The sequence below is a fragment of the Sceloporus occidentalis genome, unplaced genomic scaffold (genome assembly GCF_023333645.1).
Source record: "Sceloporus occidentalis isolate IW3139 unplaced genomic scaffold, rSceOcc1.0.p SCAF_29, whole genome shotgun sequence".
NCBI classification, from domain to species: Eukaryota; Metazoa; Chordata; class Lepidosauria; order Squamata; family Phrynosomatidae; genus Sceloporus; species Sceloporus occidentalis.
In genome coordinates, this window is record NW_028317009.1 from 11,215,516 (window position 1) to 11,279,417 (window position 63,902).

General features: G+C 48.0%; 6 protein-coding genes across 7 annotated transcripts in view; 4 read left to right on the forward strand and 2 right to left on the reverse strand.

Annotated features, from left to right (window-relative positions):
• LOC149299348 (alanine--tRNA ligase, cytoplasmic-like) overlaps nucleotides 1–2,149 on the forward strand; it is a 7,668-nt gene extending 5,519 nt beyond the window's left edge. The window contains exons 12-20 of the mRNA XM_089486440.1: nucleotides 1–92; nucleotides 247–453; nucleotides 534–718; nucleotides 855–963; nucleotides 1,046–1,159; nucleotides 1,230–1,349; nucleotides 1,470–1,556; nucleotides 1,723–1,836; nucleotides 1,967–2,149. The exon at nucleotides 1–92 is cut by the window's left edge and continues 22 nt beyond it. Of these exons, the coding sequence (XP_089342566.1) occupies nucleotides 1–92; nucleotides 247–453; nucleotides 534–718; nucleotides 855–963; nucleotides 1,046–1,159; nucleotides 1,230–1,349; nucleotides 1,470–1,556; nucleotides 1,723–1,836; nucleotides 1,967–2,149 (1,211 nt within the window). The remainder of the gene's footprint in view (nucleotides 93–246; nucleotides 454–533; nucleotides 719–854; nucleotides 964–1,045; nucleotides 1,160–1,229; nucleotides 1,350–1,469; nucleotides 1,557–1,722; nucleotides 1,837–1,966) is intronic.
• A 5,755-nt stretch (nucleotides 2,150–7,904) lies between these two features.
• LOC149299349 (exosome complex component MTR3-like) lies at nucleotides 7,905–8,843 on the forward strand. Its single transcript, XM_089486356.1, has 2 exons — nucleotides 7,905–8,498; nucleotides 8,682–8,843. Exons 1-2 carry the CDS (start codon nucleotides 7,905–7,907, stop codon nucleotides 8,841–8,843), a joined length of 756 nt encoding a protein of 251 aa, XP_089342482.1.
• A 2,333-nt stretch (nucleotides 8,844–11,176) lies between these two features.
• LOC149299350 (CMP-N-acetylneuraminate-beta-galactosamide-alpha-2,3-sialyltransferase 2-like) lies at nucleotides 11,177–14,763 on the reverse strand. Its single transcript, XM_089486358.1, has 6 exons — nucleotides 14,425–14,763; nucleotides 13,917–14,110; nucleotides 12,667–12,846; nucleotides 12,365–12,410; nucleotides 11,695–11,814; nucleotides 11,177–11,350 (listed from the first exon to the last, which is right to left on the reverse strand). The coding sequence occupies exons 1-6, from the start codon at nucleotides 14,761–14,763 to the stop codon at nucleotides 11,177–11,179; spliced, it is 1,053 nt and encodes a 350-aa protein (XP_089342484.1).
• A 4,061-nt stretch (nucleotides 14,764–18,824) lies between these two features.
• Nucleotides 18,825–27,690, forward strand: LOC149299351 (L-fucose kinase-like). The gene is made up of 23 exons (XM_089486359.1): nucleotides 18,825–18,906; nucleotides 18,984–19,135; nucleotides 19,348–19,398; nucleotides 19,524–19,649; nucleotides 20,018–20,090; nucleotides 20,905–21,002; nucleotides 21,083–21,163; nucleotides 21,307–21,426; nucleotides 21,646–21,808; nucleotides 22,128–22,252; nucleotides 22,460–22,561; nucleotides 22,654–22,824; nucleotides 23,096–23,169; nucleotides 23,380–23,759; nucleotides 24,021–24,231; nucleotides 24,512–24,678; nucleotides 24,827–25,054; nucleotides 25,137–25,280; nucleotides 25,406–25,525; nucleotides 25,828–26,015; nucleotides 26,535–26,634; nucleotides 26,838–27,061; nucleotides 27,577–27,690. The coding sequence occupies exons 1-23, from the start codon at nucleotides 18,825–18,827 to the stop codon at nucleotides 27,688–27,690; spliced, it is 3,294 nt and encodes a 1,097-aa protein (XP_089342485.1).
• Nucleotides 27,691–28,267: 577 nt separating this feature from the next.
• On the reverse strand, nucleotides 28,268–37,676 carry LOC149299352 (conserved oligomeric Golgi complex subunit 4-like). Of its 2 annotated transcripts, XM_089486443.1 has the most exons (19): nucleotides 37,596–37,676; nucleotides 37,114–37,196; nucleotides 36,415–36,529; nucleotides 36,111–36,285; nucleotides 35,281–35,474; nucleotides 34,868–34,973; nucleotides 34,481–34,638; nucleotides 33,980–34,038; nucleotides 33,541–33,674; nucleotides 33,279–33,397; nucleotides 33,029–33,195; nucleotides 32,402–32,555; nucleotides 29,923–29,985; nucleotides 29,493–29,609; nucleotides 29,322–29,414; nucleotides 29,148–29,231; nucleotides 28,954–29,055; nucleotides 28,715–28,843; nucleotides 28,268–28,402 (listed from the first exon to the last, which is right to left on the reverse strand). In XM_089486443.1, exons 1-19 carry the CDS (start codon nucleotides 37,665–37,667, stop codon nucleotides 28,268–28,270), a joined length of 2,259 nt encoding a protein of 752 aa, XP_089342569.1. In that variant the 5' UTR covers nucleotides 37,668–37,676. The 2 variants fall into 2 exon arrangements, with proteins under 2 accessions (XP_089342569.1, XP_089342570.1); XM_089486444.1 differs by lacking the exons at nucleotides 36,415–36,529; nucleotides 37,114–37,196; nucleotides 37,596–37,676 and having other exon boundaries at nucleotides 28,954–29,051; nucleotides 29,144–29,231; nucleotides 36,111–36,243.
• A 1,392-nt stretch (nucleotides 37,677–39,068) lies between these two features.
• LOC149299353 (splicing factor 3B subunit 3-like) lies at nucleotides 39,069–49,545 on the forward strand. The gene is made up of 25 exons (XM_089486398.1): nucleotides 39,069–39,138; nucleotides 39,622–39,948; nucleotides 40,539–40,711; nucleotides 40,960–41,101; nucleotides 41,694–41,806; nucleotides 42,000–42,137; nucleotides 42,265–42,368; nucleotides 42,450–42,615; nucleotides 42,835–42,930; nucleotides 43,124–43,196; nucleotides 44,685–44,836; nucleotides 44,975–45,130; nucleotides 45,284–45,439; nucleotides 45,614–45,757; nucleotides 46,053–46,175; nucleotides 46,536–46,690; nucleotides 46,855–47,029; nucleotides 47,258–47,463; nucleotides 47,739–47,895; nucleotides 47,978–48,103; nucleotides 48,358–48,570; nucleotides 48,692–48,790; nucleotides 48,869–49,012; nucleotides 49,192–49,296; nucleotides 49,405–49,545. Exons 1-25 carry the CDS (start codon nucleotides 39,069–39,071, stop codon nucleotides 49,543–49,545), a joined length of 3,654 nt encoding a protein of 1,217 aa, XP_089342524.1.
• The last annotated feature ends 14,357 nt before the right edge of the window (nucleotides 49,546–63,902 follow it).

The window sequence follows — 63,902 nt, forward strand, 5'->3', positions numbered from 1 at the left end:
ACACGCAGGTCCGCGGAGGGTACGTGCTACACGTCGGCACCCTGTACGGCAGCCTGAGAGTTGGAGACAAAGTGCACCTGTATGTGGATGAGGTGAGTGTCGAGGGCTTCAAATGGCGAGACCACCCGGGATCTGATGTACTTACACTGAAGGGAGGACGAGGCTGATGGAAGCGTCTCCTCGCGGTGGGTTTTGCAGAAGTCCGCACGTTGGGTTAACGCTGACAGCCCTCTGTCCTTCTTCTAGTCGAGGCGCCGTCCTGTGATGAGCAATCACACAGCCACCCACATTCTGAACTTCGCTCTGCGCTCCGTCCTCGGGGAGGCCGATCAGAGGGGCTCCTTAGTTGCCCCCGACAGACTAAGATTTGACTTCACAGCTAAGGGTGCGATGAGCACCCAGGAGATCCGCAAAACGGAGGAGATAGCAAACCAGTTAATTCAGGAGAACAAGGTGAGCGCACGGCCCTCTCCGGCCCTGGCCTGCGAGCCCATCTACCCTTTGCGGTCACTGATCGGTGTGTTTGTGTGCAGGTTGTGTACTCCTTGGACTGCCCGCTTGCCGAGGCCAAGGCTATCCAGGGCCTGCGTGCCGTGTTTGACGAGACGTATCCTGACCCTGTACGCGTCGTGTCGGTGGGAATCCCTGTGGAGACTCTGATTGCCGACCCCTCCGGTCCTGCCGGTTCTGTGACATCGGTGGAGTTCTGCGGAGGAACGTGAGTGAACCCTATATATATATATATATATATATATATATAATATATTTTATATTACTCCTATACCGAGCGTAGCGAGCCGGTACCTCTCGGCTGCCGCTGACTTTTAACCATTCGTGGCGCTGTCACTCTCCAGACACCTGCAGAATTCCGGCCACGCCGGTACGTTTGTCATCGTCACAGAAGAGGCCATTGCCAAAGGGATCCGTAGGATTGTGGCTGTCACCGGGGCCGAGGCGGTTAAGGTGAGTATTTCCGCACGCTACAGGAGCCCCGCTACGATCGCTCTGGGAATGGCTACCCGCTAACCCCGATCCTGTATCGCAGGCTGTGCGCAAACAGGAGGCTCTGAAGGCTGCGCTCTCCACATTGGAGGGCAAAGTGAAGCAGCAGACTTCCCCCAACAAGGACGTGCAGAAAGAAATAGCAGATCTCAGCGAGGTACAGGCGCGGGGGATGTACCGGTGATGGGCCGGTGCGTGCTCTTATTAACGGGGGCTTCTTCTTTCAGACTCTGGCCACAGCCGTCATCTCTCAGTGGCAAAAGGATGAGCTCAGAGAGCAGCTAAAAACCTTGAAGAAAGCCATGGACGATCTGGACCGTGCCAGCAAAGCCGATATTCAGAAACGGGTAAGTGATATCACGGAGTTTTCTGGATATATATACAGGGTTGTATTTATTACTCATACGCAGTAAATTCACAGACCTAATAATAATAATATTTTATGTGGTTGTGTTTGATTTTGTCAGGTCTTGGAAAAGACCAAACAGCTGATTGAAAACAACCCCAACCAGCCGCTGCTTGTCCTAGAGATGGAGAGTGGAGCTTCTGCCAAGGTACTGCGCAGACACGAGCCACCGCGGGGCTGCTTGATTGGAAGGGTCACCCCGAGCGTGGCTGCAGCACCAGTCTCCAGAGCTGCCTCGCAGCACTTTGCATGTCGGGTTTCATCTCCAAGACGTCTTCTGATCTATCGCTCTTCTTTTTGTTTTTTTTAAACAGGCTGTGAACGAATCCCTGAAACTCCTGAAGTCTCAGTCGCCAAACACTGCAGCCATTATCTTTACTGTAGATAACGATGCCGGGAAGATTACGTGTTTGTGTCAGGTGCCTCAGGTAATAGGCTCATCTCTTTGAATTCTCATGTCTTTTCTGAGTTCTACTAAAAGGCATTTATTAGACTTATGGGCTTGCCAAGCAGCGAGCTTTCTGGGGCTTCTTTAACGTGCGTTGTGTCGATTTGCAGGGAGCGGCAGATAAGGGTCTCAAGGCCAGCGAATGGGTGCAGCAGGTATGTGAATTGATGGATGGAAAAGGAGGAGGGAAGGACACGTCTGCTCAGGCCACGGGAAAGAATGTAGGCTGTCTCTCCGAGGTGCTGAGGCTGGCTGAAGACTTTGCTAAACTTAAACTGTCTATGAAGAACTGAATGTCAGATACTCATCTCCACATCAACCCCACTCACCACCTCCAGTAATATAAAGCAGGGCTTCCGTCCAGCAGTGAAGGGGTTGATTCCGTGGATCTCTTGTTTCACGCATGGTAGTCAAATGCTGCTTTGGCAGACCAGATTCTTCCAATACATGGAGTGTGACTACTTCCACTGGTTTACACCAGATTACACGCGTCTCTAGAAATGTGACGGATACATTGAGCCGAATCCATCCCTCCTATTGGGACATTGCAAAAATCAGCCCCATCCCCGCTCGAACCCGGCTCCCTCTGTTAAAATCTGTACCGCCGTCGCTGTTCGGGCTCAGTGCTAACATTCTAAGTATTGTATGTTGTAGAAAATCATTCATGTAAAATAAAAATCATGCAATGTCACGGTGTCTTCTGTGTTACTGAGTGCATGGTCACGCGGGACTCCTTAATAAAGAGGTACTCTGAGTAATGGCAGGGGCGATCCTGAGCTTAACTCTGCTACCTCTGCATCCAGCTGCAGGAGACCTCGCTAGAGAAGTGACCTTTCTCCATGGCAGGTAATATGGGCAGGGCTCTCCACCAAATGTATGGGTTTGTCTCAGTCTGTCATTTCCAGTCTTGTATACAAGGGGTCAGACATGCATTGTAAGAAACGCTGCGTATGGTGTTTGCGCTATATAAATGCAAGATGGTGATGATAAAAACCGACATCAGGACCCTTCATGTCACCTGCAGTGGCGTTTATTGCATTAGTTGCAGATGCATTTTATTAACCAGCAGCTCGGTGGAATGATCATCCATCCCCACCAGGGGGGCAGCAATGAACATAGGAATACATATATATTCATCGGAGTCTGATTTACCCCATGATGTTGTTTCCATAATCTGTATGCTGCATGAAGAACACATTCACTATTTCGTTTACCAGCTGCTTCACTCGGTGCAATGATCATCCATCCCCACCAGAGGGCAGCAAGGCCCAAATATATCATATAATTTTGTCATGAAAATGCTGACCCCTGCTGGTCACTGGTGTGCATGACGGTTCTATTAACAATATTAAATTGGAATTTGTTATACTTTGGCGCCGTCCTGTGGACATACTATGTAAATACATGTCAGCTTAAATGGTGCGAAGTTAGGACCCCTGCTGGTCACTGGTGTGCATGACGGTTCCATTAACAATATTAAATTGGATTTTGTTATACTTTGGCGCCGTCTTGTGGACATACTATGTAATTGCATGTCAGATTAATTGGTGTGAAGTTAGGATTTGTTATCCTTTGGCATCATCATGTGAACTGAGCGTGAGTGAAGTACATGTCAGATATAATATTACACCATATACTGCATGACAGCCTATGAATACATATATGTTTAATGGAGTCTGATTTGCCCAGTGCCATCATTGTTTCTATAATCTGTATGCTGCATGAAGAACACACTCACTATTTATTTAATTTACCAGCAGCTTCTCTCGGTGCAATAATCATCCATCCCCACCAGAGGGCAGCAAGGCCCAAATATATCATATAATTGTATGTCATGAAAATGCTGACCCCTGCTGGTCACTGGTGCGCATGACAGTTCCATTAGAAATATTAAGTTGGAATTTGTTATACTTTGGCGCCGTCCTGTGGACATACTATGTAATTACATGTCAGGTTAAATGGTGTGAAGTTAGGATTTGTTATCCTTTGGGATCATCATGTGAACTGAGCGTGAGTGAAGTACATGTCAGATATAATATTACACCATATACTGCATGACAACCTATGAATACATATATGTTTAATGGAGTCTGATCTACCCCGTGCCATCATTGTTTCTATAATCTGTATGCTGCATGAAGAACACACTCACTATTTCATTTACCAGAAGCTTCTCTCGGTGCAATAATCATCCATCCCCACCAGAGGGCAGCAAGGCCCAAATATATCATATAATTGTATGTCATGAAAATGCTGACCCCTGCTGGTCACTGGTGCGCATGACAGTTCCATTAGAAATATTAAGTTGGAATTTGTTATACTTTGGCGCCGTCCTGTGGACATACTATGTAATTACATGTCAGCTTAAATGGTACGAAGTTAGGACCTCTGCTGGTCACTGGTGTGCATGACAGTACCATTAACAATATTAAATTGGAATTTTTTATACTTTGGCGCCGTCGTGTGGATATACTATGTAAATACATGTCAGGTTAAATGGTGTGAAGTTAGGATTTGTTATCCTTTGGCATCATCATGTGAACTGAGCGTGAGTGAAGTACATGTCAGATATAATATTACACCATATACTGCATGACAACCTATGAATACATATATGTTTAATGGAGTCTGATCTACCCCGTGCCATCATTGTTTCTATAATCTGTATGCTGCATGAAGAACACACTCACTATTTCATTTACCAGAAGCTTCTCTCGGTGCAATAATCATCCATCCCCACCAGAGGGCAGCAAGGCCCAAATATATCATATAATTGTATGTCATGAAAATGCTGACCCCTGCTGGTCACTGGTGCGCATGACAGTTCCATTAGAAATATTAAGTTGGAATTTGTTATACTTTGGCGCCGTCCTGTGGACATACTATGTAATTACATGTCAGCTTAAATGGTACGAAGTTAGGACCTCTGCTGGTCACTGGTGTGCATGACAGTACCATTAACAATATTAAATTGGAATTTTTTATACTTTGGCGCCGTCGTGTGGATATACTATGTAAATACATGTCAGGTTAAATGGTGTGAAGTTAGGATTTGTTATCCTTTGGCATCATCATGTGAACTGAGCGTGAGTGAAGTACATGTCAGATATAATATTACACCATATACTGCATGACAACCTATGAATACATATATGTTTAATGGAGTCTGATCTACCCCGTGCCATCATTGTTTCTATAATCTATATGCTCCATGAAGAACACTCACTATTTAATTTACCAGAAGCTTCTCTCGGTGCAATAATCATCCATCCCCACCAGAGGGCAGCAAGGTCCAAATATATCATGTAATTGTATGTCATGAAAATGCTGACCCCTGCTGGTCACTGGTGCGCATGACAGTTCCATTAGAAATATTAAGTTGGAATTTTTTATACTTTGGCGCCGTCCTGTGGACATACTATGTAATTACATGTCATCTTAAATGGTACGAAGTTAGGACCCCTGCTGGTCACTGGTGTGCATGACGGTACCATTAACAATCTTAAATCGGAATTTGTTATACTTTGGCGCCGTCGTGTGGACATACTATGTAATTACATGTCAGGTTAAATGGTGTGAAGTTAGGATTTGTTATCCTTTGGCATCATCATGTGAACTGAGTGTGAGTGAAGTACATGTCAGATATAATATTACACCATATACTGCATGACAGCCTATGAATACATATATGTTTAATGGAGTCTGATTTGCCCAGTGCCATCATTGTTTCTATAATCTGTATGCTGCATGAAGAACACACTCACTATTTATTTAATTTACCAGCAGCTTCTCTCGGTGCAATAATCATCCATCCCCACCAGAGGGCAGCAAGGCCCAAATATATCATATAATTGTATGTCATGAAAATGCTGACCCCTGCTGGTCACTGGTGCGCATGACAGTTCCATTAGAAATATTAAGTTGGAATTTGTTATACTTTGGCGCCGTCCTGTGGACATACTATGTAATTACATGTCAGGTTAAATGGTGTGAAGTTAGGATTTGTTATCCTTTGGGATCATCATGTGAACTGAGCGTGAGTGAAGTACATGTCAGATATAATATTACACCATATACTGCATGACAACCTATGAATACATATATGTTTAATGGAGTCTGATCTACCCCGTGCCATCATTGTTTCTATAATCTGTATGCTGCATGAAGAACACACTCACTATTTCATTTACCAGAAGCTTCTCTCGGTGCAATAATCATCCATTCCCACCAGAGGGCAGCAAGGCCCAAATATATCATATAATTGTATGTCATGAAAATGCTGACCCCTGCTTGTCACTGGTGTGCATGACAGTTCCATTCAAAATATTAAGCTGGAATTTGTTATACTTTGGCGCCGTCCTGTGGACATACTATGTAAATACATGTCAGCTTAAATGGTGCGAAGTTAGGACCCCTGCTGGTCACTGGTGTGCATGACGGTTCCATTAACAATATTAAATTGGAATTTGTTATACTTTGGCGCCGTCTTGTGGACATACTATGTAATTGCATGTCAGATTAATTGGTGTGAAGTTAGGATTTGTTATCCTTTGGCATCATCATGTGAACTGAGCGTGAGTGAAGTACATGTCAGATATAATAATACACCATATACTGCATGACAGCCTATGAATACATATATGTTTAATGGAGTCTGATTTGCCCAGTGCCCTCATTGTTTCTATAATCTGTATGCTGCATGAAGAACACACTCACTATTTATTTAATTTACCAGCAGCTTCTCTCGGTGCAATAATCATCCATCCCCACCAGAGGGCAGCAAGGCCCAAATATATCATATAATTGTATGTCATGAAAATGCTGACCCCTGCTGGTCACTGGTGTGCATGACGGTACCATTAACAATATTAAATTGGAATTTGTTATACTTTGGCGCCGTCGTGTGGACATACTATGTAATTACATGTCAGGTTAAATGGTGTGAAGTTAGGATTTGTTATCCTTTGGCATCATCATGTGAACTGAGTGTGAGTGAAGTACATGTCAGATATATTACACCATATACTGCATGACAACCTATGAATACATATATGTTTAATGGAGTCTGATTTGCCCAGTGCCATCATTGTTTCTATAATCTGTATGCTGCATGAAGAACACTCACTATTTATTTAATTTACCAGCAGCTTCTCTCGGTGCAATAATCATCCATCCCCACCAGAGGGCAGCAAGGCCCAAATATATCATATATAACTGTATGTCATGGTGTGCATGGCGGGTCCATTAACAATATTAAGTTGCAATTTGTTATACTTTGGCGCCGTTGTGTGGACATAATAGGTAATAACATGTCAGGTTACATGGTGTGAAGTTGGGATTTGTTATCCTTTGGCAGTATGATGTGGACTGAGCGTGAGTGAAGTACATGTCAGATATAATATTACACCATATACTGCATGACAACCTATGAATACATATATTTAGTCTGATTTACCCAGTGACGTCATTGTTTTCATATTCAGTATGCTGCATGAACACAATTAATGTTTATTTTATTTACCAGCAGCTTCTTTCAGTGCAATAATCATCTATCCCCAAATATATCAATCATATATAATTGTATGTCATAAAAACCCCTACTGGTCACTTGTGCGCATGACACTTCCATTATTATGCGCAATGAATATATCTGGCCACCAGAGGGAAGCAACGCCCACTTATACAATACATAATCATCTGAATGGTTTCTTCTGGCCACTCCATTTACTGCCTCTCGATGGTTTTCCCGGGCCGCTCTATTCTTTGGATTACGCTAGTCTTGATGGTTTTAGTTGGCCACTCTATCCGAATACTTTACCCTCTCGGTGGTATCACAGAGCCTTTCTATCCCCTAGAACCTGCTAGTCTTGATGGTTTCTGCTGACCGCTCTGTCCCAATTATTCATATTCTCTTGATTGTTTTAGTGGGCCGTTCTACCCCATGGCTTCCACAAGTCTTGCTCTACCCAACGTCTCTATAGTTTTCTCTCTCTAGAGTGTCTCCGTATCATTCCTGCCAGTTTCGGTGGTTTTTCCGGTCACATCGACATGCCGGGTGATAGTCGCCGTGTCCAGGGCCCCGGGGAATCGCAGTCTCCCCTGATGTTCGCCTCCCCAGCCCCAGCCTTGGGCCGAACAGGTAGAGGCCCCGCAGAACCTCGGCCGGTGTTCGCTCGGGCTGGCCTGCTCAGCCAGGCTTCGGGCTCGGGGTATGTAGAGGCCGGGGGCACCAAAGTGTTATGTGCCGTGTGGGGGCCCTTGAGTGCCAGCGGGGAGGGCCGCGTACAGTGCGAGCTGCGCTGGGCCCCGTTCTCGCGCTGTGGCCCCCGTGGCCCCGGGCCCTGCCCTCGCCAGGCTGGGCTGTTGCTTGCTGAGAGCGTGCGGGCGGCTGTGCGGCTTTCCCAGAGGGCCGGCCTGGCTCTGTGGGCTCTGGTGTTGGAAGACCGAGGCTCCGCGTTTCCGGCTGCCCTCTCTGCCGCCTCCTTGGCCCTGGCCGACGCCGGCATCCCGCTGTATGACTTGGCGGTTGGCAGTGGCCTGAGCCGCAGCTCCGAGGGTGAACTGCTGCTGGACCCCCAGGAGGACGAGGAGGGGTTCGGGAAGGGCAGCATGTGCCTTGGGCTTCTACCGGCTCTCAACCAGGTGGGACATTCCGATATATAGCACCCTGACTGTCACGTTGTCATAGAGACGATCTACTGCACCCTGACTGTCACGTATACCGGCACACAGCTCCCTGGCTGTCACGTGGTGCCAGAGACCGGCACGCAGCACTTTGACGCTGTGTACGTGGTCCACTCAATTTGTGTTCTGTGCCTCCTGCAGGTCTCGGGACTCCTGTGCAGTGGAGAGTGGGAAGGAGACAGTTCTGTCGAAGCCATCAAGCTCGGTATGGAGGGCTGCCAGAGACTTTACCCGGTGCTACAGCAGAGCCTGATCAAGGCCACCAAAAGGAAAGTGCCAGCACCGCAGCCGGAATCCGGATAAGATGTGCAGGGCGAGCTGTGATTCTGGAAGCGCCAGCCATGGTTGGGGTTATCACTGTGCCAGCCCGTGCAAGGGGGCTACAGGTGGCACCTTGGACATGAGCTGCGGGAGGAATCCCAGAAGTGCGTAAAGTGTCTCGGACGCATGCCGCAGTCATACTTTGTAACATGAAATACAGAATGCTTTGTGAAAAGTTACTGCTTTGTTTTCTTTGTATCGGGGGATGAATGGGGTCTGCACCTGGCAACCTGCTGCCTGTCTGCTACATGGGCGAAAGATACAAGCTGCTCGTGATGTTTCTTTGGTGCAAATATGTGTAAGGACTGGTAACAAGTGACTTGGTATGGGATCCGCAGACATACAAAGGGGTCAGTTCTGTCCTGTACACTGAAAGGACACAAGCGTCACCTGTAGTGAGGGACCCCGTCTTTTGTTGTCTGTGCTCCTGCATGTTTCCGGTCACTTTCCCTTTACACATTTGATAAGAAGGGGTTTGCGTGTAAGTTGTGTATAGCGAAGCACGGGGTGGGGTACTTATGCCTACAGGGTAAGGCCCTATGATACATGACAAACATATCCAGGGGTGTATTGCAACGTCTCCTGTTTTAAGCCGGTGCACATTTTGGGTTAAAGGAAGGGGCGACTGGGGTAAAATAAGCCCTGGTAGATGATGCACCCCTTCATTTAAGGAGGGTTCTCAGTGATGTAATAGACCCAGGTGCGTTATACGTGCCCTGTGTAATAACCACACGACCTACCCACTGACTCCACCCCAGTCCCAAGTGACCCAATCATTCTGTCCATTCCCCATGTGACCCAGTGACTCCGCCCAGCACTGGACACTCAGCAGCAGTGGCAGACAGGTACCATCAAGCTCTACCTGTGTTTGATCGCGTGACTCGTAATCACATGGTCCTGCAATGTCAGCAAAGCTGCTCTTTTACAGAGGTCTGACTTCTGGTGAGTGTCAGGTTATATAGTATTTAATATATGTGATGGTGGGCAGGGCTGTATTTATTAGGTGTGATGGTGGGCAGGGCTGTATTAGGTGACATGGTGGGTAGGGCTGTGTAAGATACCCTTTCACGGCACGTCCTCCTTTATGGGTCATTCACAGAACACAGACGGCAACAAGTAAAGCTTTTCTTTATTCCTTCAAACAGAGCCGGGCCAGACAGGCCGGTGATAATAATCCATCAAAGTGCACAGATAATACTGATAATCCCACTACAACAGGGGCCAAGAAAAGACGTTATACTCCCCATGATGTCAGGTGATAGGGATAGTGTGATCTATTATACCTCCCCCCCATGATGTTGGGCAATAAGCCAGATATGGCATAGTCGACTCCCACCAAAATAAATGGCAAAAACCCATTTAGGGCATAATTTATTATGTACTAACCCTCACCCCAAAAAGGCTTAAAGATGTCTGAAAATACCCCCCAAAATAAGAGCAAACATAACGCTAATACTAAATTCAGAATATAAAGAGCTCTCGCACCGGACAGGGAACCAGGTACTTAGCACAGTGCCCAACATGTGCATCCCAGTACTTCCACACATGCACCCCACAACACAAAATGACACAAAACTATAGACGGGTCCATGCAGACAGCCCTGGCATTCTGGGCCCAGGGGTGATTGGCTCCCTGGGCTGTACTGAGTGCTTGCCCAGCACTTCCCTTCAAAGGCAGCAGGGGTCACCGGCTACATTGATTAGTTAATTGCCGTTCTGCCCAGGTTTGAAATACCCGCCCGCCTGGAAGTATAAGGGTTAAATGACCAGCCATTGCAGCAGACATGCAGGGTTCTCCAGCGCATGGATATGACTGGCTGAGCAACACTGTGGTCGGCGAGATCAGACTGAATGCACCAGCTTTTATATTCACCCAGATTGTCAGTAAAGTCCGACTCGTTAGCCGGGAACTGATTGGACAGAGAAGAAAAAATGAATTAAACCAAAAGGATATTGTGCCGAGGAAAAAAAAATGAATAGGTCAGCGTCCCTGAAAGTTGATTGGCTGAGATAACAGCAGCGCTCCAAGGCCAAGCGCATCTGATTGGACAGGAGAGGGACAATAAAACTGATACAGATTTGGCATTAGAAGCCATTTGGTTTTAGACAGGGAGATTCCAACTGGCTGGTCGCTTCTCTTAATACGAGTTCACTGATCCCCCTGGCTGGGTCTGTTTGGCATCGGGATCAGTGCCGAGACTATGCGATGCCGCGATTGGCCAACAACACACAAAATGGCACCTTCTGTAACAAGCTCACTGATCTGCAAGCAGTCTGTGAAGGGATGTCCACGGGCAGACGGAACGCAGCGGTCCTCATGTACTGCGAAACACGTTCATTTTACCTTCTCGGACAAGAGTGTCAATGATTTGCGCCTCAAAGTCTGCGTCGTGAACCCCGGTCTTGCGGAACTCGCCGGCATAGCGGTTATTTTCCCAGTAGTGGTGCCAGTTCCCCCGGCTGTCTGCGCCAAAGCCGAAAACATTCACCTATGTAAGAAAACGGAAGAGGAGACGCGAGGTTAAATAAATCAAGGCCCAGCGGTCACAGGGTGGGAGTGGGAGTCTCGAGGCCATAATAAGCTGTCTGCAGCCCCCGTTCAATTAAAGACCTTCTTTTGATGATTGCGGGATACAGTTAAACCCTTTCAGTGCCAGGCAGTGTGCAGTGCATTGTACTCCAGCTTGAGATTTAGGGGCAGCTGGTCTCCGGTGTGTAAACTCTGGTTTTCTATGATGTGTGCCTTGCCATTGCCCCGTCCCCAGTGCTCCCGGGAGCTCATTACGCCCTCTCTACCTTCACCCTATAGGCCCCCTTTAGCATCAGCAGTCACCTCGTCACAGACGTGTAGCGCAAAGAATAGCACCAGCATGCCGGTGGAGGGGTAGCGGCCATGGTGTTCCGTCCAGCGGTCGTGAATGTACTTGAAGAAAGCGGGGTTATAGATCTGGACCTGGAGAGGAGGAAGACAGAGACAAGATCCTTCCTTATTGCACCGGCTCAGATGTAATAACGGAGAGCCGACCAATTCCTACAAATAACTAAAGAAGTTGCTCAGACAGCGTATTAATCGTTACATCCCAGTCATACCCGGTGTTAAAAGGACTGCCCCAAACAGCCCCACTAACGATGGCTGCACATTAAAGTACAAGCAACATGTCCCACAAGTGCCCCCAAACAGCCTGCCTGTGCCCCTGCCCAAACACATCTATGCCAACACACACTTATACATACATGCTCACACGCAAACGCTTACACATACACACTCATGCTCACACTGACACATTCATGTTCTTATTCTAAGATATATTCATATGTACTCCCTCTCGCACCCCTTTACCTCACCCTTTTTTCCCGTCACAGTTGGGAATTGTTTGGGGGCTGCTATTGAAATCAATCGGAGCTCTTATTGCGCATGCGCCTGGGCTCTCGCTGGGAGGGTATTTTCCGTAAGTCTCTTTGTTAGCTAAGTCTAGACCCCACTTGCCCCCCGTTTATCTCACCTTGTCCTTGTCTACACGCAGGAAAGCCTTCACAGGGGCGTAGGTGCTGAGTGGGAGAAGAGAGAACGTTACACAGGTAACCACAACAAGGGGCCCCTATCCCACAGCTATGATGCTTAGGGCCACACTAGGACAGCCTGCTGTAGCCGTTCATTGTCCCCGACACTATCATTGCGATATAGTTATGGCGGTTTGTGTATCTGGATCCTATAATATTATACGGGCGACGTCTTCCCTTCCTTCTTACCAAACACGTATGTCCTCGTATAATTTACTACATGGATCTGGCCCCCACTACTTACAAGCGGATCTGCCCTGTGGACAGGGCACTCGTGATCCACAGCAGATCCAGAGCTTTGAATGGTACCAGCACAAAGCTGACGTTGGCAGGGAGGTTTTTGGCACTTTCTGGGTACATGAAATGATGAGTGGTTTGGGCTCCGACATCGACCTCGTATCCCAGTGTGGGGGCCTGGTTCATCCTGCGTGGAAATAAGATGTGGAACGGGTGTAGTGGCAGCTATAGCGTGGGACCTGTTCTTCAGCAAAGTACAACGTTTTCCGTTAAACTGCTCAGCAGCTCCACAGCCGCCATCGTTTCAACCGTTAGTCTGTAGACTTCATGTATCGCTTTATGAAACTGCCTGACAGACGTACAACCCGCAGCGCCTGCCTGACAGACGTACAACCCGCAGCGCCTGCCTGACAGAAGTACAGCCCGCAGCGCCTGCCTGACAGACGTACAGCCCGCAGCGCCTACCTGACAGACGTACAGCCCGCAGCGCCTGCCTGACAGACGTACAGCCCGCAGCGCCTGCCTGACAGAAGTACAGCCCGCAGCGCCTGCCTGACAGAAGTACAGCCCGCAGCGCCTGCCTGACAGACGTACAGCCCGCAGCGCCTGCCTGACAGACGTACAGCCCGCAGCGCCTCCCTGACAGACGTACAGCCCGCAGCGCCTGCCTGACAGACATACAGCCCGCAGCGCCTGCCTGACAGACGTACAGCCCGCAGCGCCTGCCTGACAGACGTACAGCCCGCAGCGCCTGCCTGACAGACGTACAGCCCGCAGCGCCTGCCTGACAGACGTACAGCCCGCAGCGCCTTTCTGACAGACGTACAGCCCGCAGCGCCTGCCTGACAGACGTACAGCCCGCAGCGCCTTTCTGACAGACGTACAGCCCGCAGCGCCTGTCTGACAGACGTACAGCCCGCAGCGCCTGCCTGACAGACGTACAGCCCGCAGCGCCTGTCTGACAGACGTACAGCCCGCAGCGCCTGTCTGACAGACGTACAACCCCAGCTGGATCCCAGGTGTCCACAGAGGCAAATTTTACACTTGCATGCGAGTCACAGCCCTTTCCTAGTTTAAAGGTGTTTCTTTCCGCTCATGCGCGGTCACAGAAATAGCAGTGCGCCATTAGAAGTGGTCTTTTCAGGAGGTAGTAAATAGAGTGTCACTATGAGTAAGGTAAACCGTCCCTAGGGGCACCAATCCCTACAAGCTGCTGCGGCTGTGCTGCCCCTTACCCACGGCCACCAGCTCTCCTACCTCATGATGAAGTTGTGGCTGTCAATTTCCTTTCCGTAGCCGGATCCTCGGAGATTGCCCGAATTCCCCACCACGGCGCAGCGGCGGCAGGTCAGGGGGTCTTGCTGCAGGTACGGGTTCTGACCCGGGATGATTTGGAATAACTGGGACAGGATCTCCAGGGTGTTATGAGACCTGAACTGGGGCTGAAGCATCTGGAGACAAATAACATGCGGAGAAGGTCATGGAACATGGCTGCAAACAGCAAACTCCAAAGCGGATGGTCCCGCTGAACCCTCCTTTGGTGCGTGGCCCTGACTGAAGGGGCTGAAGCAGTGATTTAGTAGACATGTATGAAGGCTCCTATACCTAGTGATTTATAGTAAAATGTATTGAAGCTCTACGTTCCCTACCTCCGTGGCACTATATATAGGGGGTTTCTGGCCACAGGAGGTCCCCGCTTAGAACCCTCCATGGTGTATGATAAAGAGGAGAAAGGAGAGCGCAGCCACTGCCAGCGGACACTCACCATCCACCAGCGCTGGACTTCTGGAGACAGCTCTTGGTTTTCCTGGGTCCACACAGGAGAGATAGCAGGATCGTAGTGACCGTCGAACCACGCCGAGTGCCCTGGCTGCCGAAGGCAGTGGCGGCACGAGCAGTTTTTTGGCAGTAGCGGCAGTGGTCTGTTCCTAGCCCCGGCATATCCTGGCACGAGACGGACTGGGTGCCCCTCTGAGGACACCCAGCCCGTTAACTCCGAATAGGCTGGAGTGTCTGTGCTGTTTTGCGAGTAAGTGAAGAGCAGGGACATGATAAAGAGAAGGACCGAGGTGCTGAAGAGCCATACTCGCAAGCTGCACCTCATCCTGATATCAGCCATGAAGGAGTCCTTATGAAGGGACCCGGACAGTGTGTCCCACCTGCCCCCAGCACAGGCATCAACCGAGGTGCTGCTATAAACCCGATCCCAGAAAAGCCGACATCTGGGATAGATACTCCACTGCTGCAAAGTGGACCTTGGAGGTCAGCAGCTGGATGGCCTTCACTCAAACGACACGGCAGATGATGCCCTCAGCCAAGCATCCTTCTCTGTTCCATAAGGGTCTTGTTACATTAGCCAAGATTTTCCGCCGGTGTCAGTTAAATGGCTACTGAGCCCAAGCGCTGCAGAGACGGGTCACTTGGTCTCCATCAGGCTGCGTCCACCAGTCATTCTGAGGCCACCTGGAAGAAAAAGGGGAGCTGATCAGGGTGACATTGTAATCAATGGCAGCCAAAGAAAGGAGTCCCGACCCAACATCATGAGACGTCGCCTAACGCCTGCTCCCTGCAGTCACGCTATGGGTCACATGTAAGGGATGAAAGACATTAAAGGAGGGACCTGCAGTGTTTGCTGTACACTGACCAGGCTGGAAGACTGCCTCCGCCTGTGATAAGAAGGTCACGTGACACTTAAATCTACCCCCCACCCCGCAGAACAGTAATACTGCTTAGCTGATCCGTGCAGCCTCAGATGCCTCCTGAACATCTGCCCAAGTGTAGCAGGACATGCGCAGCAAACATGCTTCCACAGGCTGCAGGACATGCAAGGGTCACGTGTACAGCTTACACATGGCTGTTTCATGATAAAGACCACCATATCATCAGTGTTTGAAACAATATTATAACAATGTATGCCATTCCTTTGTTCAATAAACAGAATTGATTACGTGGACAGCTTACACACCAGAGAAGCCTCAGCCTCTATACTTCGCACAACGTGCGCGGCTCCATGTGCTCTAATTCACTAGGGAGAACAGGACATGAGTAACATGGGAGATTACTGGAATAATATGCAAAAAGAGAGTAGGGAAGGGTAGGGTGCATGGTGTGCCATTAGCAAAAAGGCTAGGGAGCAAGGCACAGGAGTAGCAAGAATGGTAGTGGCGCATGGTGTGGCAGTAGCGGGAATGGTAGGGCACACCATTAGTTCGGCATTAGAGGGAAGGGTAGGACTCCTTCCTAACACCAATGTGCTCACAAACTAAAGGCGTCACCACCTACATCACCATTTTCAGTGAGGGATGCACTGCATGCAGTGAGGGATGCTGCATGTACTGGAGGTGGTGAGGGGAGGGATGCTGCATGCACTGGAGGCAGTGAGGGATGCTGCATGTACTGGAGGTGGTGAGGGGAGGGATGCTGCATGCACTGGAGGCAGTGAGGGATGCTGCATGCACTGGAGGTGGTGAGGGGAGGGGTGCTGCATGCACTGGAGGCAGTGAGGGATGCTGCATGCACTGGAGGCAGTGAGGGATGCTGCATGCACTGGAGGCAGTGAGGGATGCTGCATGTACTGGAGGCAGTGAGGGATGCTGCATGCACTGGAGGCAGTGAGGGATGCTGCATGCACTGGAGGCAGTGAGGGATGCTGCATGCACTGGAGGCAGTGAGGGATGCTGCATGTACTCGAGGTGGTGAGGGGAGGGGTGCTGCATGCACTGGAGGTGGTGAGGGATGCTGCATGTACTGGAGGTGGTGAGGGGAGGGATGCTGCATGCACCGGAGGCAGTGAGGGGAGGATGCTGCATGCACTGGACGCAGTGAGGGGGGATGCTGCATGCACTGGAGGTGGGGAGGGATGCTGCATGCACTGGAGGGGTGAGGGATGCTGCATGCACTGGAGGCAGTGAGTGGAGGGACGCACATTATCATAGAACGGATTGGAAATGCGGTATAAATGGAAGGCCAGTGACCGTGCAGCGCAGCTTTCTCCCGCCGCACAAATGCATTCAGCTGGAGCGTGTTGACACCCCGCCAGGGCCGCCCCCCCCTGCTGGGAGGTTGGGGGGGCCCATGGCAGGGATAAAATGACGGGATAGGCGTACCTGGGACAGGCCTTTGTCGAAGTCCCGTGTAATCCACCCGTCTCCGTCCAGCCTCCCCTATACAATGCCGGGGACCCCCTCGCCCAGCCCCTAGAAACAGCACATCAGAGATTTCAAACAGCAGTGGGCTGCGGAGCGCAGGGGGTTCTGGGTAATGTAGTTCTCTCTGCAGCCTGTGGTGGCCTCACCAGGCGCTGCTGCTGCTGCTTGTCAACTACAACTCCCATGATACAAAAAGGTTAGACAGAGGCTAGACTATGCGCAGGGGATACTGGGGTTTGGAGTCCACGAGGTGCGGTATCAGGGAGTTGCGCCTGACTGTGCACCGGTAAAAACTACACGTCCCAGAAGTCCTCGAGTCGAGCGGCTGGTGGTATAACGGGACCCGGGCTGTGTCTGTGGCATCAGAGGCACATTGGGGGTATTTCCCTGCCTGGCGTACCTCATTCACTCTACATTCCACGCCGAAACATTCATCGGTGGAGATTATCTGTCATTCTGGTGCAAGTTGGAAAAGTAGTCTTACCACCGTAGCAACCATAGAAATGTACCTTCTAGTTGGACCATTTCAGTGGTTGCCATGGTGATAAGACCACATAAAATTTTGAATCAGAATCACTTATGATGAATAAAATCCCTAACGTACTGCGTCCCAGTTCTGCTTTTATTGCCCCCGACTGTCATCAGGCTGGAGCCGGGCATCTCTGTTTCACGCGACAGTCACAGCGCATACAGTCTGGGGCACTAAGCTGACACAATGTCTACTTCCTCTATAGGCCTAAAGCAGCCCTGTTACACTATGATGCCATCACTACCTCCTGCTGGGCAGAGGAACAGAGGGGATCTTGGCAGTTGATTTTGAGTTTTTGGGGCAACTAGTTAGCTGGGAGCTTTAAATCACTGCCCCATGAGATAGAGCCAAGTGCCCAATAGCCCTGCATGTGGTATACAGAAGGGCATTTCCTTCCCTACATATAGGCAGACTGAGCCCCAGATGTATGGCTGTTACCCCCCTCCCCGATGTATGGCTGTCCTCACCCCCCAGATATATGGCTGTCATCACCCCCCAGATGTATGACTGTTATCACCCCCCAGATGTATGACTGTTATCACCCCCCAGATGTATGGCTGTCCTCACCCCCCAGATGTATGACTGTTATCACCCCCCAGATGTATGGCTGTTATCACCCCCCAGTAGATGGGGACACATTTTATTGGGCCAATAGAAATCTCTTCTTAAAATGGATAACGATTAACTGCCTGAAAGTGATAGGGGTTGCATTACAGAGCAGGTTTAGAATATTTTGTTTATGGTTCCCCATAACATTCGCCACGTTCAGTGCTCGGAGCTTAACTACAACTCCCAGAATGCTCTGGGCGGTCACTTGATCTTCTCTCCCTCCCACCCTTTACTTGTGACACTAACTGGAGAGGTGATTGTGGGGGCTCTGGGGTTGCTCGGCAGTCATTAGGGTGGCAGCTGTCTGTTGGGGGCAGCCTGGGGTGTGATCTCACCCTGCACAGTGTTATGGGGATCAGGCTGCACCCTGATCGCTTTACCTGCCCTGTACTTCCTGGTGAACAGGATGTAGGGCAGCAGGGAGAGGGGTTGGGTGCAGATCTATGGGGATATGGGACAGATCTATGTGACAGCAGGCAGAGGGGTTGGGGCAGATCTATGGAGCAGCAGGGAGAGGAGATGGAGGAAGATCTATGGGGCAGCAGGGAGAGGAGATGGAGGAAGATCTATGGGGCAGCAGGGAGAGGAGATGGAGGAAGATCTATGGGGCAGCAGGGAGAGGGGGTGTGGGACAGATATATGGGGCAGCACAAAGAGTGTCTGAAGGGCCTCCTTAACCCAACTGGTATGCAGTAGTCTCTGTTTTGATAGGTTTACATGATGTACCTGGACCATCTGCCCCAACCCATGTGTTAACCTGTGGTTATGCATAAGAGTACTAATGGCTGCCTCTGTGGTGTGCACGCAGCTGTTCTGTGACCCTCCAACACCTTGCATCCCCCCCCCTCTCTGCACAGGATCCTGCAGAATCTGCTGGTCATGGTGGGTTCTGATGAGGCGGATTGGACCTTGGTGGTTCTGACCTGTCAGTACAAGGACAGTGTCCATGCCCTCCAGAGAGGTGAGTGCAAGTGTATCACAAGAGGCCAAAAACACGGTAAATCTCTTTACCCCTGTATGTGCCATGTCTGCTTATAGAACTGGAGGTAAGGAAGAAGCGTGGTCATCTGCCCCCTGACACCATCCTACTGACTGTGGAAGACCCTCAGGCACACGTGGGAAGTGGAGGAGCCACTCTTAATGCATTGCTGGTGGCAGCAGAACATCTGAGTGCCCGGGCTGGGTACACAGTACGTAATCAGAGTCTTACAGTGTCTTACAGCCCCCTGTCTCCTGCCCCCTCGTAGTAGCCTCTCTGTCCCCTGCCTGCTCTATGCGGTCGCCCCCTCTCTCAATCGATGTTTGTTTCAGTGCATGACAATGACTTTGGTAACATTTGGTTGCCCGCAAACTTTGGTCGTTGGACACTTCTGCTGAGGTTTGCTTGGCTGTTTCACTGCAGGTGGTGTCTGCCGATGTGCTGAAGGACGCGCGGCTTCTCATTGTGCACATGGTAAGTGGACGAATGCTGGAAATTACCAAGGTCAGTAAGATGACCAGAACATTACGTGGCCAACATAAGGCCTGAGCACTTGTGATTGGACGAGAGCCGTCATAGCTTGTTGGCTTCTGCTGCAGGGGAGAGACTTCGTGTTTGATGACTGCGGCCGTGGTTTCACTGTCCTGCCCGTAGAGGACCCCCTGGCACCGGTGGAGTCCCTGACCTGCAACCTGGACAGTCTGCTGAACACACTGAGACAGCAAGTGAGCGCACATTACATGAATGGTGACATGCAGTGAAAGCACATACACGGGGCAGAGATAACAACACAGTAAGGTCACAGAATTGGTGAAGAATGGGAACAGACAGAACCGGGAACCCAGTCCATAGTAAGCAGAGTGGTCTGGCAGCTGGGACCACCCTGTGTACAGGATACACAATACGTTAGGCCTGCCTGTAATCCGCACCAACTAAACACTAGACATAAAGAAACATTGATGATTAGGAGTCAGGCATTTTGGGAAGATGCATTTTTCTGTCTTAGTCCCAAACATCAGATTGTCAGCTCTGTTGGTCGCTGGGCTGCTTTGCGCACCGTGGCAGTTTTGTGGAAATCCTCCTTTTCTTGCAGCTGTGTCCTGGTTCCCCGCCCGGCGTGTGGATCTGTAGCACGGATATGGTTCTCACTTTGCCATCAAGCCCTCGTGAGTAATGTCCTTCCAGCTCCAGAGTGGGTCCAACCTGTCCTTAGATATTTGATGTTCATTTGTCTCTGTAGACCGAGGTTAGGTCAGGCCAGTCTGTTACTGCATGCGCAAGCTTTTACTATGAATCAGAGCCGGACTGTCTAGATACCGAGAGATTTCCTGGTAGGCCACGTCCCCTGTGGCTGGTCTTGAGGTCAGACATCCAATTATGTGTGTGGCCACGGCTGCCAATGATGTCAAATCTTATATTCGCACTCTCATGGCGCATCTTCCGGTCAGCGCCGCGCTGGAGATGACGTTATCGTGGGATGCACAGAGCAAGACCGCACCGCAGAATAAAATGTTCAAATTGGTTTGTGGAATCTTAGAGATTTGAACCAGCAACCTGCGCATGGTAGGTGGTTCATCTAACCTTTACGCCACCGGACAGCTGGACATTCTCGTTGTCTGTCTCCATGGACATGTGCCTGCCTGCTTGCCTGCTTCTGACTCGCATATACTCGTATGCACCCACTCTAAAACCTTACATGTACACACAGCGACTATATTGTGGCACATATATGCATACATACACACAGCCACACTATAAACGTACACATACATAACAACTGTACATTTACATAAAGGAGTCACGGTAGTTTGAACCTGTGACCCTGCTTACGGTAGGTAGTACACCAAACATTTCACAACCCATTACACAATGTCACGAGCGATATTAGTTTTTCCATGTATCTTATTTCTGGCCAGGTGCAGTATGGTAGCCACGCTGTACAGTCACTGGGCAGTAATGGACGTGTCTTACGCTCCGTAGGAATAAATTGGACGCAGTTCAGAGGAGCCTGTGTCATCTCCGTGCCGGGGACACCAGAATACGCAAAGAACCATGGAGTGTACATGATGGATGAACAGGTTGGACGACAGAACTAGTAAAGAGACATGTTAACTTTTTCCGGTAGACGTGAAGTGTAAGGTGGTGGCCTTTCCTGCAGGGGCTGGTGAGGGATATCATATATTGTGGCTCCGAAGAGAGGATTCAGCAGTGCGTTCTGCGAGATGGACGAGTCCCTCTGGTAAGAATATTGTGCCCATGGGAAGCGTATCCTCCAGGCTTCCTGCCACCCTGTGGCTGCCCATGTCCCTGCCAACCGCCCAGCCGTGTGTCTGCCGGCTCCCATGCTGTGTCCGTCTGCCACTGGTTCTCTGTCTGTCTTAGGTTTCTGGCATAGTTTTCCTTTGCTCCGAGACCTCAGACCGTTTTCTTAGCACTCTCGCTTTGCCTCCTCTGGACGGCTGCACCTACCAAGGCCTGGACTCGGGGGCTGAACCGCTAGAGGTAAGCAGGTAGCCCTTACCCCTGTAGTGTTCATGTGCAGAGGGCCTGGTCAGGGCAGTTAGGTGAGCAGGCTTTTAGATGAAACAGATACTCTCCATGCAGTCGTGTAACAGGAGGCGAGGAGACCATTAGATATGCATGTTTCTGCCCACCTGGCCCCGGGCCATGTAATTGTCAGCGCTGAGGCTGTGTAATGATTGGCTGATGTGCGCCTCTCAGATGTCCCTGTTTCTGGACGTCCTTATGAGCATGGCCCAGGATGTTAAGGAGGACGATCTCATGGAAAGGACACCCACGGGCACGTCCCACGCGCAGGCTGGCCGGATCCGCATCGCTCGTTCTGTCCTCTGGAGGGAACTGCATGATCTCCCACTACGTGTAGGTAAGAGAAGATCCAAACTCATGCAACGCAGCGAACCTTCTACCGTTAAAAAATCATGCACAGTTTAGCTAATGTGCGCCTAATCTGATTGTACAGTTTGCTTCTTACACTCGTGTCTGTTAATTAATTATAGTAGATGAGCCGTCCGAGCCGTTTGCAGCACTTACATGAAATGTGCCAAAATAAATTAACGCCTTCATAATCAGATACGTTAGAAACACAATTAGCAAACATTCTTTCAATTTACCCAAGTACTTCTAGTACCCGTGGGAGCCACTTACGGCTCTGCCCATGTGAACTCTTTATCCTGTCTCCTCAGCCTATATACCTGATGGGAGTTACGAGTATCTGACCCTGGACCCCAAGGAGCACATGGGAAATCTGATCAGGGCAGCATCACGTGGACCCCCTCACTGCAGCAAGATGGCGCATTCCTTTGCAACGGTGAGAAGTTGGATGTATTGGCTATAGGATAATGCAGAGGGAGTAGGTTCTAACATAGTAAAGATGGCTCCGCGCAGACACAAGACAGTATTATCGTGTACTATGACCGCTCTTCACGTGGCCACAGAGCTCTAGTGTTACCCCTAGCGGATTGGGGACGGGAGGCAGATTGAGTGACTAACCTGTCTCATGCTGTGCTCGGTACAGCACCCCCTGCTGGTAGAGGATGGAAGCTCCGTGGTTAACAGCCGGCTGAGCGGAGAGGTGTCCGTGAGCTCTGGGAGTGTTATACAAAACTGCCACCTTCTGGTATGTATTCAGCTCATCGCAGGTAAGGTGCCCACCAATAAATGCTATATGTAAAGCCTAACCTGCTCTGCTTCTTCACGTGCCTGCTGTAGGGTCCTCTGCGTGTGGGCAGCGGATGTCTGCTCACCGCTATCGATGAAGCAGGCGCGTGTGCACTGCGAGGCTCCCAGCTTAGTAATGTCATCCTGCAAGCACACCCTATACGTGTTCAGAAGCTCTCGCTGACAGTGTACACCTTGCTGGGGACTGACGACCAACTGCAGGTAGGGTAACCCTGTCCGTGGGCCGTGATGAGTACCTTGCGATCTGAGGGTCTCCTGTAATTTTGGACCTGCATAATTGATTCTTCACGTGGGAGCTACAATTCCTCCTCTGGTCCCGGATTAGTGAATATGCCCCACATGCTGGTGTCAGTGTGTTTGTTAGTAACAGTACTTGGCTAATACCCCCAGAACCCAAAGACAGTTCCGCCTGCCTGCAGCACCCCTCTTCCATTGTCCAGTTTACTCTGTGTAATGTTTGTCCATCCCGCAGAGTCCAGCCAATAGCGCTTCTGCCACGTACCTTAACCTGCCGTGGGATGCGTTCTTCCAGCGAACCGGGATCTGGTATGTACCATGAAAGCCCGATATAAAAGCACTAGACCCATCCGATTCGTTCTTAGCCTGTAATGTATGTATAGTGTAATGTATAGAGTATTACTGCTCATGCCTTCACCTGGAGTGTCCTGTTTATCACACGGGGGGCACATTTACTTCCGAACCGCTGCCTTGCATTCTGTGGTTTATGTCTTACGTGTTGCCATGTTCTAATCACAGTGAAAACGACCTGTGGGGTTCTGGCACTCCCTCTCAAGAACACAATTTATTAAGTGCTCCCCTTTTTCCTGTCCTTCACCCTTCCGACACGCTTGGCATTGGAGATGTGCTATGGTTCTTGGGGTCAGAGGCTGGGCGCAGAGAGATGGAAGGATGTCTGAAGCGCTGGCGCACTTCGTGGCGCATGTCCTGGGAACAGTTATGGCAGCACCGTGATCAGGAGAGGGCTCTGCGTAATCGCCAGGAGGTATTTTTCAGCCAAGCGCAGGCAAAACTGCAAAGGGTCTTGCTGGAACGAGAGGAAAGGAGTCTGCTGCCCATAATCCAGGCTGCTGTCCAGGAGGGGAGCCATGAGCTGCTACTGACCACACTAGATCACGGTAAGAGGATGCCTGCCCTGTTACACCTACCCTCCTGCTGCAATAGTTACTAACTACCCGCTGATGTATTGAGAGTCCTGCCACACGCCTGTGGAGATATCAGGGACCACTGGCTCCCCCTTCTAATCGGCAGATATGAGGAGCCCATGATATTTGGAGACCTATTGGCTGATAATAGAGATATCAGGAGCCAATGGCCTCTCCACGCCTGCAGCCCAGCGCAGGTTTGTATGTTGACGGCACGGTTCCATCCCTTGACAGTGGCGGCGATGGCAGAGGACCCAGGAATCGCTGCCAGGGCATTTGCCTGTATTGCTGACCTCTTGGGGTGTATGGCGGGAGGCGACGGTGGATTGAGGAGTGGACCGGCTGCTAACAAGGCCTGGACTGCTGGCTATCAGCTGCTGGAGAAGGGAAACATTGCCGAAGGCGTTAAAGAAATGGCGGCAGAGCGTGACAAGTGGCTGAGCAGGTAATAAGCGCCTGGACCGTCTGATCGAGAACCTATTCCAGGTGTGTTATTGGTGAAAGATCTGTGTCGGAAGCAGGGAACTGGTAAATCCGTGCCAACTGAACTGGTAAATCCGTGCCAACTGAACTGGTAAATCCGTGCCAACAGGAGGCAATGGCTCTGTTCGTCTGTAGTAAGTTGTACGGGGCTGCCCGTTAGAGCAGAGATGAGCGGCTGCCAGGGAGGTAGCGTTGTGTCTCTGCTTCCTAGGTCTGACACCCCGCTAACCTTTATGTTCCAGAGCTGCCCATCTGCTTCGCGCTGCGCGACACTACGAAGGAGCAGAGCAGATCTTGGTCCGCCGAGCAGTCATGTCTTCTTTCCGGTTTGTTCGTATCGGCCAGAAGGCTCTGCCGCCCCAGGGCCGGTGGGTGTGCGCGGAGTGCCCTGCTCGCATTGATATATCGGGTGAGCGTGGACTGGCTCTCGCTGCGTTCTTGCGCTTCTCATAGATCCAGTAGGGGGGAGACTTCTCCTCCTTATAATGTACGAGCCGTAGCGTGTGTTCGTTTAGATTGAATCTGCGTCTTGCGCTTTACTTTGTGTTAATCTGTAGGTGGCTGGAGTGACACCCCACCGATAACATATGAGCACGGTGGAGCGGTGGTGAACGTGGCCGTACTGGTGGATGGTCAGCGGCCCATTGGCGCTCGGGCGAGGAGAATTCGTGAAGCTAAGATTCGTTTGTGCAGTGACAGTGGTCCAAGAGGGTCGCAGCTTCACACCCAGCTCACGTGTCAGACTCTCGCTGACCTACAGGACTACAACCAGCCCCAGGCTCCAGGTACTGCCTGCTCCCGGGGGACACAGAGCTCATTGTGGGGTTCTAGAGCATTTCATGGGTTCTTTTTTTAATTTCTCACCAGGAGCCCTGCTTAAAGCTGCCTTCATCTGCTCTGGGACGGTGAGCCTGACGTCAGAGAAATCCTTGCAGGAGCAGCTGCTGGGTGGATATGGGGGAGGATTTGAGCTGCACACGTGGTCCTTCCTCCCTCACGGGTCTGGCTTAGGTAAGCTTTGTCCGTGAAGTACCAAGAACGTGAAGCTAGATAAGAACTTGTGGCCCGTTGACCTGAAGCAGGACATGGTAGAGGGGGGCGACAGACTGAAGGCTCACCTCTCCATACTGTGTTAGGTACGAGCAGCATCCTGGCCGGAGCGGTGATCGCTGTGCTGTACGAGGCGTCAGGAAGGTCCGCAGACGCAGAGTCTCTGATCCATGCGGTGCTGTACCTGGAGCAGGTCCTGACAACGGGTAAGTGCGGGGTGAGGGAGGAATAACTCGCTGAGCAGATACGCGCTTCTAGTCTCTTATGACCGTTTACTTGTGGGGCCCTTGTTTTGTTGCAGCGATTTCCCACTTTACCCAATGTCCGTTTTTCAGCTTTTGCCCGTTAGTAGGATAAGTCCAGATGATCTCAGTGTGTCCAGGGTGATGCTGCAATAAGTGTATGGTGTAATCCCCATCCCGCACACGCACTTCCCATGTTATTATCGGACGGAAGGCACGGAGCTTACAATCTAAAGCTTTCAGCGTTTCCCTCCATCTGCCTGCAGGGGGCGGCTGGCAGGACCAGGTGGGAGGGCTGATTCCAGGAGTGAAGATTGGACGCTCGGCCCCTGAGCTGCCCCTGCGAGTTCGGGTAGAGGAGGTCGTCCTTCCTGATGGGTTTCTGCAGACTCTGAATAGACACCTTCTCCTGGTGTACACGGGGAAAACACGCCTGGCGCGTAACCTTCTGCAGGTACATCTGGGATTGTGTCATACATAGCAGCACGTCCCGGAGCTGAGCTTAAAGGAATGAAGAATAATGGGTTTCTCTCTCAGGGCTCTGCCCGCTGCTTTTTTTTTTTCTTACCTAAGAGGTTCTGCAGCAGTGGTGAGTCATAGGGTAGCAGTAGAGAGACTATAGACCGTAGAGTTTCTGTGGTGGAGGTGGCTTTCATGGTCCTGAATGCTGCTATTTCTTTGGGGTATTTTGCAGCAGTGCAGGACACAGCGGTCTCTATCTCCTTGATACGGAGAAGGGGTTAGAATTTTCCAGTGCCTGTCCATGGGTCACATTGTGGGCTTCTGTCCATCTACATGGGAAAAAGCTGAGCCCCCTCCATACTGCGTTTTGAGTAATGTCCTCGTCCAGTTCTTTCTGCCCTTGCTGGGCTTTTGCAGAGACCGATCCCACGGTAATGCATTCCCTGCACCTCAAGCCTCATCTACGTCTCTGCCGGCAACTGTTTTTATTCCAGGATTATTCTGCTTTTAGGATGTGCTGCGCAACTGGTACGCACGCCTTCCGGCCATCGTTCAGAACGCAGACTCGCTAGTGAGCAACGCCGAGCGGTGTGCGGAGGCCTTCCGGACCGGTGAGATTCCCTGCGAACGAGCGACCCCTACAGCCATGACCGAGGCCCCTGGGGTTCATTCTCATTAGCAGGGTTGGGATGGTGAATTGTCCCGGTGTGATTAGTAGACTCCTGAGACGTCTGTAGCTGGGTGTTTGGTCCTAGTTATTGGTAGGCAGTCTGTTCCTTTAATAGTGCAGACATATTTAACTCTCTCCTCTCAGGGGACATGCTGCAGCTGGGAAGCTGTCTGAACCAGTACTGGCTGCAGAAGAAAGGCATGTCGCCCGGCTGTGAGCCTCTCGCGGTACGCAGGATAATGGACCTTCTGGAGCCCTACGTGTACGGGCAGAGCCTCGCCGGGGCCGGAGGAGGAGGCTTCCTCTATATCCTCACAAAGCAACCAGACCAGAAGGACGTCCTTCAGCGGCTGCTGGAGAACACACAGGTAGCAAGTTCCACCCCGTATTAAAGCCATTGCCAGAAGGAGATTCTTTCCGTACATGTAACCCATGTGCTGCGTGACTTTGTTAATATGTAAAATCCTGTATTCTTTAAAAAGCCAGGATCTGCATCTGTGCAGGTGATCTCTGATGGCAGGATCCAGAAAATCCTCCTCGCTATGACAAGCGATGGCGTCGCTCCTGCCCCATCTGGGTGCATAAACTGCGCCATCCCCAGATATGTGCCATCTCGATCAGTACCTGCTCCCGGTGCCCTGAGCTGCCTGTATTGCACAGGATTGTATAGGGTACTGATCACTTTGACGTTATTTCGTTACGGTCATTGAACAGATAATAGTTCATTAGGCTCCAATAAAGAGGTGGCTGACTTGGCGTTAGGTTTAACCGGGATGGAGCTGGCTGATGCTTCCGCGGACGCACGGGCTTCATTCCCGGATTGCGTTACGAATGGAATCGCTGAGCGCGTAAACGCCAAATGGTAACACACTCTGTGTTCCAGGGACTGGAAAGATGCAGCCTGCATTCTGTGCAGCTTGACACGGCGCGCTTTACGGTGCGTCTGGAAGAAGAGAGCCAAGCACATGGGAATGTGCGACAACAACCGCATCTATAAAGAGACCCCCTACAAGTCGCTGACGATCGGTGTAGGGGCTCTGCAAAGAGATCAGCCGAATGCTGGTGATGGGTATGCTGCAATCGTGTATATATTTTGTAATAATTTGGACAAATAAACAAATTTTGAAGGCAAAAGGTTTTATTTGAATTGTTGTATAGTCGGGGAGCACGGGGTACACCACTTCCTCAGACAATAATAATCATAGAAATTGATTGATGCGGGAAGCAGGCACAAGGCAGCTCTCTGGCTGTTGTGAAACATCTCCCATGATGCATTTCCTTTCGGCTGAGAGCTGCATGAGTTGGCGATCTGTCTGTACAGAAAAGTACTTGGCTATATATGTTAACTGACCTCCCCTCGCTATCGGCACGTTCTTCACCCAGCGATCGGCCAGTGAGAATACGGGACTTCCAATAAAGCCTTTAATTAGAACAGTTTACAGATCTTTGAGAGCGCTGTACAAAGCCCATGTAAACGTGAGTCCCAGGCTGTGACCCTGTCGCACACCGACCTCACAGCCTGGCCATAGTGCATGGAACAAGTTAACGTACCCGGCGGCCTCCCAAAATCCGACTTACAGCCGCAAGCGTTTAATATCTTCACTACGGAAGTCTATCCGTAACGCCAGCACTTGCCTGACCTCAGCTGGAGTCAGACGCCATGTCAGGGGCCCAGAGTTAGGGCCCCAGTAGTCAAGGATTTCTGTCACCTGCAGAGAGAACAGGGTTAATAAAGATAATGACTAACAGTGTCTCTCTACCTCCCGTCTCACCTCTACTGGAAGGCTACTCCATAGATCAACACCTACTCTGTAAATTCAGACATAACTTTTGTCTGTGAATAGCATGGGGACCATGTGCTTACTGTCTCCGTCTTTCAGAGAGAAGCGAGTCCCTTTTGATACTCATTAAATCCCTTAACACATCAGTATAGTTCTCGCCGTTCATAAACAGTAAAAAGAGTGAAGCTGCCGATGACAGACGCATTCAGCCCCTAAGGCTTGATACGCTCCCATTCTTACCCGCTCCAGATTCAGAATAGTTGCCATTTGAGAAAGTCTGGCAAATTTGTCCCTGATGGTCCATGTGGTCACCGTGGTAAGGTAAGCAATAAGTGAGCGCAGCTCCTTGTCAAACTGGAGCCCACCCAGCTAAGAATGAGAAAGATCACCGTAAGACACGGGTACTTCTGTATCAAAAACTGATCAATAACTGAAGCAGGCACACTTATGGCCCAGTTACCACCGGCCCGGTCACTTACCCTGCTGAACGTTGACTTTAAGACCACTTTCTCCAGCTCTGTGGCAATGAGGCTGGTCAGCAGACTAGTGAGGTTCTCATAGATAACTGGGGACAGGCCTGCCTGTAGAGACATCAGGAAGAGTAGCAGTCACTTACAGGCCTGCTCTACAGTGAAACAGTCTGCAACTGTCTTACGATGCAGTCTGTACTTGCCTTAAACTCAGCCTTAAGCTCTTCCATGTTGGTTATAAACTGCTGCACCCAAGGGTCATTGGCTTCATAGTCATTGAACTCCTCCTAGCGCAGACAGTGAGGTGGAATGGATTTTAGTCACTGACCTTACAGCTGTAATCACCATGCTTAGAACCAATGACATGGCAGCCTTACCTCCTCAATGTTATGTGACACAGACAGGAAGAGGTTAATCCAGGGCTTGACTTGTGGCTTAACGGCGGTGTTGTTTAGCTCCCCAAGACCTTCCTGTCACAGATGAGAGACACGGCAATGGATCGCAAGCTCCTTCCATCCACTGACAGACGGTAGGGGAGAAAGCCTTACCTGCAGGAGGTCTTTAAACTTGTTGGACACGGACGCCATGTCAGCAAGGCAGCTGTCAATCTTGCCCTTCGCTTGTTCTCCACCAAGATCTTGACTGAACAACTTGTGGCAATCATTCTGTGAACAGAACAGCGGGGGCGATCAGTTACACACCGACTACAAACATGGCTTTAGCCTTCTAGCAAAATGGTGTAAGTGGGTCAAACTAACAACACTAGAAAGCTGCATTAAATAATGACGTTATTATAGAAGCGAGGGTTACAGATAATGAATCTATTCCCAAACGTTACTTCCCAGATGCGATTCCATGTCCAGACTACCCTTTCAAAAAGCCTTCTACGAGCAGAGGTATGGTCTGTCGTAAAGCTCTATTCATTAGTGTGTATATGTCTGTACAGCGGCGTTTCACCCCGTTACTCACTCCTCTTACCTCTAGATTCTTCTTCAGTGTCATGATATTCTCACTGCAAACCTCCACGTTGTTCAGAGAGACCTAAAGTCCATGGAAAAAGAGATTACACATACCGCACGCATCATCTCTCCCGATCACGTCAAATACTCTCCACCAGATCAACTCGATGGCCACTTCAACAGGATTTGTGAATAAAATCTCACTTTTTACATCAGATGCTAGAACTTATTACATCGTCGGAGCTCTAGGGAGTTGTTAACCAATATGATTAAGTCTTGCGTGTGTATAGCGCAGCGAAGAACAAGTTACTCAATAATATGGAATACAGGTTCTGCATCGGCACCCTGGAGAATGGATAAGCAGCTGTCTGCCGCAGAGACCGGGTCAAAAAAGGAAGTCAGCATTCATATTTATGATGGGGTAGAAATATTATCTTCTCCCGAAGCGCCTCGCATAAAGGTTCATACAAGACACCATTATACAGCCCCCCCTCGGCATTTTTCCTATTTTCTTGCATTACAACCTGGAATTTCGATGGATCTTTATTTGGATTTCATGTAAGGGACACATTAGTGAAAATGAAATGAACAATTCATTCTAAAAGTAGTGCATGAATATAGTATGTATTAACCCCTTTTCTATGAAGCCCCTGAATAGGATCTTGTGCAATCATTTGCCTTCAGAAGTCACATAATTAGTTAAAGTCCACCTGTGTGCAATCTAAGTGTCACATGATTGGTCACATGACCTGAGTATATATACACCTGTTTTGAAAGGCCCCAGAGTTTGCAACACCACTGAGCAGGGGCCCCTGCAAGCAAGCAGCACCATGAAGACCAAGGAGCTCTCCAAACAGGTCAGGGATGAGTTATAAGCAAATATCTGAAACTTTGGACCGTAAAATCCATTACTAAGAGATGGAAAGAATATGGCACCTCAACTCGCTGATCAGGCAAGGAGGGCATTAATCAGAGAGGCAGCAGAGTCCAAACATAACTGAAGGGGGATCTGTCTGTAGGATCACCTCAAGCCGTACACTCCACAGAGCTGGGCTTTCTGGAAGAGTGGCCAGAAAACAAACCCATTGCTTAAAGAAAGGCAAACAGGTTTGCAGGCATGTGGGTGACTCTTGAGGGAAACCAGTTTCAGTCTCCCATAGATTTGAGACGGGGATGGAGGGTCAATGTCCCTGAGGATAATGTTAAAGGGGAATCATTTAAATGTCTGGGAACGGCATACTCTGAGCCCAGGCCTCGATCCAATTGAGAATCTGTGGTATGACTTAAGGGCAGAATCCACCCAACTTGGAAGATCTGAAGCAGTTTTGCCTCGAAGAATGGGCAGAAGTCCCAGTGGCTACATGTTCTGAGCTTCTAGAGATACCCAAGAGACTTGCCGCTGCACTTCCTGCAAAAGGTGGCTTTACAAAGTATGTTTGTTTTACAATAAAAAATATTTTGCGTGTTCAAAGTGGTTGGTGTGTGGTGTACATCAAATGATAGAAACCCCCAACAAATCCATTCTAATTACAATGCAACAAAATAGGGAAAATGGCAAGGTGTGTGTGTGTGTGTTTAATATTCTTTATAACGTGTGCAAAGCTTCCATGGAAATGTGATACAGGAGCAGCTGGAGATACCACAATACACTCCAATGGGATGCTTCCGGCTTAAAAACACTGGACTGCTTGTGATGTACACTATATGACCGATAGTATGTGGACATCCGCCCATCAACATGTAAGCTTGTGGGAAATCCCATTCCAAAACCACGGGCAGTAATCTGACAATGGCCTCTCCACCCCACTGGGAAGGCTTGCCGTAAGATTTTGGAGTGGGAATGTGCATCTGTTCAGGCTTCCAGCTACTGAAGTGTGATTCATCAGTCCAGGGAACACGTATCCACTGCTTCAAAGCCCAGCAGAGGTGGCTTTACACCACTCTAGCCAACGCTTAGGATTGTGCAACATTCCGGACATAGAAACCCATTGCATGAAGCTCCCGATGCTTGTTGTTTGTGCTGGTGTTACTTCCAGAGGCAGTTTGGAGCTGAAGTGAGCAGTGCTATAGAGGAGAGGAGATTTTTAACTCTATGAGCAGGTGGACTCGCTTGGTAAGTGTGCGAGTTCTGCCGCTTCATGGCTGAGCTGCTGTTACACCTTCCTGGGCTTCCACTTCACACGAACAGCACTTAAATCGGACCAGGGCACATCGGGCTTGTGACAAAGGTGGCATCCCAGGCCTTGCTTAAAGACACCGAGCTCTTGGGTACAACTCATCCTACTGTCAATGGATGCCTTTATTTTATACACTTATTAGCAATGGGTGCAGCTGAACCCCCTGAACTATTGAGTTTAGAGGTTTCAGCTGCGCCCATTGCTAATGAGGAGGGAGGACCACATACTCCTGGTGATATTGTGTACCTCTAAGCAATAACATTCTCGGTTTTTGATAACAGAGATGAGAGGCTGTGTGTCATGCCCATCCTGCTTTCTCACCAGGAAGGACATCTTGGCTTCATCATTGGTTTCAATTCCTTTGCTGTCAAATTTGCCCTGTTGGATCAGGTTCACGGCACTGGTCACTCCACGCTGGATGTCCTGGAACGTAGTAGCAGGAAAGCCCATCCTCAGCTTGTTACACAGAACTTCCCTGTAACGGTCAAACACCTAGTGAGCAAGCCCCACAGAACCTCCATACACCACCAGCTAGCAATCCGCAACGAGCCCCACAATCCGCCTGTTACTACACAAACCTATCTGTGGAGTATGGAGGAGGTCAAGCTAAGAAACTGGCTACAAGTCTCACAATCCAGATTGTTATACAACAAATAAGCAGCAACATAGGGAGTGCCAGCAGCCCAAATGTTTCCTATAACTCCTCTGGAATACATGTAGTTAGGGCCTCTGAAATCTCCACACAAATATTTGTGTTGCAGCTGACACACAAAACCAGTAATAGCTATTAAAAGTAGCAGTGCCGCTGTCACAAAGTATGGTCATATGCAGACCCCTGTTGTATTTGGCATAAACCGTGACTTTCTGATGAGGGCTCTAGCTATAGAGAGGTTAAGTGATAAGCTCACTGTCAGCCATCTGTTGTTATGTGGATCAGAAGACACGCACCTGAAGTCGGACTCTAGCATGGTTGTTGCGAGGTTTATCATGGCACAGAGACAGTCGATACTGGAGCTGGACAGAGCGCGGCCAACGCATTTCTTTACAATATAGAAGACATCATCCACCATACTGGAGATTAGCTGACCTTGCTCACACGAGTCCATGGCCACAGCCTGCAGAAAATGGTCTTTTAACGCACACCAAGGTCCTGACAAAAGTCACACAACAACAAGGTACATCGGAGATTATCCATTACCTTGTTGACACTCTCTCGCATGTAGAACTCCTCCATTGTTATATAGTAGCCAATGAGTTCTTGCATGGAGCAGCGTAGCAGACAGTGGCGCAGCAGCTTGTCCAGACTCTGCTGGTGCTCTAGACACAGAGAAGGTGAGAAGGATTAGTCCTTAACCCTCAAAAAGAAAGAAAGAAAAGAAAACAGTACCTGCCTTCACACTGCACGCTTATTGCCTCACACAAACCAGTGTGTAAAGGTCAGCATTCATACGGATAACTACCTTGCTTTACCCCCTCTGAAGCCATCGCGTCCCCAACCTCAAAGTCTGATGACACTCGCCGCTTGATAAAGCGCAGGTACAACTCCGTGCGGGCACTCATCAGGGTCACCTCAGCCAGGATCGGGTCCAGATCCCTAAACCCACAAAAAAAGCAAACTAATAGTATAACTAACTGTATAATAGCTTATTATAGCTAAAAAGGAAAGAATGTGAAAACAGTTTAAGGCAAGTGTAAGAAATGTTGTGGGCTCACAAAACCACCATGGTGACTTTGGCACGCTCTTTGAGCCACAGCAGGACAGGGGGCAAGTCACTAACCATGACGACTGGAATTTCTCTCAAAATGCACAACTCATTTTCTGTAAGCCTGCCTTTTAATTTTGAGATGCCACAAGAACATAGAATCCTACCCACTGACCGCTTCCAGGGGCAGACTCACCGTGGCTCAATCCTCTCCATAGACGAGGCTCTCATCATGCTGTTCTGAACCTGTTGAAACTAGAAAGAAAGAGATTATTAACTGTGCTGTCATTTTACAAACATTTATTGTCTCGCAATCAACTGGGACATGTCAGGTTAAGACCAGCCTCGGTTACAAGTTATATTCAGCCAATTTATATAATTTTACTTCAATGTGTTTCTTTGAATTCCAGCTCCTTCTAGCGTGTGCTTTTCTGTTACTCTGGACCCTCGCCGTTTAATCCCCACTCCTGATACTGCATGCTTTTCTGTTACTCGGATCTCCGCTTTAATTGTAAGTCCTGATAACGCGTGGTTCTCTGTTACTTTAATTGTAAGTCCTGATAACGCGTGGTTCTCTGTTACTCGGATCTCCCCTTTAATTGTAAGTCCTGATAACGCGTGCTTTTCTGTTACTCAGATCCTCACGTTTAATTCTAGCTCCTGCTAGCCTGTGATTTTCTGTTACTAGAACCCTCACCTTTCTGTGATAGTCCCTTTGCTGCAGAAACTTGTCCACTACTTTTTCCACTTGGCGGTCGCATTCGGCTTGCAGGTGTTTTAGGAGAATGTAAAGCTTGCCCGGTCCATAGTAGGTCTCCAGAACTGGCTGGTGTGTCTCCACTATACGAGCAATCCCTGCCAGGGAAACACAAGGCCAGTGACTCCCGACTACATCTCGCCCCAATATCATCTCATAACAGCTTTCCAGATAATCCACGTAAAACACAACCCCTCTCTCGTGCAGCCACACTCATCAAACCGGCACCCTGTGTAATTGTTTTCAGAGCTGAACGTATACACTATTTCTCTCACAAAGCCTGCATGTGTATCTCTTAAATACGTATCTCGTTATTAAATGTGTTACCTTCAAACAGCAAAGTCAGAGTATCTGCAAAAAGTAGAGTCGCTCGGCGCTCGCTGCTGTCTGACACCAGCGCCAACTGGAGATTCTCTTCAGCTTTTTTAGCGACCTGCAGACAGAAATCACACATGTGCAAATAGTACAGCCGAGCTGCTAATAGTAAGTACAGGGGCAAGTCACCTCCTCTACTTCTCCATGTCATCACAACAGTAACTCACAGCGCCCCCAGTGCTCCATGTCATTATAATGGCAAATCACTGCCCCCCCCAACTGTTTGATGTTATTATAACAGCAAAGGACTGCGTGGCCCCCTTACTGTTCCATGTCCCCATAACTGCAAATCGCTAACCACCAACTGCTTTCAGTAAACCACTGACCCCTGTTCTCACATTCTGTAGACCCCTGGAACCAGTTACCTGCCTACAGAGGTATTCCGAAAACCTGCTAATCCCCTCCTCGTGCAGTCCCAGCAGAGGAAAGATCTTGAAAAACCTGTCCACCTGATGCAGGTCTCCAGCTCTTGTGGCCGCATCAAACTTTTCACTCACAAGCACTTTGAGGTGCTGCTCAGCTTCCTGAAGATGCTGCAGGTTGGCATCAATCATACTGCCTGGAACGCAATAGAACAGACAGGCTGAGCTGCATACGGCGCACTGCCAGTGCTTCTGCTACGTGGGGCTAGGGTGACAATACCATCTAACAATTCTGTCTCCAACTGTGGTCTTTTCACCAACTGCACTGGAGGCAATGTGCTAGAATAAAATGTCTCGATAAGCATTGGTTACTTTTAAAGTCTCGGGATGCCTGATTCCTTTTAAATAAACATGAGCCTGGAGGCCATCTGTTACACTGTGTGCAGACTAAACTGCATTTTGTTCCTGGATTACACATTGTGTTCGGCTGATCTTTAACTTGTCTGCATTTTAGTCGTTGGGAAATATAAGATAAGGCCATCATAGGGCCACTGTATTCAGGTTCTATTGACTGTCCCCTGGCACAACATTTGACTGGCATGGCCGCTCATTTACTGTTTGAGCTGGTGCCACACTGCAGCTTGATGTGGCAGCATTTAGCTTGTGTCCCTTATCTCCCTCTGTACTGCACCTCTGTACTACAATTGTTAAAGCTTATGAAATGAGAATCTTGGCATGATGGCCCCTTCTGTCTCCTGTAACACCAAACAATGCACAGCGATTACCCCAATAACCCCTTCTACAGTTTCCAATGCGCCCTTCTACCAACGTACCCTCCTTCCCCTGCCTGCTCAGCTCGATGACCGACTTATCCAGGCACAGGTATCTGTGTATGTGGGCTGCAGCCTGTTCATATTCCTCGTTCCTCAGTGACGTTTGCACCCCATCCATGCAGAATTTCAGGTCCAGGATGTCATCTGCTCGCTGGATGGCCTGATAGAGCCGACTCTGTAAAACAGAACATCTCAGAGAAGATCCATGTTAAAAAATCCAGTTTCGCTGGCCAGTGCCTCTATGCTCCTGCGCAGAACAAAATAGAGGATGGTACAGGCATCATGACCTCAGGGCTGGGAGTACCTTGGCAAGGTCTAGTTGCCTGACTTTGCTGCTGACATTCTCTGCAAGGTTACACGTGAACGAGATCATCCCTGACAGCTGCTCCGCGTCCCCTTCAATCAACTGCAGGTTCGGACTGGGAGAAAAAAGAAATGGTCAGGTGGCAGAGCCACATCGCGTGATTACAAAATGCCATATAATGACCATTGTTGAATGTCTGATGTAAAATAGATGGGAAGATATCCCAGGCTGTTGATGGCATTTAATATTCTATACTACTAGACTATCCTTTGCTGCTGTCACCATAGGCTGTGATTTACGTGTCGTACCCTACCTCCATACAGACAAAAAACATAAATCCGCAAAGGACAGCCTCCAATAAAATGACACATCATATTAATGTAACTCTTTTATACGCTATGAAAACATTCAGGGGGTAGGAGTACAAAAAAAACAACTAAATAATTCTGGTGCAATGTGCCCTCATCACCACAGCAATGAACGGAGCAGTTCTGCTTTTTTGAACATTGTGTCACATTAGTTGCTATGGTGATAAGGCCACTTTCTAAACCATGCACCAGATTAACCTTTTATGCACAATTCCTGTCTTCAGGTGATGTCATGTTCAGCAGAGGTGACACTGATAATGACGGGGCTCTGCAATTGTTCTGAGATGAATAGTTTTCCCGAGATGTAGATAATAAAGATTTGATTCCCGACCCCATGCGCTGTAAGGCCAGCATCTTGTTCTCCACCACAGTCCTCTGTCCCAGCAGCGCCTCCAGCTCCACTTCCACCTCCTTCTGTAAATATAAAAAAAAAATAAAAAAATTCCCAGCAGATAAAAAACACTTGGCCCAGTTAGTCTGCAATCAGGAGACGGACACAATGGAGATCCACCGCCCATCAGAGCTGCCTTATGCCTTCTATTATCGTTTCCCTGCAGCTTACTTTTACCCAGTTCTCCTACTAACCTGCCACTTACCTTCACTGATGCCCAATTACTCTCTCTGTCACCACCCTGTCACCCCTACTCTCATGTAGCTATCATCAGGCTATTACCCCTGCCATCGTGGTCCTGTCATCTCCCTCCTTGTCCCTGCCATCACTCCATCAGCCCCACCGTCATGCTTCTGTTATCGCTCACGCCTTCCTGGCGCTGTGATCACCCCTGTCATCCCCGCAGCCATCGCCCCAGTCACCTCCTCTGCACACAGCCTGCTGTAGGTCTCCTCCAGCTCCCGCAGGTCAGTGAGAGCAGAGATCTGCTCCATGCTCAGTGAAGAATTCTGCGTTCCTGGCTTGCCTGTTGAGCTGCAGCCAGCCATGTTGACATTACTCGTCACATCCGGCTCTGTACGCGTCACGTCCGTAGTCTTTCCGCAGCGCGTGTGTCCGGTCTGTCTATTCCGCTGCCTGTGGGGTGAGAGGAGGCTTGTGTGGAGCGCGCCCAGGCTGTGAGCAGTGTGTGCGGCAACAGAAGGTTAGTACGACCCGGGTTATTGAGAGCTGGAGCCGGGTTAAGAGCCAGAGCCAGATTCAGGGCCAGGGATCAGGGATCAGGCAGCTAGGGGCAGCCAACCCTTCCCCTTTCTCTACTAGGACCCCGGGGCTTTGTGGCCGGATCGGCGCCAAATGGCGGCTTTGTAACTTAGCGAAGACATCCGTCCCATATCCCCTCCATCCGCCGCTTTAGCAGTCTTTCCTCTCCGGGGAAGCAGCACTGAACTCGGGGCAGCGGGGAGAACCAATCATTTCCCAGGTACGATCCAGCGGAGGGCATACCGGGCAGCGGGCGGTGTGAAGCCGATATCGTATGGTGGAGAGGCGTTTGATACCGGGTGCCGGTACGGCATAGTAGGGCAGGGAGGCGCTTGATACCGGGAGCCGATACGGGATAGTGAGAAGGGGAGGCGCTTGGTACCCGGTGCCAGTAGGGGATAGTGGGACGGGGAGGCGTTTGGTACCGGTACGGAATAGTGGGACAGGGAGGCGTCTGATACGGGGTGCTGGTAGGGGATAGTGGGACGGGGAGGCGTTTGATACCGGGTGCCGGTTGGGGATAGTGGGACAGGGAGGCTCTTGATAGCGGGTGCCGGTACAGAATAGTGGGACGGGGAAGCGTTTTGATACCGGGTGCCGGTAGGGGATAGTGGGACGGGGAGGCATTTGATACGGGGGTGCCGGTAATGGGACGGGGAGGTGTTTGATACGGGGTGCTGGTAGGGGATAGTGGGACGGGGAGGCGTTTTGATACCGGGTGCCGGTACAGAATAGTGGGACGGGGAAGCGTTTTGATACCGGGTGCCGGTAGGGGATAGTGGGACGGGGAGGCATTTGATATGGGGGTGCCGGTAATGGGATGGGGAGGTGTTTGATACGGGGTGCTGGTAGGGGATAGTGGGACGGGGAGGCGTTTTGATACCGGGTGCCGGTAGGGGATAGTGGGACGGGGAGGCGTTTTGATACCGGGTGCCGGTACAGAATAGTGGGACGGGGAAGCGTTTTGATACCGGGTGCCGGTAGGGGATAGTGGGACGGGGAGGCGTTTTGATACCGGTTGCCGGTAGGGGATAGTGGGACGGGGAGGCCTGAAGGGGATATTGAGTTCTGCTTTGTGCACTAAGTGTTGTCTGTTCGCAGGTGTTTAAGCGCTTCCGCTGTGGTCCGCCATCATGTTTCTGTACAATATCACACTACAGAGAGCCACCGGCATCAGCTTCGCCATCCATGGCAACTTCTCAGGTAAGGAGGGTGCCGGCCACCATCTTATCCTATTGTTGTTCTTTGTCCCGTAGCACGGCTTCAACCAGTCGAAATGGGATATTATTTAAATAATAAAGGCGTGTGTGTGTGGGGGTGCTCCAGTGAGTTTCCAGTCTCCCAGTAGGATGAGGGGATGGGGGTAACGGAGGAGGAGGAGGAGGGAAGCTGAACGCTGTGTTGTGCTTGTTCATGTTGCTGTTGCTCTCTGCACTATTGCAGTAATTTAAATAGGGGGGTTAAGTTGTTTTCTGGGGGTCAGAAAAGAATGCGTTCCAGGTGAGGATGTCATGTTGAGAATGAGAGTATATCAGATACGCCTCGGTGGGTCTGAAGAAGGCTAGGATGGCTTCCGGCGCCTAGAGGGGCTGGGTGCCGAGCCCGGTGTCTTCTCCTTGCTGTGCTTCTGTTTATTAATCCCTTTGTTAATGTCTTCTGTTACTTTCTTCCATTCTTGCTGCACAGGAACAAAACTGCAGGAGATTGTTGTATCCCGGGGTAAAATCCTGGAGTTGCTTCGACCTGATGCCAATACTGGTAAGGTGCACACGCTCCTGACGGTGGAGGTTTTTGGCATTATTCGTTCCCTCATGGCCTTCCGTCTGACCGGAGGAACCAAAGATTATATAGTGGTGGGTAGCGACTCGGGACGTATCATCATCTTGGAATACCACCCTTCCAAGAATATGTTTGAGAAGATCCACCAGGAAACGTTCGGAAAGAGCGGATGCCGCAGGATTGTGCCGGGACAGTTCCTGGCTGTGGACCCTAAAGGAAGAGCTGTGATGATTAGTAAGTGTTCATCTGAGATGACTGTTTATATTTGGGTTGTAAGTTTAGAGAATATAGAGAGCTCTCCCAGTAAGGTGAGCTTCTGGGAGTCCAAATCCAGTATGTGGTCATTAACGTATGAAAAGGTTACCGAGCAGGCTGCTTTCAATGGCTAAATGAGCTGTATGCTTGCAAGGCAGACAATTGCCCCTTATGGTGTGTTAATTGACCGCCTGTAGGACTAGTAATACATTGTGTGGGTCAGTTAAGCTATATTGATGTAAATCCATTGGGGGGGGGGGGGGGGTTTATCAGACCGGGTCCTGGCTGCAGACCATTTATCTGCTTAGCTTGTGGGAGCGAGAGGTACACGTGCTGTCACGGACTATTAGCAGCGTATGATGAGTTCTCATGTCTCTTCTCTGAGTAATAACATGGAGAGGATAATATGTATCTGATTCGCTGTTGACATTTACAGGACAAATATTTTCATTTAATTACCCCATTGTTCGTCTGTATCATTTGTGCTGATTGTGAATCTACTGCTCGGTATTCAGCTGCTTGCCCTGGGAAATCAGATTTGTAAAAGTGGCGCATGGTTCCTTTTGTAGGTGCTATTGAGAAGCAGAAGCTGGTCTATATTCTGAATCGAGATGCTGCTGCCAGGCTCACGATCTCCTCGCCGCTGGAGGCCCACAAAGCCAATACCCTGGTGTACCACGTCGTGGGTGTGGACGTTGGTTTTGAAAATCCGATGTTTGCTTGTCTTGAAATGGATTACGAGGCAAGGCTTTTATTTTTCTGCTTGTTGTCGGTAGTCCTGTATGTTATGGTGGCTGCAGATAGGTCCTATGATGAGTCTTCATGTCTCTTCTCTGACACAAACTCTGGAGAGAGCTTATAAACTCTGATTTGCTGCATTGGTGTAAACCACTTTTGCTATTGCTGTGTCTTTGCTACAAACTGCATCTTGTCATATATATATATATCTATATCTATCCAGAGTTGTGCTGACGTGTTCTTTTGCTTTAGGAAGCTGATAATGACCCAACTGGTGAAGCTGCTGCCAACACACAGCAGACGCTGACGTTCTATGAACTTGACCTTGGGCTGAACCACGTGGTGAGAAAATACAGCGAGCCCCTGGAAGAACATGGGAACTTCTTAATAACAGGTATGTAATGTGTGCCCAGCCCTACACGGTTACAAGCGATGGCCTCGTATGTCTAGATCGCCAACAATTAGAAAAGGGAGAGTAATACCACATCTCCATTTCCCAGCACAAGGCGTACATCTTGTCAAGCAGGGCAAGGGCTTGGCCAAGGTACAGGTTTTTAGAGTACCTCTGAGGTTCACGTTTGTTTGCATTTTAGTTTCAGAATATGGTCCTTTACTCAAAAAAAAAAAAAATAGTGTTTGAGCCATAATAAATTTAAACTGGAGATGTCATCAGAGCTGTCTTCAGTTGGATGATCTTGAATATGTCTGCAGTCTAGTCAACACCTGTATGGACAATGTGCAACCCGTCGAACTCCCCAAACACGCTGTATTGTTTCAGACAGGAGGGGGAGGCTCACAGGATGTCTAATTTTACTTGTAATCAAGCAGTACATGATGAGTTTTCATGTCTCTTCTCTGACTTATAAAGTGGAGAAGGCAATATGTCTCTGATCAGCTGCTTCGGTTCCCCTGGTTGTCTCCTGTGTGCCTCTAATAAGGCTGTTGGGGACACTGCTGCAGACTTACGTTGCTTTTCCACTTTCTAGTTCCTGGAGGATCAGATGGTCCCAGTGGAGTGCTCATCTGTTCTGAGAACTACATCACATACAAGAACTTTGGGGACCAGCCAGACATCCGATGTCCAATTCCGAGGAGACGGGTAATTATCAAATGTCCATACTTAGTACCCTCCTGTCAGTCAAATCCATCATGGCTGTCTGATAGCATTAGGCCTGACTGGGGTATTAGAATTGTACCTGACAATTAAATTGTGTCATGGACCAAGCTCTGAGATGTTCTGATCACAGGAGAGCTAAAGTTTTCAAATTCTTTTTTTTTTTTTTTTTGGACAGAATGACTTGGATGATCCAGAACGGGGCATGATATTCGTCTGCTCAGCAACACACAAAACAAAGTCCATGTTCTTTTTCCTTGCCCAAACAGAGCAGGGTGACATCTTTAAGATTACGCTGGAAACCGATGAGGACATGGTAAGTAGTAACTTGTAGGAGCAGGCAGCGTACTGGTGGTTGGCACAATGTGGGTGTCTCAGTATCCCCCTTTACCCTCCATTTTGCTTAGTGAGTTAAAAGGCCTCTATCTACTACTGTATTGCAGGTGACCGAAATCCGCTTGAAGTATTTCGATACAGTTCCTGTGGCCTCAGCGATGTGCGTCTTAAAAACCGGCTTTCTCTTTGTGGCATCGGAGTTTGGCAACCAGTAAGTACAACTTGTTGGTGTGTAGCAGTATTAAATACTAGCCACTGTACCCGTACATCAGCAATCTCCTTCTTCTACTAGTTACCTGTACCAGATTGCTCACCTGGGGGATGACGACGAGGAGCCAGAATTCTCCTCCGCCATGCCCCTTGAGGAGGGAGATACCTTCTTCTTCCAGCCTCGCCCGTTGAAGAACCTTGTGCTTGTGGATGAGCAGGACAGTCTTTCTCCCATCATGTGCTGTCAGGTGAGTGTGTTCTAACATTCTGTTCCCATGTAGGAGTTTAGGGTATTAACTGGCTACAAGTCCTGTATAAGTTTGCTGGTTTCTGTTCTTATGACTGTACAATGGTATCAGACTTCGTGCCTCTGAGTGTTCTCAGAGAGAGCTCTGGACTCTACGTGCTGACATGTTCTGTACTTTGTTAGCCGCTTTGCTGACCTCTTTATTGTCCTCCTTCTGCAGATAGCTGACTTAGCTAATGAAGATACACCCCAGTTATACGTGGCTTGTGGGCGAGGACCACGTTCTTCTCTCAGGGTTTTGAGACACGGGCTTGAGGTATGTAATTGTCCAGCATTCATTTTTTGTAGGGTTGTAGCCCAGCGTTGCCTGCAATGTGATGAGCATTCATGTCTCTTCTCTGACACAGAACATGGAGAAGACCTACCGAATTCTGACTTTTCTTTCTGTGAGGCTTATATAAAGGGACTTGTTTTTTGCATTATCTAAACCCATGTTGTTGCATGTCTAGGTATCTGAAATGGCCGTGTCTGAGCTGCCCGGAAACCCCAATGCTGTGTGGACTGTAAGGAGGCACATCGAAGGTAAATGCAACTTAAATAGGAAGAAGTCCACCTGTTAATGCTGCGTTTAGGGAAGATGCAATTGCACAGGCTAAGCTCTTGTCAGTCGCCATGCATTAAGAAAGTAGTAGTATGTGGTATGGCCAGTGATCACCATCTATATTCTGTAATAACTTCTTGTCCAGGCAGCCTCATGATCACATTTTAGCCACGTGAAGAGAAGCAGGGAATGGAAGCTGTCACATATGTATCCTGGTTTGAAAGAGCAGACATTCTTCACAGTTTGTGTTTCCCCTCAATGTGGTCTGATGCTGCAGAAGAGGCAGGTCTGATGGAGACGATAATCCAATGAGGGAATTTTAAACATTTGGATATAGATAAATTATATAAAATACAATTGATCTGTAGCGATCTCCTCGGACGTACTCTGTAGCTGCACCGCCTGTTACTGCATGTGCCTGGGGCTATAGTGGCACATGGCACACATGTAACAGGCAGCACGTCTTGTGCTTTCCTCCTGCATGAGGAAGGCTTGGCCATCGCTGAGGGGAGAGGCAAAGAGCTGTGTATTCAGCAAGGAAGTGTGTTTTACTGGGATTTGTTTGGAATGTTAATCGCTCAAGGGTACCAACAGGATGATGCTTAGGCGTTCTAGGCATTGAAAAGGAAAACTAGCACACCTCTAGGTATCCTGTTTGAGGATGTCCAGTCCGTGCCCCTCTGTGATAGTAGCATTTTATAACCCTGCGGAGGGAGTCTCCTGTAACCGAATGCTTCACGGCGTGATTCCCTTTTCATGTGTCAGGTCATTGTGACAGCTCATACTAACTCCGGCTGGTACTTGGTGATGATCGCTCCCAATACCAAGCCTCTGTTTTTCTTCCACAGGTGGCTGGTGGTGGAGGAGGTGCTGATTTAACCCCCCTCCACTCACGCAGGTGTGTATTTAAGCCATGTTCTGTTTGATTCCTTTCTTCTCGTCGACGTCGTAATCTGTTGTGTTCAAATGCAAACTTGTGAAAGACACCTCAGAAGCAGTAACAGATGGAGTCTCTTGGGGCTTGAGACACAAACACCTACAACTGCAAAGGATGTTCTTACTGATAAATTTGCTATACTGAAACCTACATAGGAACTGGGCACGTTCTTGGTCGTTTGCATAATGACCTGCTACTGTAATTCTGTAAAGATCAGTACTGTTTGGGCTATTTTATGCTGGCAGTCCACATTGCAGCTTTTACATTATTGTAACCGGTCTACGTGCAACCACCTCGTAGAGCTTCCAGAACCAGAGTATGCAGCCAATGGGAACAGACGCAAAGCTATGTACGGACTGGCCAGTGGTCGCTGCAGATTGCGGAGGGGGTGGCTTTGGCCGGTATTGGAGACATCTATGATTGTCCTTGCTAGGTTCAGCAGGAAGTCTGTAACCGTTCTGCCATGTTTAACTTATGTCCTTTGCGTGCTATCAGGACTTCGGCTAACCTGTCCTGCCCGTTGCTTTTGTAGATGAGTATGATGCCTACATCATTGTGTCCTTCGTCAACGCCACGCTGGTGCTCTCTATCGGAGAGACTGTAGAGGAAGTTACAGATTCTGGTTTTCTGGGAACGACTCCGACTCTGTCTTGCTCTTTGCTTGGGGAGGATGCCTTAGTGCAGGTACGTCCTGTGTAATCGGTGGACCGGGATGCTGCAGGAAGTTTTTCACTTTAGGCAAACGTTCACCTGAGATCCCCGAACACTCAGCTGGTGCCAAGTATATCTGCGGTTTATTTTACGTTGACATCTCTTGTTCAGGTATATCCGGACGGAATCAGACACATCCGTGCAGACAAGAGGGTAAACGAGTGGAAAACCCCTGGCAAAAAGATCATTGTGAAATGTGCAGTGAACCAGAGGCAGGTGGTGATTGCACTCACTGGGGGAGAGCTTGTCTACTTTGAGATGGACCCAGTAAGTTATCCATATTATACCAGTCTGATTTCCTACATTTAATGTATCCATTTTCCTGGAAAGTGTTGGAGTTCTATATAGATATTTACTTCTAAAATATGAGCTCTGTTTCGAAGTGCGCTTAGTTATTTTTCTTTTTTTGTATTTTCCTAGTCTGGGCAGCTTAATGAGTACACGGAGCGCAAGGAGATGTCTGCTGACGTGGTGTGCATGAGCTTGGCTAACGTCCCCCCTGGAGAGCAGCGTTCACGCTTTCTGGCTGTTGGTCTGGTTGATAACACCGTCCGAATCATCTCTCTCGACCCTTCAGTAAGTTCCTACCGCATCTGCGGTCTCTCTGGGACATTTAGCTTTGATGGAATTTTTGGTATATATCAGGCACTGAGAATATAACTGTATAGTTGAGAAAATTGTAATTATTGAATGCAAAGAGCCACAAGGTATTGCTCGGCACCTTATTTGATGTGTACCTGTACCCTACAGGATTGTTTGCAACCACTCAGTATGCAGGCACTGCCTGCGCAGCCAGAGGCCCTGTGTATCGTGGAAATGGGTGGTGCAGAAAGACAGGATGAGCTGGGTGAGCGTGGATCCATCGGGTTCCTGTACCTCAACATAGGGCTGCAGGTGAGTCGAGGCATTGTATGTTGTTTAGATGCACAAGGGGTAACGTGCTCTCTGCACTAACAGTAAATTGCTCTTCCCAACTGCTTTTTAGTCTGGTTGTAATCTGTGCTGCTTAAACATTCCATATATATATATATATATATATATATATATATATATATATACACACACACACACACATACATGGCACTGAATCACTGTATCTTGGTATCGAGTAGCAGTAAGAGTGGAGTGTTGCGTGATCCAGGAGGTTTTTTGTTAAGTGTGTGTTCCTTACACTTATCTGTTCCCACAGAACGGAGTTTTGCTTAGAACAGTTCTAGACCCTATCACCGGTGACCTGTCTGACACCAGGACGCGGTACCTGGGATCACGTCCTGTGAAACTCTTCCGTGTCAGAATGCAGGGCCAAGAGGCGGTAAGTACCCGGAGCTCTGTTGGAAGGTCTGGCAAAAAGATTAGTAAATCTTTCAGCACAAATGGCTCCATGTGAAAACCAACCATATGTGACCTAAATCTGTCTTGCATGGAGGGGCAGAGTACTAACTGCAGTTAGACAACACTTAAATAATAAAAACAGTGTCGTGTTAGACTAGGCATCAGAGATGGCTCCCTGTGTTATCACCGTAGCTTGTTCTTTGGATGGTTAGGAGTCATAAAGGCGCGCTGCCCGGGCGTCTGTTGCGCTGCCTTATGCTCAGAGGCAGATAAATACATGCTCTTCTGGTTGTGCAATCACGTCTTTAAAACTCGGTTTTACTTCATGACCATCTGCCAGGTCCTCGCCATGTCCAGTCGTTCCTGGCTCAGCTATTCGTACCAGTCGAGGTTCCATCTCACACCTCTGTCATATGAGACCCTGGAGTATGCGTCTGGCTTCGCGTCTGAGCAGTGTCCTGAGGGAATCGTGGCAATTTCGACCAACACGCTGAGGTTAGTATCATCCTCGCGTTCATTGGGTTGTGAAAATATTCTTGTACCACCCTTGGTGGCTGTAGTGAGTCTGGCGTATGCATGAATCTCCTTGGTTTCCTCTGTGTGTAAGGTATTGCTCCCAAGTCTCTCTCTAAACTGCTTTTGTCTGCTTGCCCTTGCAGAATTTTGGCTCTGGAGAAGTTGGGAGCTGTGTTTAACCAGGTGGCATTCCCCCTCCAATATACCCCCCGCAAGTTTGTTATCCATCCTGAAAGTAACAACCTGATCATCATTGAGACGGATCATAATGCGTACACGGAAGCGACCAAGGCCCAGCGCAAGCAGCAGATGGCAGAGGTACAGAGAGGATGCTTTGTGAATGTGCCAGTTGTCATTTCAGGAGTAGTGTTTTTGTTAACAATAACAAAGACATTTCAAAAGAGACTCTAACTTGATCTGGCCAGTAGCAATATCCATAACACAGTTGGTGTCCTTTTTAATAAGTCCTTGTGTTTTTGTGGTCAGTACAGAGCCTCCTTTCTTTTTGTTACAAGTGTGAACGTGCCTTGTACATTTCTCTTACAGGAGATGGTAGAAGCAGCAGGAGAGGATGAACGAGAGCTTGCAGCAGAGATGGCTGCAGCCTTTCTCAATGAGAATTTACCAGAGTCCATCTTTGGAGCACCTAAGGCTGGCAGTGGTCAGTGGGCGTCCGTCATCCGTGTAATGAACCCTATACAGGGAAACACTCTGGACATGGTGCATCTGGAGCAGAACGAGGCTGCTTTCAGGTGAGGTGGAGTTCTGAGCGAGTGCTGCTCCGGGTCCAAGCAGGGCTTTTAGTTTGTCTGTTGTCCGGAACTTTGTAAGACACAGAAGTAAATTACGCCACGAGTGAGATTCCGTCATGACTGAGAGATCTCGGGAGGTTTTATCCATGTTGAGAGCTTATTAGGCCTGTGGTGAGGATTGTGTTGCTTTTTGATGTTTCCAAACACTGCTCTTGTTTTGCTGTCTTAATAGTTAAAGCCACCCACTCACGCCCATCTTTCTTTCTGCCTTCTAGTGTGGCTGTTTGCCGTTTCAGTAACACTGGAGATGATTGGTACGTTTTGGTAGGTGTGGCAAAAGACCTTATCTTAAACCCTCGCTCCGTGGCTGGTGGCTTAATATACACATACAAACTGGTGAACAATGGAGAGAAGCTGGAGTTTGTGCACAAGGTATGTGGAAGAGATGTTCTCTAATTTAGGCTGTGGTAATGGTGGTGTCTGGAGTAACCATAAGATCTTTCTGTTTGCACAGACATCTGTTGAGGAGGTACCTGCTGCCATTGCACCCTTTCAGGGGCGAGTGTTGATTGGCGTTGGGAAGTTACTGCGAGTTTATGACCTTGGGAAGAAAAAACTGCTGAGGAAATGTGAAAACAAGGTATGTGTGGGTTAATAGACCATATGCTCTCAAGGCATGTAGCAGAATACGGGTTTAGCAAATGATCGATGCCTGTGAAGGATGTTGCGCGCTGGCGTTTGTCGTCGTACATTGGTATGGCTCACTGTTCCGATTTGTCTTGGCGAAGTATAGTAACTGTATAGCAATGACCATGTATATCCAGTACTGACTTTAAGGTATATTTTTGCTATTCTGAGGAACATCTTCATTTACACCATACTTTTGCTACACAGCACATTTCGAATTTCATTGTGGGCATCCAGACGATCGGGCAACGTGTCATGGTTTCAGACGTACAGGAGAGCTTTCTGTGGTTGCGGTATAAGCGAAATGAGAACCAGCTTATTATTTTCGCTGATGACACTTACCCCCGCTGGGTAACCACGTCCTGTCTGCTGGACTATGATACAGTAGCTGGTGCAGACAAGTTTGGAAATATCTGTGTGGTGAGTTAAGGTCATATCTGCTTCTAACATTAAGTTATATAACATTTTATAGCAGTCAACTGGCCAATCCCAGCACAGCTCTTTAGCCCATACCATAATGTTGGGTTTCGGTTTTTTTTAGGTTCGCTTACCCGCAAACATAAATGATGATGTTGATGAAGATCCCACTGGTAACAAAGCTCTGTGGGACAGAGGTCTTCTTAATGGGGCTTCTCAGAAGGTAAGTCCTTTCTACAACTTGAGTACCTTCTGCAGTGAAGGTTTCCTTGGCGCCTGACATGAATTTTGTTTTGTACAGGCCGAAGTGATAGTGAATTACCATGTGGGAGAGACTGTACTGTCGCTGCAGAGGACCACACTAATCCCAGGTGGCTCAGAATCCTTGGTGTACACCACCCTGTCAGGCGGAATCGGCATCCTGGTGCCCTTTACATCACACGAGGTAAGTGTTTTGCAGCGTGTGCCATCTGGCTGCCATGCAGGCCTGAGCTGGCCACATCTTGGTCTTCTGCAGAGGCAGCTGTTGCCACACAGATCCTCTCGCTGTCAGTGGTTGACCTTCACCGCACTTCATTCTTTCATGTGTTCATAATGTACCCTTTCCTGCTTTGTCGTCTTCAGGACCACGATTTCTTCCAGCACGTAGAGATGCACTTACGTTCTGAGCATCCACCGATCTGTGGCAGAGACCACCTCAGTTTCCGCTCCTATTACTTCCCTGTTAAGGTGAGAATCGGATTGTGTTCTGCTAATATTTTACAGCTAGAATCGCATGCATTGTGGTTCTGTGACATTGCCTGTGTTCTGTTTAATATAACTCTTCACATTACACAGAATGTGATAGACGGTGACCTGTGTGAGCAGTTTAACTCTATGGAGCCGGTCAAGCAGAAGAGTGTGGCTGAGGAGCTGGATCGAACACCTCCAGAGGTCTCTAAGAAGCTTGAAGATATCCGCACGCGTTATGCCTTCTAATAGGGAGCAGCATCTTGTTTGTTTACTGTGCTCCACAACCCCATGCCACAGTGTGGCAAGTTTAGTGCTGCGTGAAGGGCTTAAAATACTGAACAAGTTGATTTCCTGCCATAGAAAGATAGGCATAATTTCTGGATCTGCTGAAGATCCAGTGCTGTTCTTCTGATGGACAAGTGAGTTGTGAAAGCCCATGCGGGGTGTATTAATTTCAGTGGATCCTGGTCTTGGGCAGGACCACTTTCGCTTTGTTCTGCTCCCTTTTACTGTAAATATAGTTTTGTATCATGGTAAGATTGTTTTAAGAAGCATTGAATCTGTGTAGACAGACTATTTGTAGATGGATAATACTGTCTGGAACTGATGAATGAGCAAAAATTAAAGATTTTTTTTTTATATATATATATGTATGTAGCACAATTGATTTTTTTTGTATGTTTGTTTAATAGCATGCTTGGCCCTCTGGCCAGGGTAGTGTTTTGTGCAATGGAATATGAGAAAAGCTCCACGCCTTCTGGATTGGCGAAATAAGCGCAAGTTGGTTGTGCCCATTGCCATACACAAACTTCTCTACATGAAGGATTAACACAGAAACCAGGCCCTGAATATTTATGGATTTGGGAGCCTGCAGGCAATGGATCCATTGGCATTGATAAAAAGTAATCCCGAAAGCTAGCCACCAGCAGCTGTATTTTACAAGCCACCCCTACCTGTTGATTTTTTTTTTTATTTTGATTGGTCACTAACTAGCCAGGGGGTGGCTCTAGCATAGATGACCCCCACGTAATGTTTTTTGAAAATAAAACCCACTAGGGCTCACTGCCACCTACAGAGGCAAGACTAAAAGTCTCTGCTCGTTACTTTCTGGGGATATAACTGACCCCTGCCGAAGCAAAGGTCTCACACCTGCAAGCACTTTGTTTCACAGTGTGGGTAATGGGGTTGCACGATTAATGAGGGGCCACAGGGGTAATAGCAGTCTTGCCCGCTCCAGTGACTGTGGTGGAGGACAGGGTGCAGTTGCACAACACTCGCTCTATCGTTATACCACTTCGATAAACAGGTTTTGGTGGATGATGTGCTATGACTTTGCCGTGACTTGCTGTAGAAGGCAGTGCTGAGAACATGACGGTTGGAAGCCCTGGTTGATGCGTGCTACTGTGTCCTGTGCCATGACAGAAGCCGTGTGAAGCCTCTTCCTCCCTCTCAGGCATATGACGGGGGTATACATCGGTGATATATAAATACCTCACTGGAAGACTTCCAATTACTTGTGCTCCAGCTAAAACTTTATGAGATGGGACCTCAAGTCACCTTATGTTTGTAATGTATCATATGACTGCTGTCACGGTGTACACAGAAGCAAGGACACAAGGGGTATTGGGAAATATTTTTTACATTTCTTCTTACAATTTTAACCCCTGTGTACCATATGTAATACGAGTTGTGAAGGAGATTCTGAAATTGTTAGATTTCTGCAGAAACATAATATTATCCAAAGTGACAAACATGACATCTGAAATTGTCCATGTTTTTTTTCTCTTTTTCTTCTTTTTTGAGATGTGTACTGAACTTCCTTCTGGCTGCATTCCTAATTTTGTCTTAATGTTAAACATGTGAAGTTGTGGACATATAGCCACGCTTACCATTAACACACATCAGGGATGACGCTAACAATGCTAAAAAAGTGTAGCCCACAAGGCCTCTCTTCACCTGGAGATTTAGGCTCCCACCAGTGACCTTCTCTACGTTCGCGGCCAGTATGCTGGTGTTTAGGTGGACTGATGTTTAGACAAAGTTGTACTTCGCTTTATAAGAAAATGGATATAGCCATATCCGCTCGTGTGAAAATTGTCTATTTGAAGCTGACACTTAGGTCCAAAAAAGTTATGCAACCAAGAGTATTGTAAAAAGTGTTGTAAGGTTGATGTCACCTTGGTGATGTGCTGGAGGTTTGTGGTCCATTCATTGTCCGTGTGCTAGCTTTTAATACAGATTCCTCAAATGCGAGAACTTAATAACAGATTTAAGCGATAGTTAAACCTAAGTGTAGTGACATTTCTACATTTGAATTGCGTCCAATGGCTGAGATTCTTCTACTTCTAAGAGGTGGAGTTTGATGATACGGTCAGTAGACCGATGATCTTCCTAGCCCCTGCACAAAACAGACTCCCGAGTGTGTGCGAGACGGGGTATTTTTGAGATGGAAAGAACATATGTAAATTCAATATAATACAGAAGTGATAAAGACTTAGCTGCAGTCTAAGGGGAGGAAGAGGGAGGGAACGCTTCTTTCTTTCCTCCCATTGCAGTTAACAGTTTGTCTGGTTTTGTCCCATCCCTCCCCTTTCCACTGACCCCATATCTAACCCTCCTCTCGACAAGAAACATCCAGACAGCAAAGGCATCCGTCTCATAGTCTGCACCAGGCCATCTGCTTGTTCATCTCAAAAAGTGCCTGAGAAACGACCCAAGGGAAAGGCCAGAAGCTGAGTCAGAGCGTTGACCCTATCATCTCCGTAATTCTCAATCCAACAGAGGGTGAGTGACTTTAACTCTTTACCAAGCAAAATGTATAGCATTCCTTAACACCTCCTAAGAGGCGCAGGGACATGGTAAATGAATTTCCCATAGACACTGCCATCCCCACCAGAAATGTTTGGTGGGCTCAGTCCGGCTCATGCCACCTCTTCACAACCAAGACAGTGTCATCCAAGTCTCCTGGTGGAGAAACTTGGAAGCACACAGCTAGTATCAGGCTTTGTGGCATGGCTTAGGATCCCTGGGAGAGGAAAGCATACTCGTGTTGCACAGTTTAGTGGGAAACATGACAGATTTAATATGTCCCCCTTGTGGGTCAGAAAGAACAATTCCTTGCCGGAGGCATTCTAATACAAGTCTAGAGAAAACGGCTCATCTCTATACATAGACAAATGTGATCTCTGGATTACTTAGGCATAGCATGATCTACCTTGTCATATAAACACAAGTCCCTAATTTGTATGTTCCCCCTATACTAAATGCCGATAATACAAAACACGTTACATCAAGGCCTTACTCACAGTATGATGAGGCTTCCCGCTCCAGGGATGAAGTTTGGTGGGATCAGCATGGCTCTGTTATTACCTTCCTCAGATGGGCACCTTAAAAAAATCCACAATAAGGTGCCAGAAAGCGTTCTTCATATATTTATTGGCTAAAATGGCTTGACTTGCTCACCATCAATTTAAACGGTGGACCCCACCTCGGTCACATGTAAACGTCAGACCTCTCTGATTGTTATGTGGCCTTAAGGGTTCAGGCCGAGTTCTTTAGAATGATTGTACATTAACATGAGAAAACCTCTGCTTTTCTTTCTCCGACAATAGTTATTGTGTAACTGATGTGCCCGAGGGGCCTGGGAGTGCTGCCATTCCCTCCTCCTGACAGCTTGTTTCAAAGCACTGGATTACATTGTGCACAGCAGAACCCTCATCTTCTGATAAGTCTTAACACATGTACAGAAAAAAATAGATGTGATTCAAAATTATTGTTCGATTTGGTTATGTTTACTGACTTGTAATGGGCGTTACCGATTACGTGCTTAATACCCATTCTGTGTCCGTCAAGCTGGGGTTGCGAAGCAGGAGCGTCTGCGGTTTAGGCAGGGTTACTGGGTCATGCACTCTGCCGATATATAGAATGAAAGATTCTAATACACAGATCATGATTACCACCGTGAGTGCTGAGGCCTATTTTACCTTTGAGGATCCAGTCTGTCATCCTGACTTCTCCCCATTGCCAAAGGGCTTTATTGGCTGCATTACTGTTAATGAATTCTGGGTATGTCTTGGGTGCTATTGTGCCGTAATACGGGACCGCAGAACACAGTAACTGGTTTGTTTCTCCTTTCAGAAAATACTAACAAAGCCTCGTCTATCAAAGTGTACAGTCTGGAATGCCTAAGCAAATCATATAAAGCGTCTGCCCCAACATACTCCCAAAGACGGCTCTAAAACATAAACGTTATGTGGAAGAGGACCATGTGGACAGCGGCAGTGGGGCTTTTTTGTAAGTATAATAACAACTGTAGAATTTTGTCAAGCAAGTTTTGGATGTATTTGTGTGGGTTCTTCTGCACAGGCCGTGCCCTTGGGCTACTGACTTGATACCCCAAGGGCACTAAAATGTTACTATTCAGCACTTTCAATGCTTTCAACTTGCTACAGAATATTTCTGATCAGTCATATGTAAAGAGGCCAGACCACCTTGCTCTATCTGTTGTTAATGCCTCTCACAGAAAGCTAATGTGACACGTTAGCGGCTTGTTCGCCAGAGGTCTCCAAGCTACAATAACCATTGAATTATGTCTTGCAGATACACTTGCGCTGGCGAGAGCTGCTTTGGTACCAAATGAATGTCAAATCACAAAGGCATTGAATGGCAAACTGTTATACGATAAGCGGCTGATGTACATGGTAATTATCGCAGGAGGCATTATACCTTATGCTAGATAGAACAATACTTTTAGTAATAACCAAAGGCAAATAGAACGCTACCTTTATGAATTACCGACGGCAAATAGAACGCTAGCTTTATTAATTACAGTTGCTTTATGTAACTGCTCCTGGGCTTTCTCATTCCTTTAGAGCGACTACTTCCCGCTAGATTACAAGCTGTTTGTGAAACATGAAGAGGTGCTGCGCTTCCAGAACATCACAAGTCTGGTAAATCTATGTGAATGACAGATGAGTGTACAGAGTATCAGCTGCTAGAAAGAAATGCATGATACAAACATCTCATTGCTCAGGCTGACCAGTTTGGTCTACAATAAACACACACAAAATACCTTCCATACCACATGATGAACATGACAAATATGTGATAAATATTATTATAATCACAGCAGTGACTTTGGGACCTCACAAGAAGCTCTGCATGCTATAGAGGCAGTGGCTTGGCCACTTCAGGTCTGGAAGTGTTATGTTACGAAGCTGCCAATGGCTGACCTAACCTTCTTCTCCGCAGATGAACCAAGGCATTCCTGTAAAAGAGCTCCGTTACCTTTGGGGGATTATAAATGAACGCGTACTCGTCAGGATGAAGGCTGTTCTGCCAGGCAGACATCCCACATTCAGTTACATTACTGAACTGCTGGCCATATTTAAAGAACTTCTACAGATTCAACAGGTACTGACAGTGTTATAGAAATTTATCCCCAATATCAGTATATATACACATTATGCCTAATATCAGTCTTAATACAGTAACTGCTTGTACCAGACAGGCAAAGGGAACATTTTAACAAACAAATTCAATTACGAGCTTTGGGCAAAAGTGCAAGAAAATGCTGCTTTATGGTCAATCATGTCTCAGTCTCCTCCTTAAAAGGGTGGCCCAAAACACTGCTGTGTGTTACGTCCTCTACTGACATATGCTTAATGACGGGTAACTGTTCTATCTGACCCCCAGGGACATGGCTGTTCCAGGAAAACAGATAATTCAACCTAATAATGCAGAACCGCTCCCAAGGCACACACCTACTGAATTTCATGCTTCTTGGTAAAGCCGAGAGCGTTTCCTGACCCTTTCACTTTGCATCTGCAGGAGGCGGACAACGAGATTGTTCTCCGTATTATGAAAAGACTGAGGCTTCCACAGGAACTCGCATCACAGAAGCCGGTCCGTCCGAAGGCACTGATGGATAACTGCTTCAGGGTCCTGTTCTCGCTCTATGGAGAGGAATGTGGTCTGTGTAACCCCAGGTCAGAGCCTTTTGAAGACCCCTAGAACTTTCATAGCTTTTTAACTGCCTTACAATGGAATATGATCAACATTTTATTCAAGCTTTAAACAGCCTTAGAGTATGCCTGTGCTCTGCGTTATACAGATGTGAATTTATATAAAATTCTATACTTTGATGAATGTAGTATTCTAAGAATACAATATCAGGTGCTTTAGTTTACAAAGGTCATCTCCCAAGGCCTACTCAGTACTTCCAAGCCTGATATCGCTTTACTAATGATAATGAAATGCAAACTATGTAAAAAAAAAAATTGTGAAAATGTTAAAATCCATTACATTGGATCATTATTTTGTCCAAAGAGATGCTTGTTTATATTCTCAGGGTAATTTACAGTATGTGAAATAAATGGTCCAGGCCTAAAGTGCCACTCACTGTGCTTTACACCTGTGTGCAGACTGAATGGAAGTCTGAAGGTTTTGTCGTTTCTCTCACCTAAATATAATTCTCGATTGCCAACATAAAATACAGCAATGAATGCATCAGGAGTTGTCTCAATGCCCACAGTAAAAGGGAATTCACACACTTGTGTCATTGTGCTATATAACTCTGTGTTGGCCTGAGTGTAGCAGTGATGTGTCGCATTCAGAATAGGCTGTGATAATGGCTAAAAGCAGCACAGGGCCCCTGAATATTTCATGAGCTGGGCAGCATTTGCTTTGCAGTTTTGCATGATATTCAAATCTTAAAAGGTTCCATGCAAAACACAAAACAAAAACCCATAAAAAGACCTGGGTGCTGCTATTTCTGTCAGTCATGTGACTTTCCCAGCTCAAACAACACACTGAACTGATGCTTTACGGCAATGCTAATGGAGTCCGTTCCTCTCCAGAGTTTCATTGGTCCGGCTGTGTGATTTAGACTGAGCCATTCTATTGTTTCCCACATGCTGTATGACAAGGAGTCAGAGTTTGTTTAGAAGATTGGGATCAGATAATAGAAACTCGTATAAATGTCCAGCTGCCTGAAAACATATTATGAGGCAAAAACTACAACTGGGGCAAAAAAAGATTAATATTTCTGAAAATGGATTTCATGAATATCAGTAATAAAAAAACAGTAGTTTGGTGTTCCCCTTTAATGAATAACATGCGGGATGTCTTAACACTTGGAAAAGTGTTATTGTGACATATGAACTATTCTCTTTTTTTAAAGCTTGTACGGTGTTTTAGAAAGAACTTGGAGGCTAACGGCTGTTTTAGATTCATTTTGCTTTGAAAACGAGCTAAGAAATTTACACATCTCTTATTTCATCTCATCTTTATAATGTCAATGTGATGACACAGCTGCATGAACGCCCTGCGTGGGCCTTGTCCCACCCTATTATAATGGAAATGAAGCTGATCCCTTTCAGACTGCACTGCTCAAAATATACATATTAGACGTATGATGTAATGTGAAGGGGGGGGGGCACGCAAATCGAAAGCAGATCTTTATAACTCACTATCAGGTGAGAGCCAAGCGGAGCTAATTCCAATACAAGCAGTGCTCAGCATTTATCAAGCGTTGTACAACACATCCGAGTTAAGGTGAACTAACATTCCAATCCAGTGACAGTGGCGGCTCAGCCACCGGAGGCTACAATAGGAGGGGAAGGCTACGACTAGTGCGCAGTTGCTTGTTTCCAGGACATTGTACTATTAAATAGAAGCCATTACAGCCACAAAGATTAATACAAGGTGTCGATCTCCTCACACAGCAGTAAATTGCAATACCCAATCCCACCTCAACCCTATACTCACTATTATCGGCACTCAGCAGAGGAAGGGTCGTCTGGTCCATCCAGCCTGAACCCATTTAGGCGTATGGACGGAAAGAATGCTCTCCGCTCAGCACCTGAAAATATTTATATGTTTAGAGACACGACTGGAAAGAGAGCTCCGGAATCACGCATGTGGAAAATGTCATTAATTCACGGTCACACAGCCACAACGCGTCTGGAAGCTGTCGAAATTGGGCAATTCTCACATGTGGGATGAGGTTGCCCACCAAAATCAGCAAAGATTTGAACCCGTCAGGAAGTGTGTGCACCTTTGTGGAGCCTTTTTACTAGGCATTTTCCAGACATGCTGTCTGCGTGCCTGGTGCACGTGATGCATTACCCTGGTTCTTTAATAAAGTGTAGCTTCATGGGTGACACGTACGGGACACGCTAATGTATCCGGGTGCTGATCACACAATAAACATTTTGCTGTTCTAGCTCTCGGGTTTTGTTTTATTTGTTGCCATGTAGAGTTTTCATTGTACATTTTATCATGTAACATTGCGGATTATTGTGGGTGTATTATTCCCATATGAAACTTTATGCAGGTTTCTGCTGTAAAGCTATGTGTGCACAACATATTTGTAAAGAACCATATATAGCTTATTACAAGGCCTGGTATATTCCCTATACACAGATCCTGGGGCCCCTGGCCTGGGGGTCTGTGGTTATGGTGCACAGCTCTATACAGTCACTAAGGCCCCTAGTTATTGCGGCACAACTCTATACAGGTACTGGGGCCCCTAGTTAGGGTGGCACAGCTCTATACAGGCACTGGGGCCCTGGTCAGGGTGGTACCGCTCTATACAGGCACTGGGGGTAGCCTGGTCAGGGTGGCACAGCTCTATACAGGCACGAGGGGGGGGCCTGGTCAGGGTAGCGCAGATGTATACTAACCTAACAGTCTGGGACTCCTGTCGAAGAATACGCTTTCAGCACAGTTACCTCAGAGGAGCAGCCACGCGGCTCCGCCCACTGCAAAAAACCCGCTTCACAACTGAAAGCCTGATTGGCTAGCTGTCCGCGGCTGTCAGCGCTTGGCCAATCGGCACCCTGCTAGCCCAGTTGCTACTGTCCAGCTAGTTAACAGTTGCCCCCGGCGGCGAGACTCATAATCGGCGGAGAGGGCGATAGTGACTACGGCTCGGCCCGGGAACAGCTCTCCTCAGTGAGACTAACCTCAGGTAAGATACAAACCAACCTACTCCAGAGGACAGGGCCGCGCACGTCACTCCACTGCACTTTACCTCATTCCACTCCACTCCACTTTACCTCATTCCACTCCACTTTACCTCATTCCACTGCACTTTACCTCATTCCACTGCACTTTACCTCATCCCACTGCACTTTACCTTACTCCACTCCACTCTACCTCATCCCACTGCACTTTACCTCACGTCCCTGCACTGTACCCAGGGCCGGCCCTATAATGGGGCAGACTGGGGCAATTGCCCCAGGCGGCACTTTAGAAGGGGCGGCACTTTGCCGCCCCAAGCGCTTTTTTTTTTTTGAAGCGGAGGAGAGAGAGAGGGGCACCGAGTGGTTTTAGCTTACCCGCTCGGCGCCCCTCTCTCTCTCTCCTCTGCGGCGAGTCTCCCTGTTCGGTCCCGGTGCCGGCTTGTAATGCAGAGCGCCGGAAGTGACGTCAATTTCCGGCGCTCAGCATTACAAGCCGGCACCGTGGCAGAGCAGGGAGACTCGCCGCAGGACTGTTTAAAGGTAAGTACCGGGGGGGGGTCGTAGATTATGCCGTCGGCGAAGTTTAAAATGCCGCCCCCCCCCCCCCCGGCGTCGGCGGGGGGGCGGGCGGCGTTTTAAACTTCGCCCCAGGCGGCGTTAAGTCTTCGGCCGGCCCTGACTGTACCTCATGTCACTGCATGTCACCTCACATTACCTCACTGCACGTCCTGTTTGCGTCTGAAGTGCACCTCACTCCACTGCACTTTACCTTACGCCACTTTACCTCACTCCACGCCACTGCACTTTACCTCACGCCACGCCACTGCACTTTACCTCACGCCACTGCACTTTACCTCACTCCACTCCACTGCACTTTACCTCATTCCACTCCACTGCACTTTACCTCATGTCACTGCATGTCACCTCACGTCACTGCATGTCACCTCACATTACCTCACTGCACGTCCTGTTTGCGTCTGAAGTGCTTGACGTTAATGAGGCCTCTGTGTTATGCCCCTTTTTAATCTTATTTGTAATGGGGTGAGCCTGTCTAATGTGAAGTATATATAAGTATAAAGTAGAAAATATATATAAAGATATAGCCACTGTTGTTATCTCTTCCTACAGCCAATCAGGGAGGACAGTTGCATGATGGGACACACCAGCTCTCTGCAGGTGTGTTATGTGTATGTCATATGATTAGCATGAAGGCCCCTGTGGGAAGCTCTTGTGTATTTACAACTCCTATGATGCTTGTGAGTGTATTAGTTGCGGGCCCTGAGTGCGCCATGGCACAGTTGTGTGTGATAACAGTGCCACTGCAGTATTCTAAATACCCACTCTTACATAGTGAGGCATCCTTTTGGAATTTGTAGAATGGGGGGGGTGTCTCCCTCCGCGCATGGCATGGATGTAACGGGAATGGGGGCGGGGTGTCTCCCTCCGCGCATGGCATGGATGTAACGGGAATGGGGGCGGGGTGTCTCCCTCTGCGCGTGGCATGGGTGTAACGGGAATGGGGGCGGGGTGTCTCCCTCTGCGCGTGGCATGGGTGTAATGGGAATGGGGGCAGGGTGTCTCCCTTCGCGCGTGGCATGGATGTAACGGGAATGGGGGCGGGGTGTATCCCTTCGCGCGTGGCATGGATGTAACGGGAATGGGGGCGGGGTGTATCCCTTCGCGCATGGCATGGATGTAACGGGAATGGGGGGGTGTCTCCCCCCCGCGTGTGGCATGAATGGGAGGGAGAGGGGGTGTGTGTCTAAGCACCCCCTACCCACCCCCGTGCGCGTGGCGTGGATGGAGCGGGATGGAGCGGGAACGGGAGTCTCCCGCGTGGCGTGGTGTGGTGTGGCGTGGCTGGAACGGGAACATCCCCCCCCCCCCCTGTGTGTCATGGATGTAACGGGAATGGGGGGGGTGTTTTCCAGGCATTGGTCACTGCAAGTGCATTACCCGCTGTGTGGGTTGGGTTGGGTTGGCTTTGCACTCACAGCTATGGCTAGGAACACAGTTTCACTGTAAGTGTGCTGGGTTACTGGAAGGGCCCATTAGCTGTCATTAATGTAATCAGTACAATTTCTTTAGCTGCTTTTACAGCCAAAGGGATCTGCTTCTGGGATGATGACCTCTTGTCACATGAATGAGGCTACCCTGGGTTACTCCTCAGATGTAAACGTTGTTAATGGCCACACTGCAGATGTGTTATAAATATGAGAATTTTTGTTATAAATATGAGAATAAAAATCCTGGTGACCCTTTTTTAAAAGATTTTCTGTGTCTTTTAATATTTCAAGCCCAGTTTCATGCTGGTGGACAGTTTGGAGTATGTTGGATAAAAGCAGTCTATCACGTGTCGTCAAACACCGCGTGGAAGTGACTTCTGCTGAAATGCTGTCCATAGAGTGCTGTGGATGATGTTTTATGTGACCCTGACTAGTTGCACTTTGACCTCTCTCATGGCTTTTATTTTACAGTTTCTTGATCTGATGAGTTTTTAAATGCAAGTCTTCCACTAGTCATTGAGAGACCACCCCATCAAACAGAGGTTTATACAGTACGAGGTTTATTAATACTGAATCTTCACAGTGCGGAGTTACCAATCAGCGTTACTTTGAGCAAAAAAAGAATAATGATAACCAAAAGAAACAGTCCATTTTTAAAGGCATGAGTGAGAAGAGAGCAGAGGTAGGAGCGCAACTCATAATAACTTAAAAATGTTTGATGCGCAGAAAACAGTTGAAAAGACACATTAAGACATTGATTCCAGATTTAGGGTATTGATGTATTTTTACATAAACTTTATTTCTTAACGTCTGTCCAAAATGAAGCTTTAACATGTGGAAAAAAAGCATATGGCATATTCTGCCCTGTGTGAGGTTAAAGGTTACAAGGATTGTGACAGGACACATGTACAAATGAAGACACACATCCAGTGTAAAGGGGACGTCTCTGTACATTGACAACAGTGCTTTGTGTTCTAGACACACAGGAATATGTAGAAAGGGAAACTTGTCAAGGTTAGTTTTCCTGGTCTGGAAACCACACATTGGGTGAGGGAGGAGAGTGTATTGTGCTTGAGTTTGCTGTTTCCTACTGTCCTAAAAGAGGCCATTTAAACATGGAGCTTGGGATTTCATGTTCCCATCGCAGGGGTACAGGTGTTGTGTGCAACCGGATATCTGTTTGGCAAATTTTGGCTTTGCTTGCCTCAGCTATACTATTTCTTTAACTTTTGGCATTTAGCCTACAATGTGTAACGTTAAAACTCACATTTCTTGTCACATTGTTTCAGTGAAAATGTTTGTGTTGCCCATTGTGTTCTATAGAATTGAGTGCTGCATTTAAACCAAGTCCAGGGGCTATTGTGCTCTGATAATTGGTCCCCGCCGAACTTCCATTTACCATCTTATTCACTATTAATACGAGTTGCATACACTTTACTCTCTACTACTGGCTTCCTTAGGCACAACCTTGATTCATATAAGAAAATGGCAGCCACCAATTAAAGGGAAACAAGGCAACATCAATGGACCTGAAATCTGTCTAGAAGTACATGTTGCCGTTGTGAACTCCAGGTAGGTACCATAACTGCAGGTGTATAACCTTTGTGCATATGTGTTCTGTTTTGATACTGGGGAAAGGACTCTGCAAGGACCCACAAACATCTATGTACATTGTACTGCACTAGGGAAGCACTTGTGATGTGGCAGTCATTTAGGTAAAATAGGCTACCAGGTTTAGGTAAGAATTTGTAATCTAAGTATGGGGTGTTATGCTGTACACTAGAACCACTGTATCTTTGCAAACATATGTACATTCCTTAAATGCTCACTCCATGCTTTGCAGGCTACCTCAGACCGCCATTTACCGTTTGTTCCTCTTCTATGTTCTTGGGGAAGAACTGCATCTATCGTACCCCAGTATTTTTTTACTTGTTTCATCATGTTAGTCATTAGCCTGAATCGCTCATCCTCCTGGCAGAGTAACACATCCCCATCCATAGTCACAAAGTGCAAAACTCTCACTTAATGCATCCCTCGGAGTGGGGCCCGGGACATACCCAGGTCAGTTGCCACATAAGTCACTTACTGTTTCCTGTTTCTAAACCTCACACTTGCCCTCACATTCTTACACTTTCCATACACTCTGATCCTTAGTGGGTTCTCACAGACATATAAAAAGTACTTTGTGATATCCCCATCCACCAATACATACAGTAAACGTACGAACACTATGTGCGAGTGTCTCCTGTGTCAGGACATTCCGCTGGATGTTACGCGTTTTAACCAGGGGTTATAACGATGGGATGACTAGCGTTCCTTATGTGAGTAAAACCAACCATCCTTGCATGCGTTACAAGGTGCGTAATGAAAGCAGCACTGCGCCCAAAACACAACAGGCTACAAAAAGAAATGCCATTATATTCAGTAATTCTATTCTATTTCTAAATAGAGGTTATTAATGGCATATTTAACAACACAACATTGGGATTATTGGCCTTACAACCATTAACGTTGCAGTTCTACTTATTTTACCAGATTATCACTGACTAATATCCTTCTCTGTGGCTCCCTAGAAAACTAAATTTGGATTTGTCAGCCTTGCCGCCCCCTTTCCCATTGAGGGGATCCTCATAGTAGAGACTGACGGTCTCTGTCAAATACCACCAAGTCACAGGTGCTCAGAAGATTATATCGCTCTTTGGTGCCATCTAGATTCCAATGATGAAATCTTTATATGGTGGGTGAATTTGTTTTTCCTCTAAGGAAGGTTTAATTAACTCCATTATTAAAATTCTCTGTCTCCCCATTAAATAAATTACATCGGACTGGCTGATGCGAGCGCGTTAGATCTGTTTTACTAAGCACTAGGTACATCTTCTGGTGCTTGGTGTAAACATCTACTTGCTTGATTGTTTCTGAGGTAAGACTGCATTACCTAACATGGAGCTCTGTATCTGCTGCTAATCTGATGGGTGTTGGCACATGTTAAACTTAATTATCTTTCCAATGCTACAGTTTCACTACATGTTAAATAGAGCCTAGGATAGTTCCATAAGAAATATATGAATCCATTTATTCTAACTTTGCTTACATAAGCAATAGCAGAAAGCATTGCCGTTATGTACCCGACCAGCAGGTAGTTCGTGTAAGACCATAAGCCATTGGCTCAGCCAGTAGGCGACTAAAATATTCTGTCTTTCTCTGTATCCACTGGTAATACGCAACTTGTCAGCTAAATCACTGAACATCATCATGCTACAGTTAATGTACTTGTCATTGACTAAATATTGCCCCCTTCATGAGTACCGCTGTGATGAGAAAGCATTGCCTCCTGACACATAATGGCTTGGCCCAGCAGATGCTTCTGTGTTCCAGGAAGCAACTTTACATACTGTTTCTCAGTGTAAATAAGCATGGAGACTGGCTTATGTGTTTTGGGTTCTTGCAAGGAATGCTATACTCGTAACAATGTTCTTTTAGGGTACTTCCGTCTTGGTGGGCAGCAGTACCGCAGTCACTTATTGCTTGTAACTGTATAGGAAAAGGTGCAGATCCAGCTGCCTATGCTTATCTTGGCACTGAGTGCTTGCTGCATGGTGTGTGTTGTTGGGCGGTGTGGAGTGTCCACTCA

What these genes read in the sequence shown, in the direction of transcription:
- LOC149299353 (XM_089486398.1), top strand. Translation starts at nt 39,069, where the DNA reads ATGTTTCTGTACAATATCACACTACAGAGAGCCACCGGCATCAGCTTC. An exon ending in GTCCAATTCCGAGGAGACGG is followed by an intron (nt 41,807 to 41,999) that starts GTAATTATCAAA and finishes TTTTTTGGACAG; the next exon opens with AATGACTTGGATGATCCAGA. An exon ending in GAATGCAGGGCCAAGAGGCG is followed by an intron (nt 46,176 to 46,535) that starts GTAAGTACCCGG and finishes ACCATCTGCCAG; the next exon opens with GTCCTCGCCATGTCCAGTCG.
- LOC149299350 (XM_089486358.1), bottom strand. Translation starts at nt 14,763, where the DNA reads ATGAGGTGCAGCTTGCGAGTATGGCTCTTCAGCACCTCGGTCCTTCTC. An exon ending in AAGTCCAGCGCTGGTGGATG is followed by an intron (nt 14,111 to 14,424) that starts GTGAGTGTCCGC and finishes ATTTGTCTCCAG; the next exon opens with ATGCTTCAGCCCCAGTTCAG. An exon ending in AGCCACAACTTCATCATGAG is followed by an intron (nt 12,847 to 13,916) that starts GTAGGAGAGCTG and finishes ATTTCCACGCAG; the next exon opens with GATGAACCAGGCCCCCACAC.
- LOC149299349 (XM_089486356.1), top strand. Translation starts at nt 7,905, where the DNA reads ATGCCGGGTGATAGTCGCCGTGTCCAGGGCCCCGGGGAATCGCAGTCT. An exon ending in TTCTACCGGCTCTCAACCAG is followed by an intron (nt 8,499 to 8,681) that starts GTGGGACATTCC and finishes TGCCTCCTGCAG; the next exon opens with GTCTCGGGACTCCTGTGCAG.
- LOC149299351 (XM_089486359.1), top strand. Translation starts at nt 18,825, where the DNA reads ATGGTGGGTTCTGATGAGGCGGATTGGACCTTGGTGGTTCTGACCTGT. An exon ending in GGCTTCTCATTGTGCACATG is followed by an intron (nt 19,399 to 19,523) that starts GTAAGTGGACGA and finishes CTTCTGCTGCAG; the next exon opens with GGGAGAGACTTCGTGTTTGA. An exon ending in TTCCAGCGAACCGGGATCTG is followed by an intron (nt 23,170 to 23,379) that starts GTATGTACCATG and finishes TTCTAATCACAG; the next exon opens with TGAAAACGACCTGTGGGGTT.
- LOC149299352 (XM_089486443.1), bottom strand. Translation starts at nt 37,667, where the DNA reads ATGGAGCAGATCTCTGCTCTCACTGACCTGCGGGAGCTGGAGGAGACC. An exon ending in ATGCTAGAGTCCGACTTCAG is followed by an intron (nt 32,556 to 33,028) that starts GTGCGTGTCTTC and finishes TGACCGTTACAG; the next exon opens with GGAAGTTCTGTGTAACAAGC. An exon ending in CACTGAAGAAGAATCTAGAG is followed by an intron (nt 29,610 to 29,922) that starts GTAAGAGGAGTG and finishes TTCTGTTCACAG; the next exon opens with AATGATTGCCACAAGTTGTT.